The sequence below is a fragment of the Stegastes partitus genome, unplaced genomic scaffold, assembly GCF_000690725.1.
Source record: "Stegastes partitus isolate 25-593 unplaced genomic scaffold, Stegastes_partitus-1.0.2 Scaffold118, whole genome shotgun sequence".
Classification (NCBI taxonomy): Eukaryota; Metazoa; Chordata; class Actinopteri; family Pomacentridae; genus Stegastes; species Stegastes partitus.
The window spans coordinates 631,577-703,665 of record NW_007577849.1 but is presented as its reverse complement, the minus strand read 5'-3'; the positions used below and the strand labels follow the sequence as shown (position 1 = coordinate 703,665).

General features: G+C 39.6%; 2 protein-coding genes across 3 annotated transcripts in view; one reads left to right on the top strand and one right to left on the bottom strand.

Moving 5' to 3' along the window:
• The window catches only part of serpinb1 (serpin peptidase inhibitor, clade B (ovalbumin), member 1), a 5,051-nt gene extending 1,427 nt beyond the window's left edge, over positions 1-3,624 (bottom strand). The window contains exons 1-6 of the mRNA XM_008278199.1: positions 3,497-3,624; positions 2,488-2,676; positions 773-910; positions 558-675; positions 290-432; positions 14-181 (exon numbers count right to left, since the gene is read on the bottom strand). Of these exons, the coding sequence (XP_008276421.1) occupies positions 14-181; positions 290-432; positions 558-675; positions 773-910; positions 2,488-2,676; positions 3,497-3,592 (852 nt within the window). The 5' untranslated portion in view covers positions 3,593-3,624. The remainder of the gene's footprint in view (positions 1-13; positions 182-289; positions 433-557; positions 676-772; positions 911-2,487; positions 2,677-3,496) is intronic.
• Positions 3,625-37,942: 34,318 nt separating this feature from the next.
• mylk4b (myosin light chain kinase family, member 4b) lies at positions 37,943-64,279 on the top strand. 2 transcript variants are annotated; one of them, XM_008278198.1, is made up of 13 exons: positions 37,943-38,259; positions 55,479-55,560; positions 56,389-56,815; positions 57,008-57,237; positions 57,948-58,053; positions 58,895-58,988; positions 59,831-59,940; positions 60,055-60,196; positions 61,295-61,365; positions 61,453-61,581; positions 61,678-61,909; positions 62,204-62,252; positions 63,027-64,279. In XM_008278198.1, the coding sequence occupies exons 1-12, from the start codon at positions 38,122-38,124 to the stop codon at positions 62,246-62,248; spliced, it is 1,806 nt and encodes a 601-aa protein (XP_008276420.1). In that variant the 5' UTR covers positions 37,943-38,121; the 3' UTR covers positions 62,249-62,252; positions 63,027-64,279. The 2 variants fall into 2 exon arrangements, with proteins under 2 accessions (XP_008276420.1, XP_008276418.1); XM_008278196.1 differs by lacking the exon at positions 37,943-38,259 and adding an exon at positions 53,539-54,102.
• The last annotated feature ends 7,810 nt before the right edge of the window (positions 64,280-72,089 follow it).

The window sequence follows — 72,089 nt, the reverse complement described above, 5'->3', positions numbered from 1 at the left end:
CCAGGTCATGTACCTTCAGCAGAGGGTCAGAGCCATCTTCAGACTCCTCAGGTAGCAGAATGAACATGCTGAGCTCATCATCCACATAGGGCAGCTCCAGGATCTGCAGGCCATGGTCAGGGATGAAGTTGTAGGGTAGCTTCTTCACCTGATACATCATCTGGACTGGCCTGGTCTCATTCTGACACAGAATAAACACAGAAAATCAGGGAGGTGGGATCACGGTACCACATCTGTAGGAGTGTCCTGCATTTAAATATTATGTCTTTTTGTCTTCACTAGTTTTCACCTGGTTGACTTTGAAGTGCATCTCTTGGGTGTTTGCCTCATCAAACCGGTTCATCCAGTTTCCCTTGAAGTAAATGGCATTGACCAGAGCCAATCTTGTCATTGGGCTGACTGATCCTGGCTTTAGAAGGTCCTTTATCTTATCTGAAAGGAAATGCACAGATAAAGCATATTTAACACTACTTCACAGAGGATGTTATCAATTTTTTTACTGCTGTGCAAACAGAGGGAGTTCACTGTTTTTGTCTACTTAAGTTGCATATTCTAACTTTCTGTCTGCTGCTCGACCCAGCTGTTGATCTCGGCTCTGCACGCCTCTGAAGCCCCGATGAAATCAACAGCCTTCAGGTCTGCCTGGTAGTGCTTCTGTGTGGCATCAAGGAAGGTCTGCAGAGAGCAGATAACAGCTTATCAATCCACTGTTATCGAGGATGAATTCAATCACAATATTTGAGGGGCAGATGTATGCAATATAAGAACTCACTGGGAGGAAGTTGGCAGTATTTTCTCCATAAAGACGGTTGGCTAGTTTCAGGATGTATGATGCAGATGGGGAGTTGATGTCAGCGTTAAGTGTCTGGAAGTCTGCATGAACGTCTGTATCCAAGCTGAATGAGAGGGCCTGTGGGGAATGTTGAAATGACAGACGAAAGAAATCTATTAATGAAATTGTTACAGACAGTAAAAAGAAGCTGAAAACAAGACAGAGAGGACAACACACCGATTGCCACTGTAACAATGTATGCCAGAAATTAAATAATCTTGTTGTTGGAATATCTGCATGTTTTACTGATAAAATTCAAGTTTTAGCATACTCCAACAGCTTTAAATTTGGAGGTTTAAACACATTTCAAAAACAAGCATGTCTGCAAACTACCAAATCTGTTTTCCATGATTTAGATTAGGCAAATGAGTTCCAGTTTTAGAAAATCTTTAAGCTTGAACAATAGTTTGCTACCAACTTTGTGGGAACAGCTGGTGGATGTTCTGTTTGAACATAATAATGCTACTATGCACAAAGTCAGCTGCTTATATGAATAGTCCTCTCAAGTTTTGAATGAACCTTAACTGGTCTGCACCAAGTGACACCCCGCAGGGCTGGAAAATGCTGCCAAAGCAGAATGTTTAAAAACCTCAGTTCCTTTAACAGCCACTTCAGGTTGGAAAAGGGAGTCATTCCCCATTGACCTCCATGTTAAAGTGTTTACAATTACAACAGAAAGAAACATTTTACAGCCTGGTACAAAAACAGTTTTGGTCTCTATAGGTAATTTCCCCATCCATAACCACTGTACATGGCGAGTTTTCATATAAACTGTATTAATGCTTAAAGTTTTGCAAAATCAAGGACATGTCTACTTTGAGCGACAGGTGGGTGCCGTTACTGGACAGTCGATGGCCCAAAGAAGTTTGCATGATGAGCTTCAGCTCCAATCGTGCTTCACTCATGCTCCATGTTTTTGGTCATTTATGGATTAGCCAGGAGTTAAGAGAAGTCAGGCACTGTCAAGATAGTGACAGCAGGAGCCACCTGCTGACAAACCCTCACTGACATCACCCTTTGGTTCCTTCAGAGAGGGGGTTTCCACTTGTATATACACGGGTTGTCTCCTGCACAGAGCCCTGATATCAAACTCACCTAACATTTTTGTAAAGGATGTCATATTTTGCATATTTATATTTCTGTACACTGTTTTTTTTTTTTTTTAAATTATCAGGCTGCTGAGGCTTTGTGAATGAAAATTTGACATCTGGCTAAAGTTGGTACACTTTAAACAAAAAGGTAAATCAAAATCAAAAAGAAGACAAACAAAGAGCAAAGCTTGGACTAAACCTTTCAAAAGCAAACAGGTTTCATGAATGGACCGACCTGGTCATGTGACAGTTTTTACAATGTCTGCTTTTTAGCAGAAATGTATATCTTGTTCCAAAGGCTTTTATTGAGGTCAAAGTACAGGTGATATTACACAGAGTCAATGCATCGCCCAAGACACACCTTTCAGTGTAAGCCCAGATATGTGCCTGGGCTCATACAGGTAACATGAATGTCATAACTCACAAGATGTTCTATGGAAACAGGGCGAAGTGACTGCATTTTATCATATATAGGACTTTGCATCAGAGGTCTAGAAGTTGCAGGGGAATGCCCGCTGATCAGCTGATGGTGTGGTGCATGTAGTGTAGTGACAGTGTGCTGACCTGTGCCATCTGAGCAGCAGTGTCTCCTTTAGCTCCCAGGTAGACCATCGCCAGGGCTGAGCTGATGCTCAGCGGTGAGACAAAGATGTTGCCGGAAGGATTTGCTTGGCTCAGAGTGCGGAGCAGCTCCAAGGCAAAAACTGTGTTTGAGCTGCTGATGTTGGCCATCACTGGTGATCTGCAGTTTTCCTGTAATGTGTGAACAAAGGTTTTAACTAGTCCATCATGGAGCTGCAACAAATAACTGATTAAATGGTTAGTTGCCAACTATTACATTTATCATCAATTATTATAAAAATGTTATAATCACTTTGAGGAATTCTGAAGACTAAATTCTGTAATCCCAGCCTCTTATAACGCATTACTTGTTGGTTTCTCTTTCTTTTCTGACTTTATATAGATCAAATAATTAATCAATAAATCCAGAAAATATTCAACAGCTTAATCGATAATGTAAATAATCCTTTGTTGCAGCACCAGTATATAATTCCATCCTGCAAGATACCTTTCAGCAATATTTCAATACTTAGAGACATGCATCAAACCTTTACTTCACAGTTTGGTTTACGTTGAACAAACTGTAACCTCAGCACTTCTACCGAACAGTCTACACAACAACATCCAATGGAAAAGAGAAGCTTTACACGTTGTAGAAACAAGACACACTTCACGCTGTTTGTGAGATAAAACGTGGAGTAAATGTGGATGACAGCTGGACAGTCGAGCAGCTGTGCGCCTTTTACTTCATTAAAAACTTGACAGACTGGGAGTGACATTGTTCCATACTGGTCTATGATGTCGCGTTTCCTCAAACTGGTTTGACATTTTTCAAAGAATCGCGTAAAAATGTTCAGAATTATCGGCCAAGTAACCCGGAAATAACACAGCGTTTGTTTACTTTCACTAGCCCTGTGTGGTGTTAGCCACTGACAGCATGGCTCTATAAAAATATACATCTTTATCATAAGCATATTTTGTCTCTGCTCGATCTCTGTTTGCGCAAACTTACCGTGTGAGAAAGTAAAACCACGAAGTAAAGGCAGGCAAAAGTCCACGAACCCGCCCCAAGCACGCTGCGTACATCCGCCGGTTCACCGCCGCTCATTTATAGGGACACAGGCCGGGGTGGCTGCCTGCAGGCTGTGGGCTGGACGCGTGACTGGGCGATAAGTCACCCACAGTGACAAAAACATGGCTTTATAGTGAGGAGGAAAAAATGCAGCCAGTACAGTGGTGCTGGGAATGTTTGCACAACCGGTACAACACTAGACTGTGACTGTGTGTCGCATCAAACTGAGCTGCAGGTGCAACTTTTTCAAATATAAAGTAAGTAGAATTTAGCTGTCTGGAGAGAGGATGGATGCAGGGCCTTAGTCAGGATGTTAGAGGTCAGGAGTCCACATTCCCCCAGAGGTACCCCACCCAGCCAAACAAACTCTGAACCACAACATGTCACAATAGTTCAATTATATTTTCTGTAAATCTTATCTCCCCATAGCATTGTCTAAATCTTCAATATAAGTCTTCCCTGGACGAGCCATGTTTTTGGACCATATTTTTGTCGGCATTTTGAAGTATCAAATTGGAAAAAAGTTAAAGGAAAAAGCAGAATTCAGGTTGTTTTTGACTTCTTTGAAAAGGAGTTAATGGCAGTTAAGGAGAGAAATACTTGAAGTTCGGACGAAACACTGAACTGTCACCCAACTGGTCGAGGCAGTTGGCCGCCTTCCTGAGCTTGGTTCTGTCTGAGTTTTTTTTTTTCCCCTCTCCCTTGGGAGGGTTTTGGTTCCGTCCCACCGTTGCCAACCACTTGCTGAGATGGAGTCCAAAGGCTACTTTGGGTTGTTGGATTCTCTGTTTAAATTTGTAAGGTCTATTCCTTACTATGTTAAGCACTATGTGGTGACATATGTTGTAAACTGCACTATACAAATAAAATTGAATTGAATTGAACTGAACTCACATGACTGATCAGCTGTTTCTTCATTGTTTTAATTACCGGGCAGCATGTAACATGTCCAATAGCAGCAGATATGAAAGAATAATTACAACTTTCCCAAATTAAAACAATTCTCGAAGACTTCCCTCCAACTTTTTTTCTTAAATGGATCGCAAATGGTAGCAAAGCGCAAACATCCCATTCTGTGACCATCTACCACTGGACTGATTCAACTTTAATGCAGAGAATTATCACTAATCATGAATGTTGGTCTGCAGTTACCACCCAGAGAACCAACAGCATCTTTCACAGACCAAACAAGACGCATCAGCTCAGGAGCGTGCAGATTTTTCCTTCAACATTCATGTATTTGTGCATCATGAATTTGTCTTCCAGGTTCAGACTGTCAGGCAGAGTTCTCCTGTAGCATCCTGAGATGTCTGAGGAAGAGCATTTGGCACAAAAAAACCCTGATGTGATGGCACATGTGTACTCTGATGCAGCTGCAATAACACTCAGCTTTTTTGGCTACAACAAACACAAAGACAGTCATCTCTCCTCTTACCCCACTTGCTACATTTGGCTCTCTGTGATGCCTTCCTCTTTGCCAGGAAGAAACTGAAGTTAAAGCATCACTGTTTTGGTCAGTTTAAGTAATTCGGCCTAATCACAGATGGTGCCTGGCACGTTAACATAATGAGACTTCCAGGAAGTGTTACATGCAATGCAAAACACTGGGAGCAGAGTATTGCTACACATAAAGGCTACTTCAATTGGAATGGAAGTCAAATTTAAATCAAGTACATTTTTTGATTATTGCAATCAGAGTCTCGTTATTTTTTGATTCTTGTATGTGCCCTCAGTGACTCATGCTTGTCACTTGAGCAAGACTCTGTGACATATGTACTGTATCTTCTGCTAATGTAATGTAGCCTATTGTATACCACCCTCTAAGAAAACTATGCAGCCTACTTTATTTGCACTTAAGCAGTTAATGGAAACAAGAATAATTCACATCCATCCATCATCTATACACCGCTTAATCCTCACTAGGGTCGCAGGGGGCTGGAGCTTATCCCAGCTGACTTAGGGCAAATGCAGGGCTATACAGAGAGACAAACAAGAGAGCACACTCACATTCTCACTTACGGACAATTTAGAATCACCAATTAACCTCAATATATTTTTTGGACTGTGGGAGGAAGCTAGAGAGAACATGCAAACTCCAGAAAGTCCTAAAAGGCGTTCCAGGCATCCTAACCAGGACGCAAACCGGGGATCTTCTAGCTGCGAAGCGGCAGTGCGAACCACAGAGCTACCGTGCAGTGCCATATTAGCATCATCCTAAAAAAAATATCATGTGTAATGGCAAGCAGATGGCCATGACACCCTCAAGTTTTTCCAACATTACTGATGACATGACCTTTACAGTGTTAATAAAATCATAAATAAATAATGCATTAAACTATGTAAACCTCTGGAAACATCGTACCAATTCAAAAATATGTGATGTCAATCAGTTATTTCTTATGCTGCTTAGATCCAGTGATACAATGTAACCAAAATACATTCTGTACTCAGTATTTTTATTTTGTGCATTTATACTTCACACATTTACAGTAGTAGCCTACATGACAGAGGAACATGTTGCACTCCGCTGCATTACAATTGATTTTGTAGATTCAGATTAAAACAAAAATATGATTAATACATAGATTCTGGGAAAGTATTCTAGATGCAGCTACCCAGCAGTGCATAATACACATTTTAAAAAATCCCCACCTTTAGCTACTGCATTATCAAAGTCAGTGCTTACACATTAATGCATTGATAATTGCAGTTCAGTTATTACTCGGTCTAATTCTCAGTGAGTATTTCCACACTATAGTACAAACACTTGTTTGGGTATAAAGATCTCAGCACCTTTTCCACCACTGCTCAGATGTCAGAGCCACAAACATCCCCTTTCTTTCAAATGTCAAAACCATCACTTTGTCTTTCTGGAACTCAGACAACAAAGTTAATCACATATTTTTATTGGTATCATGAGTAAACATGAGCACAGTGTGTAATGTAAAGTTTACTTTGGGGTCTTCAGATTTCATAAACAGAATACACTTTTATGTCTGCCTTACTAAAAATACACTGAGCATGTTCTCAGAATACCGCCTCCAGTGAAAGGGAATTCTCAGGTGTATTATTTCATTTCGAATACATGGAAACAGATCGATCAAAGGCACAACATTCTAAAGATACATCAGAAGAGTACATTACTGAATATCGGTTTAAATTTCTAAACAAATTTAGGAAGAATAACCTTTTTGTCTTGGTACGTTACAGTATATGTGATGTTGCAGATTTTTCATTGAAACCTATTAGAACTGACAGTAAGTAGCAGGTATGTCTTTTCTCTTCACCTCAATGTAAACATTTTTTACATTGAGATTGTAGACTGTGGATAAACTTTTTTCAATAAGAGCACATGGGCCTGAAGAGTTAATTTTACTGACCAGAGTAGTCAAGAGTGAGCAGCGGTTGCCCTTGCAAAACATTTCATGTGTAGAAAGGTGTGTCTCTCTGATTTACTGTGTATGGATTACCTCTTGTCTCCACCTGTCACTGAGGTTTGCAGTGCAGCCATGGTAACCACTGAAACATGATAAACACTGGACTCCATACATCTCTGTTACATAACAAGCAACCTATAGCTTATCCCACTATAGAAGCTCTTCTTCTCTCCTTCTTCCTCATACCACAGTTGGTGATGCTGATTCTACAACTATACCTTTGTCTGGGAAATGAAAATAAACCGAATTATTTGGTTTCTTTTCATTTAGCAAAAATGGCAAAATACTTAGTTAAAGTTATATATTTTTTAAATGGTGATGGTATTTTGTTGCACTTATGTAGTATTTCAGTTTACTTCCTCCAACAAAGAAGATAGTAACAATTCAAACAAGCTTAAATACTAACAAAAATGAACTGGGAAACCCAGAGGTGTACCACCAAGCAAGCTTGACAAAGCCAGGCTTTCTTTGTGTGAGTTTGCGTGACAAAAACTAAAGGTCCAGTCAGAGATAACATGTATCACAAAGGTGGTTATCAACTTTCGTTGCTAACTCAGACGTTCTGCTTCAGACTCTGTGCTCGTTCACATAAAGGAGGCTTTATGCGACTCTTCTGCACTAAATGAGATGATCGTGTGAAGCTGCTTCAGTCAACATGTTGTTTTCATGGAGAATAAAGAGGAATATAAAAAAAGGATGGTGGTAAAAAGCGCTGCTACTGCAAATGGTGCAATACAGGAATACTGGTAGAAAACTGTTAAACGTGCCTAATACATTTATTTAACGATCAGTGCAGCTGCTTATTTATAACTGACAGCTGCACATTAAACTGTTAAACTTAGATTTAAACATGATTTTGTACTGAAGTACATTTAGGTCTGACACTGTCCCATAATGCAGGACATCACTTTCATTTTTGGCCAAAGTTAGATTAATGTTATTGACTGAAAATTCTCTGTAATAAATACCAGTAGAAGAATCCATTTTCTAATCTGTGTTCTATCAGCTGCAGTACCAGCAGAGTAAATGGACTTGACAGCAAATCAGAGCCAAACATTAAAACACATTTATGTGATTTCTATTACATATTTCTAATACGTCTGATTCCCACGGCAACACGATACATACAGTGTGCAATACTGTAACTACACGGCTTCATTCAGTGATATTAGTAACACACAACTCAGCATGTTAGCAGATTAAACACATTCCCTCAGCTGAGAATCTGTATCGTTCATAGAGAATAGTCAGGAAACGATTTCATTAAAGGGAGCTACTTCTGCCAATTTAAATCTGAAACTCTGAACACAACCTGCTCCAGACCAGGTTAGCTCTACAGCATCAGTTACCATGGAGCTCTAGCCAGGTAAAAAGATAGCCACCTTTGTGACACTGAAAACTCTGACTTTAAGCTCCACATACCTCGATAACCCACTAATCTCACTGCGTAGTACAGCCCTCAGGAGAGCTAATTAGTGCAAAAAGGGTAAACGTAATACTTGATCACGATAAAAATGCAAAAATACTTCAAAAATGTTCATTGCCTGTTATTTTAATGGCTGCAGGAGATCAAAATGACCATTTGAAAGGAAAAACAAAAGACGACTCACCCTGTCTTCCACAAGAGGGAGCCAGAGTAACTTACTGTTACACACAACATGCTACAATTTGTTTCGAGTTGTCTGCTCTTCAGTATACACTTCATACATCAGAAAATTCTAAAAGTGTCACTGTGTCCTCCTACATTTTCACAGAAAGCCTCAAATAGTAAAGAAAATGTTTTCCAAGGCTTTCCTACATAGATGATAATGCTACACTGACCCTGAATGTGTGTCTATATCAATACTACAACTCAATCATTCAATTTGTTATTTTATTGTCCTAATTTTCAAATGAAAATGAGTATAAATGGTTATTTTCCAATTGAAAAGGTGTATTAATTATATTTGATAAAGTGAATATGTTGATTCTCTATGTACATTCTACAGATGTATACAATAAAACACAGACATTATTTCATTCTATCATATTGTATACTATTCAGTCAGATTGTGGTGGAGTAAGGTGCATTTTTTAAAATAATGCAATTAATTTAATGTTTTAAAAGACAAAAAAAAACTTTAATGTAAATGTCATGCATGGTTACAACACAAGAAAATGACTGATGCAAAAAAATATGCAACTTTAAAATACATGTCTTTCAGATCTCTGAGTGTGGGCCTCCACTACAGTCTTGCCCTGTGTGTTCTCTCACTAAGACCCTTCTGGCTCAGTGGGAAACTCACATTGCAGCCTCACTCCCTCCCATTCTGAGCTGACATTGGCATTTCCATTAGTCACAGCATCTTTGTGTCCTGTCAACATGGTCTATTATCCCAAGGCCCTGAGTCGTTCACATACTCATCATACATGTCATTTATGAACTGAACATGAAAGCAGCCTTGAGCTGACTGAAGGCAATGTCAGATCTCACGTGAAAAAGTATGTGTGCAACCAAGACCTGGAAGCAGAAAGCTACTCGGTTCTACAGTTTCTTCTTCAGCTGTAGAGCAGAACCTCACATGGAGACATTTGACATGAGGATAAGGCCATGGGCAACTTCTATCCCTGAAATATTATTTGCATGATGGGTAAGATAAAAATCAATTCAATATGCTTGAAAAAAAACATCAAATTTCCCCCATTATGGCTTTCAAGAAAAATAAGTATCCATAATGTTTGACAAAGTTACATTGTATTGCCTATTGCATTTTATGTGTTCCATTGATGAAAAATGCATCCATAGAAATCCCATATATATATGTATGTATGTATGTATTTGGGCTGCAAGGTGGCACCGGGATCTTTCTGTGTGGAGTTTGCATGTTCTCCCTGTGCAGCGTGGGTTCTCTCCGGGTTCTCTGGCTTCCTCCCACAAGTCCATGCTGAGGTTAATTGGTGATTCTAAATTGTCTGTAGGTGTGAATGTGAGTGTGCTTGGTTGTCTGTCTCTAAGTGTGGCCCTGTGATAGACTGGTCCAGGGTGTCCCCTGCCTTCACCCTAAGTCAGCTGGGATAGACTCCAGCCCCCCCCGTGACCCTAGTGAGGATTAAGTGGTGTATAGATAATGTATATATATATATATATACATATTATATATTACATATTATATTGTACATCATTTTACATCACATCCAGAAGAGTGTAATCCGCCATGAGCCCAATGTCAGCTGTCTACATCTCCCCACCCGCTCCCTCCCCCAAGCTACTTAGTGACTAGCTCAGGGGTCTCCAATCCTGGTCCTCGAAAGCCACAGTCCTGCATGTTTTAGATGTTTCCCTCTTCCAACACACCTGATTCAAATGATCAGGATCGTTTTCAGGTTTCTGCAGAGCTTGATGATAAGCTGATCATTTGAATCAGGTGTGTTGGAAGAGGGAAACATCTAAAACATGCAGGACTGTGGCTCTCGAGGACCAGGATTGGAGACCCCTGCTCTACACTGTCAATCACACAGAGTCTTCTGAACAGCAGCAGCTCAGCTGCATTTAATGTCACATACACTGAAACAGTCTGTTTACAACAGGGCTAAAAGTGTGAACTATACAGTCACGGCCAGTCCATCCTTGTGTTATTTTGAGCTGAACATTTACTGACACTGACACATTCTGGAGATGTGAGATTTCATTAATTTACTGAAAAAAGCACAATATGTGATATTTAGGGGTAATGCTGTGCTCACAATATGTTTCTGCTGCCCCCATTAAGGTTAGGTTATAAATGTGCATCTGTTGTTACTCAATGTTGACAACACTCTTCAAGATCTACAAAAGACATTACACAACTGTTTTGCAATCTACGTCACATTTCCCATGACTAGAATACCAGCTAGTAAACACAGAGGGGTGGTCCTTTAAAAAATAATCTTCCATTGAATCAGAACTGTTTGTTGCCTGGTCTTTCTGTATTAGATGGCTCATTTTGCTGTTGTGGCTCAGGTGGTCAAGCAGGTTCACACTAACCACAGGGTTGGCAGTTTGAGCCCCTCTGCATGCCAAAGTGTCCTTGGGCAAGACTCTCAATCCAGAGTTGATCCAGATGGCAGGCAGGCACCTTGCATGGCAGCTCTATCATGCCTGGTGTGTGAATGTGTAAATGAATAACGCTTTGAGTATCACAAGGGTGAAAAGCAATATATAAGTGCAAATCATTTACCAATAGTCTGAGGGCTCTGTTTGGTTCCTTCTGAATTTTGAATTATACAAACTGTACCTCACCTAGAATTTGATGGTGACACACTTCTGTCTTTAGTATGTTACACTTGACAGGAAGAGAGGGCCTGTTGGCCGACTGGGAACTTTCATAAATATCATCATTGTTATTCTGACTTATTTACGAGTGTGAGATGAAAGAGGTCCAGCTTGCCACCAGCAGTGGGGGGCAATGGTGGGGGATGAGGTGTATGTATGGTGGCGGATGCTTACTTTGTCCTTCAGCGGGCACATGGAGGACATGCTAATGCCCCAGAGGCACAGTTTAACAGCTATAAACGTGTGGGGATCACAGCTTGAATGATCTGGTTCTCCAGAAGTACAAATTGCAAAATAAATAAAGGCCTGTATCCCCTGAAGCCTGCTTGCTGGGCTACAGTAGTTGTGACCCACAACAGGGGAAACAGTAATCTGCATAGGGTGGGGTTGTGGAATAAATGTAAGCGAGAGAGTAAACAGATGCAATGATGAGCTATCTGTTCCCCAGCAATGTTGAATGTCAGTGTAAAGCCAAGGTCTTACAGCTTAGCAACATAAATTTATGGGACTTCAAATAGAACTTGATCCCAACCCTGAGCTGTCCTCAGCAGACCTAAATCTTGGGCGGAGCAAGAGACTACAAAATTTGACTCATCCCTCACGCTGGCCGTATTTTGGCTTTTGAAGCTAAATCAAAGGGGTAGTTCAGCATTTTGGAAAGCACAGTTATTTGTTTGCGCCCAAGAGTGAAATGAGAAGACTGCCATCAGTGTCACCTGTCCGCTAAAGGAACAGAGTGTAGGATTTAGTGGCATCTAGCAGAGAGGTTGCAGATTGCATCCAACTAAATAATAAAGTATGTAGACTAACACTGACCTTACACTGCCACTACAAACATAAACATCCCTCTCTATTGTCAGAGACTTGCAGATCATAAACTGTATAAAAGAGGGATGTAGCAACTGTGCATGCACTGGTTAATGGACTATTAGATGGAAGGCTTGAGATTGGAATTTGTGTTATGTTGGTCTTGCAGCCAGAGGAGTCGCCCCCTGCTGATTGTTCGAAAGAACACAACTGTGCAGCACTTCCACATTGGCCTAATTTTTAGATCAAAAGCACATGCATTGGCAGCATTAGCATTAATTTGTAGTTATGGCAATAACCATTTACTTCTTTGTGCTGTTTAGCCCCTATCAACTTCTAGAAAAAATAAAGAAAAAGAATTTTTAGCTGCTGGATGCTACCTTCTCTCTCTTTCCATCCATCCATTATCAATTTACCACTTAATCCTCACTAGGGTCGCGGGGGGGCTGGAGTCTATTCCAGCTGACTTAGGGTGAAGGCAGGGGACACCCTGGACAGGTCACCAGTCTGTCACAAGGCTACACTTGACAACCACAGCACACTCACGTTCACATTTCTGGACAGTTTAGAATTGCCAATTAACCTCAACATGTTTTTGGACTGTGTGGGAGGAAGCCGGAGAACCCAGAGAGAACCCACGCTGCACAGGGAGAACATGCAAACTCCATGCAGAAAAATCCCAGGTGTCCTCACCGGGACGTGAACCGGTGACCTTCTTGCGAGGTAATGGTGCTAATCACTGAGCCACCTTGCAGCCCCCTCTCTCTTTCCTCACCATCTAATTGGTAATTTTGCTTGTCTGCTATTTGGTGCTGGACAAGTAGTACACAGTGAAGGGCTGCTGCAAAAGTGCTGAGACTGCACAAAGCAGTAAATGCTGTGTAAATCCAAACACATGAGGTAAAAGGGGTTAAAATGCTCAGTAGAGCTGCAGAGCTGGGTGATAATTCTCTACTGGTTCATTAAACACTGCAGGGAAATGCTGGCAGGTTAGTGAGTTTAAGTCTGTATCTGCATGTACAAAATGTGTGCTGGTGTGTCTATATCTGACTGAATACATACTGAACACAGCTCCCTGGTGAATAGTCCATGACATATCACTGATACCATATTGAACTGCATGTTTACAATACTGAAGTCATGACTCCAGCATTAATGTTCCCCTTAGATGCAATTAAATAAGGTGTTACATATTTGATCCAGATTCTGGTGCAATTCAGCTGCCCAGTTTGAACCATCAGAGGGTGAGCACTGTGCTTCAGCTCTTTTTATCTTTGCTCAGATTTCCCTAGATATTTAACTAATCACTTGCACATGTGAGGAAGAGCTTGTTTGTAATTACACGCTCTTATGTGCAGAACTACATCTGATGCTGCTGCTACAGAATAAATGCCTTAGATGGCAACTTGTACCATCAGCAATTACTGCCAATGCATCGTTATACAGCAAAGAATAAAGTGATCTGAGTACACAGTGAACGCTTCAGCATGTGTGACGTATATGTCTATGATCAGTGGAGCTTCCTTTTTAGGTCAACTATAGACACAGCATATATTAAAGATACATACTGCCTTGTTGCACTGTTTTGCAATCTTTCCTGGCTTGCTGACTGCTGCTTTGAGGTCTCAGAAGTGTCCCGATCTTAGAGTTACCAGAATTAATGGGAGGGAACTGAGACATTTAAAATTAAAGTATCTGATTATTTTAGAATAAAAGTTTATATAAAACTAATGTTGACATATCAGGTCCCTATGATCATGTTTGCTAATAAAGTGACCCCACACAGTTTTAAAGCATAAGTTAGAAGCTCTTCCTACACTTGATATATATATATATATATTTAAAAAATTACTGTAAAGTGATTGAGAACACAATGTTCTTATTACCATTTCAGAGAGAACAGGCTAATGTTTTGTGTGATGTACAAGCAGGTTAATAAAAGAAAAGCTATATTGTCCATTATAAAGTTATGAAAACATATCTATCATGTTACTCATGAATAAAAACACAAAACTGAGAAAATGAAACTACAGTCTGTATATAAAAGGTGTGCATAGCTTCTGAGTCTGGAAAACGAGGTCGAAGTACAGTGAAGTTGATGCAGCCAAGTGGGCCAGCTGATCATATCTGATGCTGTCTGTTCGTGCCAAAAGGACATGTTGTCTCAGCATTAATATCCTGTTTTAGTGTGTGTCAGTAAACACAGGATTTATTGTGATGTCTGCTGAATTATTATCAGTTTCTCTTTGTATGTATGGGAAAATCTGTTAATGCAAAATTAACCACATATATTGTTATTTTTCAACATGCTAACTTACAATATATAGACCAGTATATACATTAGTTTTTGTGATCCTACACATGAGTCCACAATATAATTTTAGCAGGTCAAAAAACTGGAACATTTGCTTAGCATACACCAAAATCTACAAATGTCCTCAGAAGTTGGTAAAAATTTTTGACTGTATCAACTTTATTTTTAGAAGGAAATATGAATACATCCATACATATGCACTTACAGGAACCCTTTGGGGCCCCAATACCACCCTCATTTGAAAATGTTGCACTCTTTAGTCATTTTCAAGGGACAAAAACTTTAAATTTGGCCTCTTCTGGAGCCATTTAGTCATCTGTAGCTGCTGAAAAACATGATGTCTGTGTCCTCACCAAATTTGATGTCCGTAGAAGTTATATTTTTAGAAACTTTCGGATGGTGGGAGTTCATTCTGGCAGCTGCACGTCAGCTGTAACAAACGATTTTATAACTTCACGCTTGTGTTTTATTGTGTATGAACATTCAGCTTGCACAGACAAGCTGTTGTCTTTTTCCAGCTTCCACTCCAGGAAGTCTTTGGTTGAGTTTGTGTTACACTCCTGGCTTACCAGTCTATTTCTTTACCATTCCATCTCTGTAACTAGGCAGCACAACCAAAAAAAAAAGAGTTGCAAATTTCTAGACAGGTGATCATGCCAGTGTACTTAACTGACCATCACCATCTTCTTTGAATGCACTTCTGGTCAAGGCAAATACAGGTGCCCTCACTTCTGTCAGTTGATGGAAGAAGCCTCTGCAGCCGGCTGCTGAGGTCAGCTGGTATGCCAGCCTCATTGTGTGGACACGCAGCTGTGACCTTCTCAGGGATCACTGAAGAATCTGCCCTCCTGATTGAGATTCCACGTAAGATTAAGTGTGGCCCCTGGAAATCTGTGTCAAGTGTACAGTGTGTCACCCACCATCCTCCAAAGTGGGCATCTTTTGTTCTGCAGCTCGCGTGCAGTCAGCGCTGGAAAGATTTACACTTCATGCAATGTCAGTAGCCCCATTAGAAATTGTGATATGTTGTATTTTTAAAACTATACCACAACCATACCAGACAGTTTACGCAGCATATTAGGCTGAAAATACTTTGCAGTAAACACAGCTCTTAAAAACTGATCTAACTGTGCTTCACATGTCACCCTGTGTGCTCATGAATTCCTCTCTAGGCAGGTGTACTTTGGGACTCTGCTGTATGACTGCAAGAGGTTTTTTTTTTAACATTTTTTTTTATTTTTTTGTAGATTGCTTGTCTTTATGAGATGATATAACGCTAATTGTCATTTTCAGGATTGTCTTCTCACAAATGCATTTAACGTAATTTCACTTACCTTCACTTATTTTTTAAATGTTTTTACTTTAGTTTGGAAGAAAACGCACTTTTTTGTATATTTGAATTTGTGGTCTAATGAAAGCACATTTTGGATTAGTAATACATCAGATGAATTAAAAATATTATTTACTCAATACAGAAGTAAAAGTAGTTTCAAAATAGGCCCATTTCTTTCTCTAATTTTAAGTCACCTAATTTGCAACCTCATCTTGGTTCACACCAATGAATGCAGCTTTAAATGTAAAAAACTACTGTTGATGTATTTTCTTTAAAAAAAAAAAAAGACTATGTATCACATCACTTGACCTAAAGTATTTTTGTTTACCAAGATTGCATGTTATGATATTTTATTTTATGTTTTTACTGTATGTAGAAATGAATACCGTTGGTGTTTTGTGGCTCTGTGGTTAAAGCTGACATGTTGGTTCTGGAAAGGCTCAGTTTTAAACCAGATTACAGGGGGTAAAAGCAGGTGGTAGTGGTCAGACCAGCCGACAGCTGACTGGTATGTTTTAATATTTGCTTGCTTTTTTAAGTAGTCTGACCAAGATCATGGTTCAAACTTGCCATCTATTCCTGTCATTATACAGAATGTTGCTTTTAATATCTAATATCTACAACAAGTGTGTCTTGAACACTTTATGTTGTCTCAGTGTTAAATTGGAGTCTTAATGTAAATTCTAATTTTGTGTTTAATTACAACTTGTCCTGTTGACATTTTCATGTACAAAATGATTCAAACATAAGTTATTGTGACATACAGAGTGCTACAATACCCTACGTTGCCCTATTTCCTGTGGTAAACACTACTGTTGTCCCAAGGTAATCTAATTGAGTGTGAGTTAAATAAAGCACAAGAGGAATGCAAACATTTGGCCCAGGGCGACACTCTTAGACAGATGTAAAGCACTGTTAAACCCTACAGCAACAGGCACCAGTGTAGCCAATTAGCACAGAGGAAGAAGGAAGAGGGACAGGAGGGCGACAGAGGAGTGAAAAAGGATTCAGTGTCAGGACCAGGAGACTAAAGCTGAGCTTACTAATGGGAAGGTCAAAAGAACAACAGATGATAGTCATAAACACAGAGGTCGATAATTAGACAGTCCAGTGAGAGGTTGGTGCACGGGACAAACCTACTTTATGTGCTTAAAAAACCCATTCCAAACTGTTTTGTTCATACAGTTTAAGAAAAATGACACAAAGCAAGTGAAGTTCGTTGTGTATATTAATCTGTTGGAATGTGCTTGTGTGTGTGTGCATGTCCAATAAGTCCTCCAGTAAAATACATTGTCTCTGGCAGAATTTCTGATCTGATTCCAATCTGAAAATGTTCTCCTTGCCTTTGAAAACCTGTTCTCTCACAGTGCCAAGGTTAAGGTTTAGTTAAATTTGAACACCACAAAAACTTAGTTAAGTAAGGAGCTCTTCGTTTAAGTTAGAGATCGACTGTGGTCATAGCTTCACAAAAAAAGGACTTGAATACATTATTGATCCAACCCAACCTTGTGGCTCTATAACAATGTCACACTGCAACCTCCGGACAAACCAGTCTCATCGTAAATACTTGATGGTACACAACATGAGAATGAGATGAGCTCAAGATATTTAATTAATATAATTGCATTTTTAGCTTAAATACAAATATATAATAAATTATTTCTCTGGTGTTGTTATTTTCCAGGATTATAGTGAGTTGTTTTCTAGTTGCTCTTCTCTCCTCCCTCCTATTTTGGTTCTCCCCTTTTGTTCTGAGGGTGGCTGGCAACAGATGACGCACTCCTGCACCTCATTTCAGTGCATCAACCCCTCAATAAAACCGTGGGCTATTCTCCACTGTGCTGCCACATTGTAGTGCTGCTGCTGTAGTTCTACAGTGGCTCGAGTGTTTTCTTCCGTGAATCAGTACCTGTGTTTCAAGTGCTTTTGTGATTCCTACTCATCTGATCTCTCTGCTCTCCCGTATAAATTCTTATGTGCCTCACTGCTGTACCTCAATCAAGCTCTCCTGTGCTCCTGTGTTTAATGTGCTCAGCCTTAAGCTTTCCCTCAGTCCCTCCATGCTGTTCTACAGCCATCCACCTGACAGCCAGCCAGCCCTCAGCCTTCACCGTCAGTTCAGACACTCTTTGTTATAATAAACTACCCATTCTCACATGCGATCGTATTATTTTGTTGCAATCAGTAATTTGGCAGTCTAGTCTCTGTGAGTTTGTAGGGCTGCTGTATCTTTTCAACTTCTTTTCTTCTACGTTAGACAGGGAGGTATGATGTTGTAGTTTACATTCCTCTTGTTAACACAAATGTCTCTCAGTTAAGAACCTCAATGAAAAATGCATGTAAACATGTACGTCCCAATGGAGGTGTGAGGTTTTTCTATTGTCACAAGCTAGGGCATTTGATCACTGAATGCCTAACTCTTAAAGCCCTCTGCCAAAAACTAAAACTGAGCATCAGTACTGTAATGCACACTGTAATTTGGTATCCAGAGGCTATCCTTCTTTGCTCTCTAAAAGCCAAACTACTGTAATAGCCCCAACAAAACTCTTCTTCACTTTTGGCCTACCTAAAAATATTTAAACTCACCAAGACCATCAAACATTGAATGTCATGTTTAAAAAAAAATAAATAAATAAATACTGACATCTATGCTTGTGAACTATCCACCCAGCCAAAAAAGTTTTGATGCTACTTCTGTTACCTGGATCCAGCCTCCCAGTTTTACAGGCAATATCTGGTGGAACAAAGAATTAAGACACCAATTATGTCATCCAAACTCCTCGAAGGAAAAGACACTCCAGTGTTTTCCATATCAATATGCTTTAAAGCTATTTCTTAATATTTTTTTTAGTATGTTTTCTATTTTTGTCCCATCTGTCTGAGCCCACTAATATCCAAAAAACTGAACATCATTGACACTGTCCCTCATTTTTAGGTTTGTCCTACCCTAAACCTTGCCAAATGTGAATGTAATTATCCTAATTCAAGGCATCATTGTCATGTCTGGGAAATTAAATCAGTCTTTTCTGATGAAATCTGATCAACATGTCAAGTAGACTACCAAGGAGAACTACATACTAGACCGCATCTATTCAAACATTAACACCTGATAGAGATTCACACCTCTTCCACACTTAGGCCAGTCCGATCACCTCTCTCTGCTCCTTACCCCAGCCTACACTTCTCCCAGGAAAAAATAAAACATACTATTAGATTATAAAAAACTGTCCTGAGAGGACCTCCTCTCAGCTCCAGGGTTGTTTTGAACAGGCTAACTGGAACCTATTTGCACAGCAGGGCTTAGAATAGTACATTTTATTGTACTCTTCTACATAAAGACCATTGTTGACAAGTTCATCAACAATCACATCTGTGTTTTTTCCAAATTAGAAACCGTGGACAATAGAGACCTGCTGAAAGACCACAACATCACCTTCAGCTGTGGGGACATGCACAGCGTCACCACATGAGGTCTGAAGAGGGGTATCAGATCACTTGCCAAATCAGCCCACAAGCTGAGGACTGAGGACTACTTTATCTGTGGCTACCTCTGATGTGAGTTGCAAGGTGTCTAGCACATTATAAACTAGAGGGCCCACAGTAGAGGAATATACAGTGTGGCAAAAAAGTGATTGTGCAAGTTCTCCTACTTAGAAAGATGAGGGGGTCTGTAATTTTCATCATCGGTACACTTCAACCATGAGAGACAAAATGAGAAAAAAAAAATCCAGGAAATTGTATTGTGGGATTTTTAAAGGATTTATTTGTAAATTATGTTGGAAAATAAGTATTTGGTCAATAACAAAAGTTCAATTCAATACTTTGTTACATAACTTCTGTTGGCAATGACAGAGGTCAAATGTTTCCTGTAAGTCTTCACCAGGTTTGCACACACCGTGGCTGGTATTGTGGCCCATTCCTCCAAGGAGATCTCCACCAGAGAAGTCATGTTTTGGGGCTGTCGCCGGGCAACACGGACTTTCAACTCCCTCCACAAATCTTCTATGGAGTTGAGGTCTGGAGACTGGCTAGGCCGCTCCAGGACCTTGAAATGCTTTTTACGGAGTCACTTCTTCGTTGCCCGAGTGTTGTGTTTGGGATCATTTTCATGCTAGAAGACCCAGCCACGCTACATCTTCAATGCTGTCACTGATGGAAGAAGGTTTTGGCTTAAAATCTCACAATACATGGCCCCGTTCATTCTTCCCTTATCACTGATCAGTCGTCCTGTCCCCTTTGCAGAAAAACAGGCCCAAAGCATGATGTTTCCACCCCCATGCTTCAAAGTAGGTATGGTGTTCTTGGGATGCAACTCAGCATTCTTCTTCCTCCAAACACAACGAGTTGCGTTTTTATCAAAAAGTTCTATTTTGGTTTCATCTGACCACATGATATTCTCCCAGTCCTCTTCTGGATCATCCATATGCTCTCTGGCAAACTATCTAACAAACAAGTTCAAACAGGTGCTATTAATACAGGTAACGAGTGGAGGACAGAAGAGCTTCTTAAAGAAGAAGTTACAGGTCTGTGAGAGCCAGAAATTTTGATGGTTTGTGGGTGACCAAATACTTATTTTCCAACATAACTTACAAATAAATTCTTTAAAAATCCCACAACGTGATTTCCTGGATTTTTTTTTTCATTTTGTCTCTCATAGTTAGAGTGTACCTATGATGAAAATTACAGACCTCTCTGATCTATCTAAGGACAAGGACTTTCACAATCAGTGGCTGACTAAATACTTTTTTGCCCCACTGTAGTTGCCCCTGCCCTCGGCCATGACTGAGCCCCAGTAAACCTTATTCCGCCCAACTTACCACAAAATAAGTTCTTTCTTTCACTAATCATAGTTGTCTGGTTGTTCAAGGTGAAATGAGTACTATCCATGTATGCATTACATGCTATTTCAAATAAAATGGCAATATAATTTTTCTTTTTTACCTTGAGTTTGACCTTGAAATATCACACAAGGTCAAATGTTCCAGTCCTGGTGAAGCTTGTGTATGGTTTCCGATTTGAACAATGTGTCTATCTTGCACCATTTTCAAGTTACAGTGCAGTCAAGATGTGTGACTTTGAGTTTGACCTTGAAACATCAGGGCCAAATCAAAGCCCCACCACGGTTGTTTATATGCACCAAATACAATAAATCTACCTTTCACTGTTTTGAAGGTATACAGCATTTTTGAAAAAGGGACCTTTGACCTCTTGCGGAGCTATTTTTGCACTGATTGACCCCAAAATCTAATCATTCCAAGGAAAGGGCCATTCCTAGCTCACTTTTAAAAAATCCACTTGTTAGACCTTCGAACTCTAGCTAGAAACTGTTCACAGACACACACACAGATGGGACTGATTACTCTATAGTTGCCCCTCGTCAGGGGCAACTTCAACAACAGAAACGATACCACCACACTTGCCAATGGCAAGACCTTCCTATCAAGGGAGCTAAATTACTTCTGCACTCATGTTGAGGTGAATAGATTTGGGATTGACATGACTCTCACTTCAGCCATCAATAGCTATACACTCACAGTGCAAAGATCTGATGTGGGGCGGCTGTGGCTCAGGTGGTAGAGCGAGTCAGTCAATGATCAGAAGGTTGGCCCTGTAACATGTGTCATGGTCGTTGTGTCCTTGGGCAAGACACTTCACCCACCTTGCCTGGTGTGAATGTGTATGAATGGATTGTTTGAGGTGGTGGTCGGAGGGGCCGTAGGCAGCCACACCTCTGTCAGTCTGCCCCAGGGCAGCTGTGGCTACAACTGTAGCTTACCACCACCAGAATGAATGTGTGTGAATTGAGTCTCGAGTCTTTAACTAATTGAGTTAGAAAAGCACTATATAAATCTCATCGATTATTATTGATGTGTGGTATGTGCTCAGGGCTGCAGATGCTCAGAAAGCTGCAGAACAATGCCAGAAAGGGTTCTTAGAGACAGTGCCAACCACCTCACCATCATCTTCAATCTTTCTCTGTAAAAAGCAACATCCCCCCCTGACTCTAGCCAGCTATTATTATCCTGATCCCGAAACAGACACCCATCAACACCCTTAAAGACTACAGACCAGTTGCATGAACTAATCACTGACTTCATGAGGAAAAAGGAAGAAATAGTTCCACCCATCTATCAATAGGGACAGATGTCAAAAGGGTCCATCTTTAAATTCCTGGGAAGCTCCAACTCTGACGAACCCTCCTAGACTATGACACCCACCACAGCAATCAAGAAGGCAAAATGGTGACCCTGCTTCGTGAGGAAAAAAATAACTTGTGCAGTTGCTGGTGTCTTTCTACTGCTGCTCTATTGAAAGCGTGCTGACATCTGGTATCTCTGTGTGGTGCACTAACTATTCTGTAAATGACAAGAGAGCTCTTCAGGGAGTCATAAACTAAGGGTGCATCAATCAAGATTTTTGCCAATAAGATGTCTCCAGTAGGGCAGAGCTTTTATCTAAAAGAGCACTTCAGCCTTATCAGGCGGCACTTCCTGACACTAACATACGGTCCATGCAGATATTTGAAGTGTTTAAGTTTGTGACTGGGATTTTTGGAAGTACTCTCTAAATTGTAGAGACTGCTAACCAGCAAATGTCATCCACAAGGTCTGATGGACTGTCAGAAGTTTGTAGACAAAAATTAAAAGTAATTTTGACATATATAATCAGCCTCTGCTTCAGCCTCCTACATCTTGAAGAGACTGGACTGAACAAGTTGTGAAATCTCCACTTCCCAGGCCCATGCGTAGCTAACCTATACTGAAGGCAAAATAAAAATTAAGTTCAAGGGACATTGCACACAAAACATAAATCACTAACTGATCTCATTCCTTTATCATCCCATATAAACGGTATTCTTTTGGCGACCCTTATAAAGGGGGCGGCAAAAGTAATAATTAAATATGGGATTATGAGTGCCATTTTAAAGAGGTCTGAGCGTGTGTGTGTGTGTGTGTGTGTGTGTGTGTGTGTCTTTTTTTTTTTTTTTTTTAACCACCATGTTGACTTGCTGTAAAAGGGACATATTTGGCAAAGTGTAGTAAACAAGGTCATGCAACATTCTATTCTCTTGTTCTTTATGAGATCTAAGGACTGGGGTCAAGCCAGGATCCCGCACATATGGCAAGTATCATAAATTGACACCTGTTTATTTAATGGCAGGCAACACTGCATCATATACCACTCTGTCTCTTAGAGTGACTCTCTTAGTGACAAAACTTAAAACATAACAGCATACATTATTATTTGATTATGATTATTGGCAACAGTTTAGAGCTTAAAATGTATATCCTTCCTATGGAATAAAATAAATAAAATTGTGTATTCAAATAAAAGCTGAATATGCAGAACACATCGAGATGGAAGCATAAATTATATGGAGGCATCAAAAATCAAGGGCCTTTTAAGTTGCTAAACAGTCTCCCTCCCTGCCTTTGTGCTAGCTAGCTTTGAAAATAGTCATGTTCCTTGAGGTGGGGATGTTAAACTGTGGGGGATTTTCTTAAAGCACACTTCGTAATGTAAATATGTATTGTCTTTTTTTTTTTTTTTTTAGAAGTGCCAGACAAATAAAGACAATAAAGCCATTTTAACTGTGCATAAGTAATTGTCTCCCCAGATTTGTGCCATCTGATCTTCTCTTTTGATCTGCCTTTTCAGAGACCACCAATCAAACTATTTAGAGTGAATGATGGCAACTGACACCACCCAGAAGATCATTGGCTTCCACAGCCTTCACTGAAGGACAAAAAGCTCTCACTGCACTCACAGAACAACCAGCATCGCACCCTGTGCCCTCTGGAGCAAACAGGTGATGGCTATAGGATCATGAAATCCACTGGTCCTGAACTGGCAAACACAGGAACCATTTTTTTTTTAATTACAAGGCCATCTGTGAACTGAACTCTGCCAAGGCCATACCTATCTATAACTATTCCCTCTGCTAGAAACAATCACCATGACAGGTAGATAAAATGTTGTGCAATAATATTTAGTATAGAGACATGTTTGTACCAAGACAATATAAATAATATTTGAGATATTCATACATTCATTAAACCTGTAGTAAGTAGAACTCTGGGGCAAAAAAAGCTGCCAGAATTTAGAAATACAGCCCTCCTTCTGCAGCTCTTCCAGGTGCAGACTCAGACAGGCAGGAGAAAGGAACATGCAGCATGAAAGCGAAACTGGAGGGGAGGGGCAGACACAGAACAGGGAAACCAAACTTAATTCACAAAGGGGCAAAACTACAAAAACCTACGAAAAACACTAAACTAAGAACAGAGGGGAAAACTTAAGAAATCCTAATAGAAAAACTAAGCTAAACCAACAAAAACGGGGATATTCACAAAAGAGGGTACAAAACTGCAGGGGGCAGACAGGTTTGGGGAATTCGGGATCTGGCGAGGGTTGGGGAAAAGCTGAAGTGAGGCTGGGGGCAGGAGAAGGCTGGCTGGGGGGAGGATCTGGGGTGAGAGAGTATTGCTGATACAGGGGGGTTCAGGTCGCAGTGGCTTGGAGATGGTAGGCTGGAGACAGAATGGGGACCGGCAGAAACAAAGGATGAAGGTCTATGGTCTGGCAGGGTGTGGTGGAATGAACAGGGCTTTATGGCAGGAGGTGGATGATTGAGTGCAGGTGAGCTGATCCCCACAGCTGTCTCCAATACCTGCAATCAGGCAGGGTGAGCAGGGCTGGAGTGACTGAGAGGATGAGCAAGGAGGAGAGAGAGAGGTAGACAGGAGGATGAAGAGAGGGGAAAAAAGAGGGAGACAGACAAGGACTGGGGCTGAGGCTGGGGGGTCATGACACTTCCCTCTCATCTCCCTGTTCTAAGCTCCTTCCAGACAAGCATTGGCATATGCATGCTACAAAATTACCTAAAGCCCACTCTCCATGGTTGGAAATCCTTTGTTTATCCAATTATACCACCACATTCTGTGTCCATTGTGGCTCTCAACGGATGAAAAAGCCTGCGATTGGTTGAAGTGTCCCATCACAGGCCACGACTTTGTAAAGCCTAAACCTGGAGCCAAGAGGTAGTGGTAGAGAAGTCTACTTTCCCTCTCAGACTACTTCCATTACAACATCACGAAGGGTTATGATTGAATTTCAGCCTCATGACGCCAAAATCATAATGCCTACTGCAGCTTCAAAGACCACCTGAAGTGAAAATCAAGTTGTTAATATGCCCATGTGATGGTTTTTGATGATTTACAGTTTTGCAACATGGCAGTGTGACTGAGAAACTGCTTTAGCTTCAACCACAAAGGAAGCTCCTGTGACAGTCAGGCAACCTGACAGGCGGAGAATGAACAGATGTCTTCAGTAGTTTGTTTAATAATCTGCAGGAGTCTTTCAAGACCCCAAATGTAAAGATATATTTGTTAATTAACTCTAATAAGAGCTGCAGGGTAGCACTGTTGCCTCGCAGCAAGAAGGTTGCCGGTTCGCGTCCCGGTGGGGGCACTGGAATCTTTCTGCGTGGAGTTTGCATGTTCTCCCCGTGCAGTGTGGGTTCTCTCCGGGTTCTCCGGCTTCCTCCCACACAGTCCAAAAACATGTTGAGGTTAATTGGTGATTCTAACTTGTCTGTAGGTGTGAATGTGAGTGTGCTTGGTTGTCTGTCTCTAAGTGTTGCCCTGTGATGGACTGGTGACCTGTCCAGGGTGTCCCTTGCCTTCGCCCTAAGTCGGCTGGGATAGGCTCCAGCCCCCCCGCGACCCTAGTGAGGATTAAGCGGTGTATAGATAATGGATGGATGGAACTCTAATAAGAGTTGAATTAGTTGCAACAGGCCATTCATAACAGGACTACATTTAAATCCCCAAAATGTTTCTCTCTAATTTGTAATTTCTAATTCCCCTACACTAAGGACATCAGACTGCACAAGTGAGGTCAGATTTCATAATATTTAAAAGTTGTAGCAAAACAAGTCTAAGTCTGACCTAATATGTCCAACTATTCTGTAAGTCAGATCATATTTACATAAAAATCAATGTAAATATGAGTGATTTGTAATCGATATGTTACACCAACTTACACAATTTATGAACAGCAACATGTTTGTTCTGGTTACAGAAGCTGTCTAGACTGTTGTGTTGAGATATGTTATTCCAGTTGGCCATGAAACTGCTGTCTTTACTTGTTTTAACATGTCTATGCACACATTACATAAAATAACAAGGATCACTGCTGTAAAGTAATTGTATTTACTAAAGTACTGTTCTTGAGTACAGTTTGGAGATATCCACTCCACTGCATTTCATAGAGAACTATTGTACTTTCTACTCCACTACATTTACTCTACTGACAGTATAGTTAAAGACGTATACAACACATTGTTACAGGTTAAATCAGTGGTATTCAACCTTTGTGGCTTCTCAAAAAAAGAAAGTGTATTTGACTCACATTTCAGATGTCCATGAGTTGTTAACAGCTTCAACAATTTTTTTTTTTTTTGCCCTTGCACCATGGTTTTATTTCAATGAATGTTCCAATGATCCAGTATCTCAGCAAATATCAAAGATTAGAATAAGTCTTGTATTCTTTCCTCTCCACACTACATTTTCCTGCTGACACTTACGTACTATGTACTTTTACTTTGGTAGAATTTATTATGCACGACTTTGGATTGTTTTTACATTGATATATTGTTACTTTTACTTCAGTAAAGCATCTGAACACTTCCCTAACTATTGGATTTTAATTAGGCAAACTTGTTTATGTTATACAGATTAAAGAATGTTTCTACTTTTTGTCCCCTCAGCTCTATAGAGAGTTTTAGTATGTTTCAAATCTTTGTAGCTTTGCTGTTTTGTTCATCACTCTAATCAGTGTTATTTGCAGCTAAAGAGCCGGACATTTTTCCAGCAATTGCAAGAGACCACAACAGAGCTAAAAAGACACTGAGTATTGGTATTATTATGTACATCAAATGACCTAACATGTGACTCCAAATTAATGCTAATGTTGGTCCATGTCTTTGCAAGTGCAAATTGTTAGCTAACAAATTCATCATATCAAATAAAATGTTGGTAATACAGTATGTTTACATTGTGTTCACAGCCAAAAATGCAAAAAACAAAACAAAAACAAAACAACTAAACTGAACACCAAACAAGGCAGATATTTTTTAAACCCAGTCCGTATCGTTGCGGCTTCATTATTCGGGCTGCCTGGCTTCCTGACTCTGTATCCCACCCTCTCAGTCTATCATCCCTTCTCTTGCACAGACACATGGCACTCTGGCATTGCACTCATTCCATTATAACAAGCCACATTCCCTGGAACACTTCCTCTGCTCTGTCCCTGCTGTGGTCTCTGGGTCCCAGAGCAGACCCCACCCCCCCTCCTTCCCCTCCTCTCTCTTTTTCCCTCCCCCGTCCCTCTGGTGCTTATCCCTGGACGGCTGTGGCTCCCAGTGCAGAGAGACACAAGCAGTCAGAGCTTCCCATTGAGCTGTTTGTCCTGATCCGTCAGTCTGTCAGTCACACTGGATCAGTCTGTCCTCACTGTCTGGTCCGTGTAAAGAGGAAGAGATCATCCAGTACCAGGACCTAAAAACAAAAATCAGTGGAGGTAGCCTGGAGAGACGGACTCCATCACACCCATGAGAGACATGGGAGGAAAAGAGAAGAAGATTTTGGTGATTGCAAATGTGCCCAACTACCAAGGGTGAGTCCTCTGGGGTACTAGTTTTACCATTACTGATGGTTCAGTGCAGAGGGGTAGTTCAAGAAATGTGCAAAACCCTGCAAAACTGTAATATTTGAACTCTGTCAATAATTTGAATGAGACATTTTTGCCTCCTGGTTGGTACCGACTACTTTGTTATTCTTTAGAAAAACTAAGCAATCCTAAACTTGCATAATGACCGTGTTTTAAATTCTAACACCTTCTCTGCTGTGGTGTCAGTTGCATCCAGTGCAAGGTGCCACTTGTCAAGTTACCCAGCACGCTGATTTATTTAGGGCATATTTACTTTTTGGCCAGACTTGGTTTGAAACAATATTTGGAAAAAGAAAAAAAAAAAATCTCAGCTACTTTAAATATGTTGAGTTTAAAGCTAAAAACAAAATAACCTTAAACTTGGTAACTAATCTGGCCGAGTAATTGTGAAATTCTCCAAAAGCGTATCTTTATCACCTTGTCAGAGGTGTGTCATTAGATACATTTATGTGTAACAACGCAAAAAGTTGTGCAAAAATAGTAAAATGTAGAAAATAAAAGAATGGCAGAGACATTTATTTACTTGAACGCTAATTCATATATAAGTTTGGTGCAAACCACCAAGCTCTTTACTGTGAACAAAAATTAGGGTTTTGCTTTGTTTGTGGCAAAATCTGAAAGTACATTGGGCGGAAGTTCTACAGTTACACTGTTCTGCCGAGGTTGCTGAGTTGTTGTGAGTGTGAAGGACTGGAGGGGCTGCGGGCTCTGAATATATCTGTTAGGGATCAACTGAGTGTGTATATCTGTGCATGTTATACAGCATGTGTGTGTATATGTGAATAACAGCATTTGCAAAAGCTCAAGTGTTAGCTTGTGCATTTTGTGAGAAGCCAAAAGAAGCTGCTGTACCCACATATATCCATGTATCTGCTTATTTGTGCTTGTTCCTATTGTGTATGGCACTTAAAGTAAAAACTTAAGGTTGCCTGCGTTTGGTAACAGTTTGGCCCCATCCTCCGAGAACCTTCTCAGTTCAACTATTTGCATCAACAGTTGATCGTGACTTGGCTTTTACTGTGATGAAAGCTTCAGTGAGCTGGCAGGCTGAAAAGGAGAGAATGTCAAATTTAGACAGAGAAAAATAAACCCGTTGATCAACTGATATTATCATGCCAGGTGGTCAACACATTTAATTTAATGCCCATTCATTTTAAGTGGCTGTAGTCGCTTGAATATCCTTTCTAATGAAGCTGGGTGGGCTGGGAGATCTGTTCAGTATGTTCAGTATTTTTATTTTGTTCTTGTCCTTTTCTCTGGGTAATAAGGTTGGAGTTGAGTCGTGTTGAGCCATGAGTATTGGAGCCATCTTCGGACCTAATGTGATTTCTGTGTTATCTGAAATGTATTTTTATTTACTTTTTTTGTTGTTGTTTTTGGGGAGAGAGGGGCAAAGGACATATATGGTAGGATGGTAATGTTCTGTACTATTCTATTCTCTTCTCCGTAAACACACACAAACACCTCCCCCACATTCCTATGGTTTATAGGCTTTGATGGCTGTTTCCATGCGACTACTAAACCAGGACACCACAAGCCCAAGAGAGAAAGATAGCACCCTGGGGTGAAGACTGTCCATTCAATGCCGCCCCTCCTATTGAGGCACAAGAACCTATGTCCTGGCCTAATACTTTAAAAAAGGCCCCTAATCTGGCTTGTTGCTGTTTCTGTACCATGCCCACATGGGACAAACAAACCATAGCAGAGTTAGGCCTCAAATTTCTTCCACACTTTTGCATAAGTATGTTCAGTATACATGGATGCATACACAACACCAGCAAACAGGCACGCAGCAGACTTTGTGTCTCCTCACACCACTTAACGTTATCTTAGCTGAGAGTGACTGCAATGTCTGTTTACCCAGCAGCACATACACGCGGATAATTACTTGAATTTCTTTTCAGAATCTGGTACGTGAAATGTAAAGTAGTTCACCTTTGTGCAAGATTAAGGTGTGGACTGTTGTTCCATATCAGGTTAAATAAAGACAGCACTGCTGTGTCAGGGGAAGATCAATCTTTTTTTTTTAAAAATATACTGCAACTAAATTTTTTAAAGTGTTGGATAAAAAGCCAAATGATTTAGGTCTGTTTTACAACTGATTCATTTGATCACATTTTTTTCATTATGATACTACTCTTTCTCTCTCTCTCTCTCTCTCTCTCTCTCTCTCTCTCTCTCTCTCTCTCTCTCTCTGTCAATAAATAACAACAAAAAACTACCACCATGGTGACATCGCGTTCTTAGGAATGACACAGGAGTGTTTTATGGTCACCTGTTGCTTCTGTCTTTCACTGGGTCTCTCTGTTTGATGCTCTTCATTGTCCCCAGCTTGTACTTTGCACAATTAGCCAGTTACAATAAACCCACAGCTATGTGTAGACTTTGATACAGCATTTGGCTACAGTCCTGAAAATGGGGAAATAATTTTATACCAGAAATATCTCATTTGTGTCTCCTCAAATTACACAATTAGTTTTTTTCTTTTCTTTTAACCCCTACAGACATCCAATTCAAATAGAATAGGATATTTAATGCCTGGGCCTTAGTTTGCAGTGATGTTTCCTCTCATCACTGTGCTCTTGTGGCACACTTGGCATTTTCGTGTGGATATCAACGATGCCAGCCCTCACTGTTTCTTTTTTTTTTCCCTACTGCACTTAACTCATCTAAACATACACTTGTGGACTCATACAGTCCTCAGGGTCTCCATGATTCATTTCTACTTTAAGAGTTATGAGACACATGCGGCTCTTCCTATCAGTTACATAGAAGGATTATGATGGAGAAGACAGATAGGAACCCCCCTGTCGTTTTATAGAGGAGGATTACCAAGGGCCACCAAGTAAAGCAAACATACACAAACTACAGCACAGCCTGGCCAGTGACACAGTCACTTCTCACACACATGCAAACATTAAACACAGCCACATTCCCTACACAATACCCTTATGTAACAGGAGGTTAAAGCAACAACTGGAATGAGGCAAAGCGACCACAATGGAAAGCAATCTAATCAGCTTTAATTCCTGTCTGCCTGGCAACAAATACCGTTACAGCTTCTGCCTCCTAATGGTTTTTCACCAATGGGGATTTTTTTTCCTTTTCTGGTGATAGCATGCCCCTTGACCGTCACCCTGCACTTAGAAGCACCCAAAATAAAGCCCTTTAAATTGAATGACCCAGGGTTAACCAGCCTCCCAGGAGCAACAGGGCTGCCCAGGGCTGTGAGCCATCTCAGCACTAGCTGACACCATCAAAACAGACGAAAGAGCTCTTGAAAGGAATAGGGTGGGTGGTGGTCAGGTGACAACTGTTGTGTCTCACAGAGTGGTGGAAAAGTACTCAGCTCCTTTGCTTATGCAAAAAAAGTAATAGGGTAATAAAATAGTACCAAATAAACCTGCATTCACTTTTTGAGAAAACTTGAAAGATCACATGTATTACGAGACAAATGTTAGAAATATGAGAAAAATGGTGCCTTTAAAAGTGGTAATTATTTATGCAATTACATGACTCAGTAATGAAAATTGTGGGGAATTTGAGCATTCAGATGTATAAAATGTTTTTACTGAACAATAGTGATTTTTATGGACCCATAGCATCTTCGGTTTGGTGAAAAATCTTGATCTCTATTATTAACTGATTTCAGTCTTGACATACATGACATTAGAGCTGTTTGTTGTACTGGAGTAAAAGTATAAAAGTTTTTAAAACACGAATGCTCAAACAAAGTACCCCCTGCACAGTATACTTAGTTTGTCACAATTACACACCATACTGTTCATTAGTTTGACTGCCACCTGAGTCCGTAGCAGTTATGTTGTGTTCTGTGTGTCTAATCGTAAGCATGTAACAGTTTTGTATGGAGTCAGTTTTAGAGTCTGGTCACTTTGGTAAAGAAAAGCATGCTTTGTAAATTTCAGCAAATTATAACAAAAGTGGAATTTAATTATTCCAAGAGCTATACCATGTACACGTTGACTCATTTGGTAAAGATGATTTTACACCAATAGTCATGTAAGACATTCTACAAAAAATACATTTAGACAGGTAGAGAATTTCTACAACTTTATGCGATATTTCTGAAATTTCTACAAGCATTTTTTATCATCTGATCAACACAGTAATGCAAGTAGCTGTCTACCTTGTGCCATCCATTCTAGCACACTTTCATTAACAACATACTTTATATTAATGAGTTGTATATACATATCTGCAGCCTAAATCCACTCATTCCCAGTTAGAAGAACAATTAAGTAAAAAAAAAACATAAACTAAAAACAATGATAGAACATGAAGTTCTATCCATTGTAAATAAATCACCAGATGTAAAAAGGCCAACATAAGGAGCAGTGACAGGTGCCTCCTTGGCCACTCTTTTGGTTTTAGCACTGGAGTTGAAATCCTACCCTGAGAAAGTCACGGATGTTCAAGAACAGCACTGGCTGCTGCACACAGTCTGGGGATCAGGCAACATGCTGAAACTACAGCTACTCTCTGACCTCTGTAATTGTCAAGCAAAGGCGGAACATTTACACTCTAGAGGTATAAATATCCCCAGTGATCTTCCATGACTCCCCCAGAGGCTCAACAGGTAGAGCGCAGCAGAAAGCCAGCTGTCGCTAGCAGGCGTCAGAGCAAATTTCTCTACCACATCATCAGTCATCTCATTTGGATCTGAGACACTGCTGCCCACTGGAGGGCTGGATCAAAGTGTATTTGCTGCATTGCTATTTCAACACTGTGGATTAGAGTTGGGCTGGAGATTCTGTTATACTGATAATACCCAGGCAGAAATCCCTTTAATATCACTTGTTGCATTAGTGAACGCAATGCTGCAAATCATTCAAGAGAACGACTTTATGTCATAACCACATTTTCTGGAGTTTTGCATAACTGCCATGTATTACATTGATCATTCAGGTATATAATTCACTGTTTTAGCTGAAGAGAGACATTCTCTTCTTGTTAATTGATTTACTGCTTGCTTCTCAATGGAATGCTCACAGTATTACAGTATTTGTAACATAATGATCATACAAAATGTCAGAAAGTAGTAGAAAATGTCCATCTTAGTAACCAAAAGTTTAAGATAATGTCTTTTAATCGAGTTATTGTGTATAATTTACAATCCAGAACACAAATATGTTCAGTTTACTATCATGTAAGGCAAAAAAAGAAACAATGTATTTCAAATTAGTATTAACTCTAAAATTTTACATTTTGATTATAAAGTTACATACACCCTTGAAGATTGCAGCAGGACTAGTTTTTAGTTTTTAGCTAATTAGCTAAGAGTTTAAGATATCTATAAGATATACGAAAAATATTAAAGAAAGTATATCACATTTTTTCAGAATCCCCCAAATGAAGTAGTCAGATTTTTTGTTCTTGTTGTTGTTGACCAATCTCTCAAACCACAGTTTCAGTTTAAATTAATGTGAGGTTCATTTAAGACAGAAAATAGCAGTAGCATCTCACATTTGAAAAGCTGCAACAATAATGAAGATATAGTTTCTACTGATCATTTTGACTAATCATTTCAGCAGATGATGTTACCCATTTTGGGTGGTAAATTTCTTGTTGAATGCAAAGATGTATTTAAAAAAATGAATGTTCATTAAATACTTATTGTAATTTCAGGTCGGACAAGAAGACTTTATGTAGTGAGTCGGTTTCTGGAAAGAAGAATGGAAAACTCCCCTCATCAGCTGTACCACCACCGATCCCTATGTCCCCAATTGTTGAAAAGATGGAGGGACTGAAAGCCATCCGCAACCGCAGCAACAGCCTTCGTCTGGGTCGACTTGCATTCTACCGGCACCTGGAGAAGGTGGAGACTATGCGCTGCTTCTGGGAGCTCAAACATGTGGAGCTGGAGGGAGGAAATCAGCAGGTATTGTGCATTGACTTTCTACTCCTCACTCTCATCGTCCACACAGAACCATCACTCTTACGTATCTGATAAGGTAAATCATTGATTCCTGGAATAGAAAACACTCTTTACTACCTCCTATTTATAAAGTTGATTCCATCGACTATGTATGAGAGATGGATGTTAGTGACCATGATGTCACCCATGCTTTGTGGATTACTCTTCTGCAGCCTTGACCTTGGAATTTGGGCATAACTATCTTGGTCTTTTGAAAATGGATGCAGCTATAGCAAGAGGTGCATCTGACTGAGAACTCAAGAACGCTACACATTCTAATATGGTTGAGATCTGTCTGTAACAAGGCAGCCTCACACTACAGCATACCCTGCTCTATCGTCTATATAATTAAAATGGGACCATCATTTTAGAAAATCAACATCATGCTCAGTTTAAAAAGTCTTAAACTGCGGATGAAGACCATTAAGTTTGATTAAAGTTGAGGGAAAGTTTAGGGAAATTTTTACTGAGGTAACAGATGAGTAAGAAGTAGGACCATTTGCTCATGTACTTTATACACAATCAGACTTTTTTTTGGCAATCAGAGAAGTCACCCACCACTGGCTTTTCAGAAAGAAAGCAGGTTTAAGGCCCTCCACGTTGATTTCACTTTTCATCTATCTTCATGGTTAATTCCCATACTATATTGGTAATAACAAAAAGCATTCCTAAATATCAACGATTCAGCAGTTACATTAACCATCTGTTTGTTTTAAGTCTACCATACTGCCTGTATTTAGGGGGCAAGACTGCATGAGAACTCTAACATTGTTGTGCCCCATTATGGCAATACATTTGTCCAACCTGAGCCACATTTGTCTGTGTATTAAACGACAGGAAAAGAGGAATTGAAAAACCCCACAGCAAACACTCTTCTGGTCCGTGGCACCTGTTAGAAAGCCCAACATGCCCTGACAGGTGGAATACAGCAAGCTCACTAGAGGGAGCTGCAGACCTTTTAATGTTTTTTTATTACGTGTTTGAACCTCCTCAACTCAGTCTGTCTCACACACATACACACACATAAAACCGCAGACTGAAATGAATGTTTGGCACTTGGTTTGGGACACAGATCTTATTGCCACAAGATGGCGGCCCTGGACCACTTTGCCCTGATCATGTAGGAAATGAATACAGACTGTAGAGCCTCGGCAAATATGAGCTACTGTTAATGTCAGGTAGTATCAACAGAACATGTTCGCTTGCAATTTCATGTAATTAAAACCTTCAAACTTTAACTATGTAGAGGTAATCTTAAACTACCAAGATTAATCTTTAATTTAATAAGTTGTTATAAATTAGCACAGGCACTTGAGTTGTGATGTGAGGTGTGGAGGGGATCATGATACTGCAACTAAAGTCAACATGTAGAGAGATGACTTAGTGTAGAATCAGAGCTTCATACAACAGTGAAATGCAAATATATAAATTCAAGATTAAGACTGCATCACTTTCACTATCAGAGTTGAAATTAAAGGACGTTAGGGGGATCTACTGGCAGCAACACACTACCATATTCATAATTAGGTCTCCATTAGAGTGTGTTTTTGTTAGCTTACAATTAGCACTTGATATGCACAGATGTGATGCTGCATAGCATTGAGTACAACCCTCTGCAATATCACTTTAATGTCAAATGATTCAAATATGGATAATTTCTCAGTGATGCAGTAATGACAAGCAAAGTTGTCATTCCTGCAAAAAAGCAAAAAAAAAGCTTCAAAAATAGATAGTCCCGGAAGAATGGTAAGAACATCTCACTAGAAATTTGGTATCCTCTTTGTTAAGGCAGACTGAGTCTGTCATTCAATATAAAGTTAGAGATATGAAGTATTGAAAAAAAGAAAAAGATCTGAATGTTAGTATTGACTGGCTTTTGCTCGAGTTCTTACTTTGATTCCTGTATTTTTAATTGAGTAAATGTAGAGATCAAATACCCTACAGTTCAACTTAGATTCAAAGCATTTACTGTAAGATGATACATTTTAGAATCATTTGATATTTTTTTAAAGTTCTTTTTTTGGCCTTTGTTGGATAGTGTAGTCAGCGAGAGACAGAAAAGTAGGGGAGAAGAATGGGGGGAGGACATGTGGGAAAGGGTCATGAGCAGGATTCAAACTCATGACCTCCACATTGGGACTGTAGCCCTGCACATGGGACGCCAGCTCAACCTGGTGAGCTATAGCGGCGCCCCGAATCATTTGATATTTAAGTGGTACTGCACAGAAGTGTGTTCATTTCTGTTGTGTAGGACAAGTTCATTTACACACTTAAACGGGGATGGTGAGGTGAGGCCTATCCAGTTGGTTGCAATCTACAGCCTCAACACTAGATGACACTAAATGGCACTACGAGACACTATTTTGTTGTGAAAACAGTCTGTATCTTACATCTAAATGCTGTGTAATTGCACTACATTTTTTAAAATCAAGAATAAGCAATGTGCAGAAGATTTGGCAACACAGTCAATACATCTTTAAAAAGCATTCAGCATTCATGAATTAGTTTAGAAACAACTCAGTGTTCTTTCCTCTTGATTTGCAGGCGATTATGTGGTAATGAGCTTTTTGTTACAAATAAATAAAATAAAATAAAGACAGTATCATCAGTTAATTAATAACTGTATTGTATACAACAGTAAACAAATCAAAACAAATGATTTTTAATTTGTACAGAGATTTGGAAGCAAGTTTATAAAATATACAGTATAAGCTATAAAGAAAGAGAATCAATCCACAACTACTGTATGTAAGGCCCTTATTTATTTTTACTTTTGTCCATCTATTAATCAGTGGTGCTTTCAAAATGATCACCAGACACTGCTCAGGGAAATGTCCCAGTTGCATGGAAGGCAGCACATGTAATTTAAGCTTCTCACCCTATCATAGTGGCTAGTGGACAGCTCCCTCACATTTGTCCCTGCCTCTGCATTTTGACCTCAGCTGCACCTTTGCTCCTTTTACTCTCTCTTTTCTGCTTTTGCTTTCCATCCCCTGTTCATCCATCTCACAGCTGCAGTCTTCATCATTTAAATACTCCACATCAGAAATATGCAAGCAAGTCAGCAGATCTACTGGACTCATTACCAAATGCTGCCTCTCTCGCCCCGTTCTGTGCAGAGGTTCTCCTCAGATTCCCACTGCAGGGGTCCTGCTCTGGAACCCCTGTGACCCATGAACCCCCCCCAGCTGTTGCTGTTTGTTAAATCATGCTTGCCTTAGAATGTGACACTCTATAAAAGCCTACTTTGAAGAATAGGTGAACACATATAAAATATTGTCTGTTTGAAAGGATTTTTAATAATAATAATAATAATAATAAAAAAATCAGCATAAGTAAAATTATGCAATGGTTTTGCAACACGAAACTAAAAAAAGAAAAATAACCTATAACAAGCTTGTAGTAGAAATTAAATATGACTCAGCATAAATAGGATGACCCACATAAATGTCCTTCATACTGTAAAGTGTCAAGTTTGACAGTTCATGGAGAGGAGCCTGATCTGCCTGATACAGTGGTCACATTCCACTGCACAGCATAAATCATCAGCCCCATTAGGACAGATAGCCATCAGAGGCATTTGCAGTCTAAAAGAGAAACCACAGTCTTCTGCTGATAAAACTAACAGAGTAAATCTGTTTATGCTTGTCTATAGGTGATGTGTGATGGACATACAGTACATAGGCGTAGCAGGAGTGTTTTTGTGGGTGTTTATTTTTTGTATTTTTAGTAGAAATTTGATACTTCATTCAATCCAAATCAATTTTATTTTAAAAAACATCATTTCACAACATATGTCATCTCATGGCACTTCACATAGTAAGGTGAAGATCTTACTACTTTTGAAGAGAGAACAGAGAACCCAACACTCCAAACTTTTCAAAAAGTTGTCGTTTAACATTTTACAAACCCCTTTTTTTAAACTAGCTTTATACTTGTAACAATTAAATGACAAATTAATTTTTAAAAAGTCTCCCTTTACTTTCCCTCTCCAATACAGTGTTGATGCATTAATCCATTGAAAATGGCATCAACTTCAGCCCTTGTGTTGTTGTCACCTGCGCAGCATGTGACCACAGAAAGGATAAACTTAGCACCACACAGATTCAGGTGTTTGTTTACAAGCATGCATGCTTCTGTACGTTTTTGTAATTTTCTGTATTCGAATGACGCATGCACTTGACTGCGTCCATTAGTAAGGCGTCAAGAGCCAAAGCGACTGCCTGGCCAATATAGTAAGGACTATGCATGCATGCATGAAGTGCTGTGTCCGAAGTTAAAAGATACCACAGGGGTCTCACTAACATGCCAGTAGCTGCAGCAGGCATCTGATTCTGCGTACAGCAACGACACCCTGAACCCAACACCACCTGTCCCGCTCTCGTCTCAGAGACAGCATGTCCTCTCCTTTTAGGTCCTGTGGTGGGAGGTAGGGAGGAAGCCGGGTTGAGGGCGAATGGGTGGCTGGGAGGGTGGGTGGTTTGACTGCACAGAAACCCTGTCCTTGTCTCGAGGCTGTAGCAACCAAGAGACTGAGCATGCAATGCACTGCTACAGGAGTCCAGCTATTTCATAAGCAACTGCTGCTGTCTCGCCCCATGTCAACATCTTGTTGCCGGCCACCCAAGACTCCTTGGCCACAGGTGGCAGAGAGGTTGAGATAAGACAGACAGTCTGAGCAGGAGGGCGACACAAACAGGAAGTGGAAGGCTTCCACCATGGAGAACTTTCTAAGGGATAAAGATATTTGGATATTAGGGAGTGTGTGTTTAGTGGCTACTTTTCTGTGGCGACGGCTGTGGAAATTATTCTCCACCAAGAAGAGGGGTAGGACAACACCATCCGCAGACACACAGGTAACACAGTAAGAGAGGAGTTTGTGTTTGTGCACCTGTGCTACCTATGCTTTGGGAGCATGCTAGAGGTTCATTCAGTCTGAATGAACAGCAGAAGTGTAGAGCATTAAAGAAATCAACATGTGTCACGGCGTGGAATATGGCAGAGGCCCAACAGCTACAGGCCTGGACAGGAAATTATGTAGAGGATGTTATCTCATTATCACCCGTACTAAAACTGTCTTGATGCCAAAGCAATATAATTTAGATAGTTTCTTTTTTTTGTAATTTTGATGGACTAGAAAGCTGTTATTGGTGTTTGTTGTCTATAACAAGAAAATTATGTTGTATGTTTGTCTGTAAGGATTTAAAATTCATGTTAACAAATCAGAATGAATTGAGTTTGGAAGTTCAGCCATGGACGAAGGAACAAATGGTTAGGTTTTCTGTAGATCAGGATCCAAGAAAATTAAAGAATTTAACAATAAGACATTTGGTATTTTTGAAAAATATTCAATTTCTTCACAGATTATTCTACTTACTTAAATAAACAATGGGGACCTGTTACAACTGGTATCACAGCAAAGGTCTGAATTATGAACACCCTGTTCTTGGATGACGTGTCAACATGTTTTGGGGAACTAAACTTTGCTGAGACATTTTTTCTGGACTTTCAATTGGATTAGGGGCAGAAGAAAAACAACCCTATTAACCACCAATTCAATGCAGTTAAAATTGTCATTATTTTATGCTTTTAGGCCTCTATACAGCTGCAGGATAATATGCTCAGTGTGTTTTTAAAAGTAAAAACTTTAGTGAGATTTATAGAAGATGCCTGGCATCTGACACAGAAGACACTGTATCCAATATAACAAGACATTTCTGTTAAATTAAATTAATATTTTAGAATACACCCTTTTTGGAATTTGTGGAAAAACAACATGATTTCTCAAGTCTCCTTTCAGGTGATTGACAAGTGTCTTGTAAGTCCATATGGGCTGTGCACAAAAAAGGTGAATGACACTCAGGTTAAATCAGTTAAAATCCAGATGTAACTCTGGCTGCTGTATCATCTAGACCAGGGGTGTCAAACTCCGGTCCTCAAGGGCCACAATCTTGCAAGTTTTAGATGTTTCCCTCTTCCAGATTCAAATGATCAGGATCGTTATCAGGCTTCTGCAGAGCTTGATGATGAGCTGCTATCGACACCCCTGATCGAGACATTTTGATTAGCATAACTTTGACTTTGGAAAGAAGACGATCTGAGCTCTGCTGTGCTAGTGCTACCTGTGGGTAGGTTCTGCCTTCACTCCATGAAGAGGTTTTGTTTCAGGTGATGTGAGCATATTGACATGGTCTAAAATCACAATAAAGTAATCCATTAATGACAAATGATATCTACCGCTGTTTACAGAATTTTTGTGTAAACTGGCAGTAAAACTAATAAGCTGAGTTACCTCTGGCCTCTGTAACATTTCTGTGGTTAGGTTGAACTGCTCAAGTACAGTAACATGCTCCTTTGACCAAACAATACAACAGTAGTAGTTTTTGGCAAGTAAAGCAATATTTCAACCCTCAGTAGCCACTGTGAGTACACTGTCAGTGGAAAACATAGCGTCATCAACCATGCGCCACACATATGTCACTGAAGTGACATCTAAATTCAGTTCAATGGCACAGCACTCCAACACTCCAGGACGAGTCAGTGCCATCTCCACGATGACTAATCTGTCCGCTATAAACTACTTTATCATGAGAACATAATCCAGCAGGAAGGAAATGTAACTGACGGCTCTTAAAGTGGAGAGCCGCGGTGCTTTTCAACCGTTAATACCTGTCAATGTCATCTTAATGTTTTTACTACTCTGTCTTGTTGTCACGTTGACAGTGGGCTTATAGCCATTGGATTTATAACTCTATTCATCATTCCTACTGCAGTGAGTATATGGATTAAATAGTCAACATGTTGTCAGTGCAACCTATATTTTCAGTAAATGTGTAATAAAATAACAGAGAAAAGATCAGTCTCATCTCAAATGGCTTAAAAAAAAAGTGTGAAGTTGAGATTAAAGCTCTTAGAAACCTGGGAGCAGCAGGTTAATCTTCTTTAATTGAGATCTGTCCAAGGTGCTGAAGCAACCCTGTTCTTCAGCTCACATCAGACCTTTCCATTAAATTTTTGGACACATTCTGACCTCTACTGTAAAACCTATTTCAAGGCCATTTTTGGGAGGGGGAGAAGTACCTACTCCAGGTCAGGGTAGGCCCAAAAAATCTGATATGCAGGTCTTAATTGGTTAAACTCAGGGAAGACAAATGCTGACTGGTTAAACTCAGAGAGGACGATGAGCACCATTTTTTCTGTCCTCTCCATGTCCTTGTCCAGTAGCAGTCTTCTCCTCTCTAACATTGCCATCAAAAACATAAAATTCACCACAAAAGCTAACATAACAAACCTCCAATGTTCTAATCCCTACGTGCTCATAGAGCTGGAGTTACATTCAGTTACCGCTCTTATTTTTTTGGTGCACTTGGAGTTAAAGTTGTGGCTGAAGCTGTCTGATCTTTCACCACAAGGAGCTAATTACAGGGCCATTGCTGTAAACATTCACGTCATCCACACCTTTTTTAAACTGAAGATCGTCAAACAAAATGCCAGCCTACAGCATCCTGGAGGCTGGGGGGGCGCCCGTATAGCTCACCTGGTTGAGCGGGCGACCCATGAATAGGGGCTACAGTCCCCGACACAGCGGTTGTGAGTTCGAATCCCGCTCACGACCCTTTGCTGCAGGTCTCTCCCTCACTCTTCTCCCCCCTTTCCTGTCTCTCTCCACTGCTCTACATAAAGGCAAAAGCCCAAAAAAATATATTTAAAAAAAATATATATATACTGCATACAGTTTATCATGATATGCAGAATTTCGCTAACACACCAATATTTCTTTTTTTTTTTTTGCATCAGTGTGGACAATCAAAGACAATAAAATGAGTAGTGGCTTTAAGAAAAGAACATAAGTGATTCACAAACCAAATAATTACCTTGTGTAATTCATGAAATTCATGTGGCAAAGATAAATTGTGGGCTGCAAGGTGGCGCAGTTGCCTTGCAGCAAGAAGGTTGCCGGTTCGCGTCCCGGTGGTGATTGGTGATTCTAAATTGTTTGTAGGTGTGAATGTGAGTGTGCTTGGTTGTCTGTCTCTAAGTGTAGCCCTGTGATAGACTGGTTACCTGTCCAGGGTGTCCCCTGCCTTCATCCTAAGTCAGCTAGGATAGGCTCCAGCCCCCCCGCGACCCTAGTGAGGATTAAGCGGTGTATAGATAATGGATGGATGAAATCTAAATTGTTCAATGTAACTGTGATTACTTATTTTGCGTTATTTGTGTAACTGCTTCAGAAATGATTTCATAGTATAAAATGTGGTAACTGTGGTGTATAACTGGGATATGTTTAACTGTTGGGTACTGTAGTTGGAATACTTTACAGAATTATGAATGCATTTGTCATCATTTTTCAGCTTTATTCATATTAAAATCTTAAACTGTAGCCTGAGTGCTCATGAGACTGGGCCTCTGGCATTTAATGGAGAGAAGCGTTTTAAGTATGTACATGGTACATAAATTTTAACTGATGACAGGTCAATAAATTATACAACTGCTGTTGTCCATGTCACATAAAACATATCATTAAAATTAAGAAGTTATATTTTATTGGACGTCTTGTTCCTCGCTTCTGTTAATTCGCGTGAGCATGACTAATGTGAGAAGGGCTTCTCCTGCTTCAGATTCTCACGCTCACATTGCTCGGACAAAATTAGCACACAAAACAAATACAGGAGGGATAAAGGAAAACAGATAATGGTTTCATGTGATAAATTTATGAATTTACAAAAACAAAGAAGATACAAACAGAACAAATACAAACAGAAATAAATGGAAGTGCATGAATAGCAAAGCTGCTACAATTTTTTGTGCATTTTAAACATACAGAACTTCCACAGCTTCCAAAGTATTTAGTGTCTAATATATTTGTGCAAAGCTATATGTACAATAATGTTGTAGTGTGCTCAACACAGTTATCATTTTAAACTATCACTAACAATTTAGTGGGTGTTATCGACAGAAAGAGATAAAAACTAATTGGGGAAAAAAAGCCCTCATATTCAGGTTTTTTGTTTTAATAAACTTTACACTGATTACACTATGGTGACCAGAACATTTAAAAACTGCATCTGGCTCCTCAGTAGAGGGCCTAGGTTGGTCTTACCTAATTATAGTATTACTGGCTTTAATGCATGTACTTTTACTTGGTCTGCATTAATTTAGGAACACAGCTGAATATTGAGATTTGTTTTGTGATTAGATTTTACTATAAATACAAACACTATAGTATATATATGACAGAAAACCACAAAGCATTTCTGGATCACCAATTACCATGTTTCAAACACTTCTCTCATAATTAGTTAGAGAACCTACACGAAGTCGCTGGCTCTCTGGCTTCCTCTTTATCCTGCCATCTCTCTCTGGTATGAGGACTCCAAGGGAATGTGCTGTTTTCGCCTGGACTCCTCAGGCCTCTCGGCTGGTGTCCACTTACAGACGTTTACATAACTCATTGCCAGCACAGTGCAGATGCATAGAGGTTAAGGTTATTAAACACACACAAACAAACGCATAGTACACAAAAGTATGAGGGCATGGCTGACCACTGCCCTCTTTTACCTTGTGTGGTGAGTTATAAAGATGCGCATGTACAAAGCAGCTTGGGTTTTCACCTGAGCAAATAAAGTTATTTATTATCTTGTGTCAAGGCGAGTCTGCTAAACTGCCTACAAAGGGGTTTCCTAAGAAAATGCTGGTCAGCAGTGTAAGGCACATAGAGTAAAACAAATAGTCAAGTTTAGATTGCGGGCTGGTCATCTGGTCAAATCTGGTAATTCAAGAGCAATTAATTTGGTGTCTTGCGTTGACAAGCAGTGAGTACATGTGAGATCTAGGTAGTAGCAAAAGGTCAACAGTAAGTGAAGCTGTAACATAGCAGCAGTGAAACCTATAGTATAAGAGCTCAACCATGGAAATATAATTATGAAATACAATATGCTAAAGCAAGTTGTCACATAAAGTCAATACTATCAAGACAGAATATTTTTATAACACGTCAACAATGTCTCACAAAAATTCTGCTCCTTTATAACTAAATTGTCATTTATGTCTTGCAAGGAAACATATTTTCTCCCAGAAAGGTAAGATTATGACATAGTACAAAAAGTTTGAAAGAGCCACAAAGTTAGTGTTAGGTGGACAGAGAAAAGATGGTGATACAAGTCTACAAAAACTCTTTCACTCATTAAACAGGGGTTTGTGCCTCTGTAAGACCATTATTCTCAGACTGAAGTTTCGTTTTCACTCACTGTTTAGTAAAATGTAGAAAATGTCATGTTGTGGGTTAAATACACCCTTTCACTCCAAGCGTCGTCTCCATTTCCTGGGTTACCAGGGTGTTCTGTCCTACCTAAGATAGGATTGACTGTCTGACGGGGAGCAACAATAAAGCAATAAAACAAAGGCGAAAATATGTTAATTAGAAATGTATCCATAATACACAACTAGCAAATATTTAGGCAAACAGATGAAATGTGTTTTCTTTAAAATGTAATTAAGAATACACTGAAGTCATATATAAACATGTGTAGAATTAACTGGTCGAGCTCAAAGTTGACAGTTTGTTTGAAAATGTTAATAAATAAATAAATTAATTAATTAATTGATTAATTAATTAAAAATGACAGTGGCCTGTATGACACGTAAGTTTAAATAGTTACCTTCTTTTGCACACGGAATGTGTGAAAAGCACTGTATTTGATGTGAGGCAACACAGTCCCCTCACAGCAAGAGGGTTCTGGGTTTGAATCTGATGGTCAGCTGTAGCCTTTCTGTGTGGAGTTTGCTTGTTCTCCCTGTCTGTGTAGGTTTTCTGCAGTTGCCTTGGTTTCCTCCCATAATACAGAGGCATACATGGCAGGTTAAATGACAAACTGGTTGTAAGTGTGAGTGCGTGGGTGTATAGTTGTCTGTTCCTCTGTGATAAGTGGCAACCTGTGCAGAGTGTTCCCTGCCTTTCACCTAATGTCAGCTGGAATAGGCTCCAGCCCTCTTTGCAGGACAAACCAGGTATAGCTAATGAATGAATAAATGTATTTATATTTGCGCCCGCCAATGGACCATCACAATATAAGAGCAGGCATAACAATATGCTAATTCCACAACAGGCCAAACCTGATGTTCTCTGCAGCTACATGGAAAAGTCTGTGGATATATTGACATTTCAATCAGCCAAAATGAGTTGGAAAATATCTACATGTGAGATATCGGCAAAAATCCTGATTCATGATTCCCTAGTGAATAGCAATAGTCCACTACCTTTCTTTGAGCTATTAGCGTTTAGTTGTTATGTGAATAGGCAACAATATTTTCAGTTAGACATCTGGTTAGAGACATCAAGAATCACTTGCAAACAATAACTAAAAAATATGTGACCCATCTGCACGAAATCAGTCACATTGTGCCTTGGGCTATATCTGAGATATATAGCCCAAATTACATTAACGCATGATAAAATATTGATTTTGGGTTTATTGCTTAGATCGGCACATTCAGTTGTTTTCTACATGTAGGTAACATATAATATTACAGAGTTTAATAATATTACACTCCATATCACTGTCAAATACCATCAGTGTGTATGAGTGGTAACACGAGATAGAAACCGTGGAAATCACTTCTGCGCAGGCTCCACAAGCATTGCGTCATTGCCAGCCAATCCTGTCCTGTGATTTGCGTCATGTGGGAGCAACATACCGCTTTTGTTTACACATAATAGCCCAAGGCACAACGCATTCAGGCAATACATGAAGAAATTCTGAAAGCCACAGCTAAAAGCTTATATTATATGTGCCTAAAAGCAATTTGAAGAGCAGTGATACACACAACAATACATATCTATACATTTATAGCAGGAATCTAAATATAATGAACAAAGGTCACTCTTTCTTTGATGTCTGATGGCATTTACTTTCAACATTTAAGTTACCAATTTTAAGTGTAATAATATGAGCATTCAACCCAGTCTCATGGCAATTTGTAAAATAGTCACGAAATTTAATCTATTGTTTCGTGTCCTGGGACACGATTCGCCCAACTTCTTTGTGTCCCCAGCACGAATTTCAAACCAGTACATTTCAATTGGATTTATCTTTCGTGTCTGGGACAGGTTTTTTCCTGTCAGACAGCACATACACTGCGATGTTTTTGTCATTCTTTTCTTCCGACAGTCAGGCATTAACCAGTTTTATTGTTATGGCCCGTCCACACTAATAGCTGTAGAGATCACTATACAGATGTGTGACCCACACTGACCAACGTTAACATTCTGTAAACAACAGTGCTGAGCAGCTACCGCGTGCTCCACCTGCTATAAGTTCAGTATTCATTAATAGAAAAGACAAGAAATATATCCAGGCAGAGAGAAACTGTTCTAAGATCGCTCTGAAAGTGATCCCAACGTTATCATTCATAGTTATTATCATTTATTTGTGATAAAATATAAGTGCTTTTACTCGGTTTCTGCTCCATGCTCGTCATTACTTTCATTTCTCTGTAAACGAATACAACGCTGCACAATGGCAAGCAGCAATAAAACCACAACACATTTGTTTAAAAAAAGGTAATTAAGCAATAAAACCAGAAAATCATGGCAAACATGACATGTATCTAACGTAAAACTTGCAACAAGCGCCCACGAAAAAACAAAATGGCAAAGAAAAAACTATTAGCTACAATAACTAGCTCGTGGGCAATTAGTTTAGCAAACAGTGAGTTTAGCAGCATGTGTGGATTTTGTGAACGAGTCTAAAAACACAATAAAGTCTGTTGATATGCTTAGTTTAATAAACTGAAGTCGTGGTGTAAATATGATACAACTCAGAACTAACATAAAATCACCCTATTCAACCCAGACACATATGGGGGATGGTGCTGCGTCCCCAAACTGAGACTCCCCACCGGAGGCCTGGGAGTTTGAGGGTTCAGAGTTATGTACAGTATGTTAACTATTCCGAGGACTGCACTTCTCTGGACAGACACCTAAGATGTTGTACTGGAACTCTACCAAATTGGGGTCACAGCCCCTAATGTTTCAATCAGTGCTGGGACCACTGTGGCCTTCACTGTCCACATGTATTCCACTTGCTCCTCCAGCCCCTGGTACTTATACAGTCTCATGCTCTTTCCTCCTGATCTTGCTGTTAACTGAGGTTGAACATCTATTACAACTGTCCTCTTCTGCTCCTTTTTAGTCACAACTGTGTCAGCTTTGTTAGCCAGCAGCTGCTTGTCAGTCAGGAGGAGTGAGGAACAGGTAAAGAGCACAAATCTTTCATAAGTGTGCATAGTCAAAACTCTGTAAAACAGATGAGGCGTGCCAGGTGCACATAATTAGAGCAAAACTAAGCAGAGCACACAAAACTGATCTCGAAGGTGTGGCAGTCACTCTGCAGTGCATACAATTAGAAATATATCGTAGATATGGATATGCAGTGATAGTCAAAATAATGAACAAGTTTAATCAACATCTTTTAGACAGATTCAACAAAAACCTGAACATTTCTTAAGGACTTTGAGGGTAAATCAGTGTCAGCATGATGTACCTCCTAAACTGGCAAATTATCACATTTTAATCCATATTAGTTTTCACCTGGATTGGGACTGGGAGAGTTTGCAGAGCAGCAGCACTAACAAAGCAAACAGTAGGAAGAGTAGATTTGGCTGAATTAGATTGTTAAAAGTACATTGGATGTACAATATGTTGCAGTGTCAGGACTGTGTAATGTGTGGATCCGGCTGTAACTGACAAATGGATGGCATCCCTTTATTTGTTAGGCTAATTTTTAGGGCAAATTGCATATTTTATATGGAAAAAAATCTATTCTATTTTAATTTTATTACAAAATTTGTGGTAAGTATGGGTGGTGTAATTTTCTGTCTTTTCTCTTTAACAGGAATTAGCTACAGGATGCAAAAACTGAAATATAATGCATGTTTTTAGGTTTGACACTTAAAAAGAGTGCAGGTGTAGTGAATGGTGAACAGCATTTAAAATAAAGCTGAATTGAACTTGAGGCCAACATTAAGTCACAGCTGTCAGTCAAATTGATATTTGACTGCAGGTCGTGTTTATGATCTCTCACCATGTACAGTAGATCTTAGATGGCAAGCACTGACTATTTGGATTTGTGTGATTATATGTGTGCACAGAGGCAGTAGGTCGAGGTTCAAAGTAACCAGAGAACAGCAACAAAATGCAGTAGCCTCCAGATTCCCAGGTAGTCATCAGTTCTGTGCTTGTACAAAGCATCATGGGTCGGTGGTCGTCTTCTGCCATCTAGTGGTGGCAAGACAGAAACTTATCTTATAATTAAAAGGTGGCCTGCTTGACTGATGATTATGCATGTTTTAGTTTATTTAATCGTCATCATACACACTTTATATTGCTATTGTCATTTTACTTAATGCCATAAAATAGTGGATGCGCTTATTTTTGCAGCTTCATTTAAGAGATCTATTACAAGGAACATCATGGCAACCTTATTATTGTCAGCGGTATTGTGTTTTACATACAGTTATTTATTCTGTGTATATATGTTGTACACAACAGACAGCACGATACATTTAGAAAGCCCATTACACATTGATAATGTTGCACTTATCGACTGATTAGCAATGGAAATTTTCTTGAAAAGGTGTAATATAATCAACAAACATAAATGTAATTAAAAAACAAACAGTTACAGAGTAAACAGAATTACATAACTGATCCTTACATTGTAATTATAAACACAATCAGACAACCAGGAGACCCTGAACTGACCGTGCCCAAAAAAGTAATTGCAAACTAAATAATTTAAAGTATGTTTACTGGGTAACATACCAAATGATTTCAGTCAGTGAGAATCTATTCTTTACCTATATTTTTTGCTTCCTTCCCTACAGGAAAGTCAGAGTGATGGTTTACAATTAGCCCCTTGCTCAAAGAAATAGGACTGTTTGTTTATTTTTCCTTGGCAATGTTAAAGTACAACAAAATGATAGATTCAGTTAAAACATCTTGCATGTTTTTAAGATGCAAGATTACATCACCAGTTGGTGCTGACAGTGTGACACTGAGACACTGAATGATATATGAGACCTTCTGCTTTCACTGTCCTCAAAGCTGTGCTGGTTTTCATGTGTATGTGTATGCTTGTTTTAGGACAATGGGATGGACAGTCATTCCACCAGGTCAGAGGTCACCGTTTATCATTCTCTGTGCTGTCATACCTAGTTGTCTTCATGTTATGTAACGCTGACAATGAGCAGCAAACTCAGGATGATCAAGGAAAGTTAGTTTGCATCTATTTAACACGTGTTCTTGTGTAACTTTTGTCACATATTTACAGGCTGAACCTAATTGCCCTCTGTACCACAGACACACATATACGTGTCTACGCACACTTTGCTGATGTCATAGAGCACCGCTATTCCATGAAAATAATCTTTTTTTGTCTCACTGTGGTCGTAATCGTTATCATGGCAGCTGAGCTGTGAAAGAACAGACTGTCATCAGCTGGTGGTGACACAAGTAGGTTTGTTAGATAATAAAGCAGCAGGTGGAGCTACACAGATAATATGTGGCCTTCTTTGTATTGCCATCTATACCCCAGATGTTTATCCTGTAACAACAGTGGAAAAAGTGCCAATAAGCTATTGAAATAGGAGTTTGGCATGAGCTCTTTAACCCTGCAAAACGTCCCAGTGAGCTCATCAGTAGTTTTGCACATTGCAAAATGATGCAAACCTATCTGCATATCTGTATTTTCAAATCTTGTCATGATGTTTCCAAATGTACCAAATTTCTCAGGATGAATTATGGAAAAATGTGCACAAATAGATTGATCAAGACATATTTACATTTTACATGTAGTGAATTTTGCACCAATGCCATGCTCAGGTAGCTTATACGACGTTGTCATACTAAGTGAAAAATATTTTTAAATTTTTAGGCAAATGTGGAAAAATAGCAACTCCTATTTATCGAGTTGCTTTGCCTTATGTTCATTTTGCAGATGTTGTTGTCCAAAGAAACTTGAGTGTATGCAGTGGATTTCTTCTGCAGTTCATAATATTGGGGCATCCATTTGATCATTTATTTGGTTGAATTTAGTCAAGCTATCAAGTTATCTATGCGTACAGCTAGTCATCACAAGTAAACACCAAACATCACACCAATGAAAAAAAAAGTAGGGCTTCAACTTGAATGTGTTTTTGTTGTTTACAGCTCTGATATCATGTTATTACTATACAGCACACAAGCTGTTGCAGACGTGCACACATATAATGGCAGAAAAAGGCAGATGAATGAATTTGGTGATGCTAATTTGTTTTCCAGCATTTGAACACAGCAGTCTACAAGAGAGTATTTAGCACTATTGTTATTTGAAATTATTTTTGGTCTCAGTTAGTCATAATGACGATATGGTGAATCCTATGTGGTCAGGGATGCCATTTGGGAGGGAAACCCTGAATGAGTCAGGGGCCCCGGAGCTGGACCAGGGCCCTGCAACATGCCAGGGATCAGAGAGCTGTCACTGATCTGTTTCAGTGGCCCAAAATTTCCAGTCTATTACTAGCCCCCCCTAGTTGACCGTCTCATTTGGGTAAGAGGTGCAGGTTTAGTTCACAAGCCCTGCCTCTTCAAAGGGTGTGTTACCCCAAAATAGTTGACAAAAATGATAATGTACAGTGTTCATTCAAGTGTGGTAAAAATACTTAATTTAGATAGGCAAAGGATTTAAGTCACAAAAGTACTTAGTGACTATCCACCTCGGTCTTTGTTTCAGCTTTCCCTTGCCCAGCTCCAGTATTGTTAAATGTGGACTCACCACAACAGCAGCCATTATCCCAAGGCATACATTTGTTGCGTGTGACACAGTCTGTAATTGTGGCTCTCGGCTGAAGCTTGTTGCATCCATGTTGTTCGGGCCCATTGCACCGGAGTGATATTGGATTACTGGAAAGCTTGTGGCAGTAGAATAAGCATTATGTCCTGTCTGTGTCTTCCTGCTGAGTAACTCTATATGTGGTGAGAGTGGCTTGGCTGTGTGAGTCTCATTCCCAAATGGTGCTCCTATACCACACTGGCTCTCATCTTACCATGTAACCTTTTCTGACTGGGGATTTCAGAGATTGTCCGACAGGGTACAGTTAAACCTCCCACTGGCCTCAACACCAGACCAATCAGTCACCACTCTGCTCCTACTCTCATAGCTCCATGTAGTGTAGCCATCTCTTGTGTAAAGTGTCAGACACCTAATATAGTGGCTGTGCCATGCTCAGGTCTAAGAAAATGATAGAAGTGAGGAACACAACAGCGTGATGTTGTTTACTGCCTCCTAACTGGTACTTCGAGAAAAATTGTTTGTAATATTTTTGGAGGTTTTGTGTGATTTCCAGAATGATGCCTGAGTGACACATTTGTGAGTAAACGGGGTCATTGTTTTTGTACACTATTATCTATGACTTGACTCAAATGATGTCTGCTAGGTGTCACATGCCCCAGAGATGCTCTGTTGAGTTCAAGTAAGGTGGCATACTTGTCCATGTCAAACTTTGAACTTTGATCTTTGTTAGAAACTCTGTTTTGACAGCATGATTTATATTCCTACGCAGACATATTCCTCTTTGCCAAGCGACTGCAGGCAGAATGTTGGTATACCCACAGGCATTAATGGTGACATCTAGAAGGAAATGGTAAATGGTCTGCACTTAAATAGTACTTTTCTAGGGTTACTCAAAACACTTTACAATGTTTTTCACATTCACCCATTCACACACATGGGAATGGGTGAATGTTGAGGAGATGACACTTATCATCTCCCCAACAATTTATGCAGCTCCATATCATCACACTCCCATCTCCAGCTTCACTTTCAGGACCTTGCATTTACTGTGGTAGTCCTGGCCACGTAGTTTCATCTCAGAGTTCTTGTAGTACTGTGCTGAGGAGCAAACTTTCATAATTTCTGAGCTGTTACAGAAACTCTGATTATCTTTGAATGTTTTAACCTCTGTTCCAAGTCCTTGCCTGTCTGTTTTTGATTGTTCACATAGTGCACTATCCATGGGGTCATTCTAGGAGAGTGACCACTACAGCTCTAAATAGTGGTGCTATGGATTGTTCTATACCTCTTGATTACTGCTGTGATACTGTGTTTTGACTTGTAGTTAGTGATAGATTGTATTGTTTAACCCTATACAGATGAGATGTGTAGTGTTTAGGTTGTGGTGTTTAAAGTCACTTGAAAAAAATAATCAGAAACATATTTTTATTTTAGTGTGAAAGCTTGTTTTCTGATCACTGATCTTCTTCGTCCTTTCAGCTGCAAAACGTGCAATTCCACAGCATGCACTGTAATTTGTCTGCACTTGAACAGTGTCCTCTTTCATTCTCACCTAGCTAGTAAATAAGCACTGGGGATACAAGTGCTAACCCTGACAGCTGACGAGCGGTCTGTACTAGGAACAGAGCGAGGAATAGAGTGTAGGTCAGGTTTTTCCGGTGCTGACAGATGGGTGCCAGTATATAGGCGCCAGCGCTTTGTCACCCTGCCTACTCCAGATAGCACTGTACCGAGACGTGGAAAAGCTTGGGGTCAGTGTGCACATTCAGACACGTCTCAATAATTGTGTCTGTTCATGAGTATGAACTTTTGTGTCAGTATCAAAGTGTATATCTGTGTCAGTCCATCCTCTTTAATTCTTTGCAACAACACATGTGCAGTGAGTTTCCTCTCCCACAATCCCCTTCTCCTCTGTATCAACAGTTCTTAGGTGTCACTGGGATCACCTGTTTCCTGTTTTCTTCCGTTGTCTTCTTGTCTCTCACATTTGCATGGACAGTAAGCCTATATTGGGAGCCGTGCAGCCTCTTTCCGGTTGATGGTCCAAATACAACCAAACCTTTTTATGCTTCCTGCACCACCTTTACTGAACTTTTACTCTTTGCAATATGTCAGTATTTTTCTGCAACAAAATTCAGTCATCAATTGTTCATCTAACAAAATTATCTTTATTAGAACGCATTTACCTTGGAAGCAAAGTTTTTTGGTTATAAAACAAAAAGAGTAAGCTCTCACAACAAAATGTAAAACATAGTCAAGTATTTCAGTCTCCAATAGATTTTTATAAACGATACAGATAACTACCATTAAATTCAGCAAGCAAAGCAAATTATCGCTGAGATTGGATATTTATTTTTACCAAACCATAAATAGAATTTTAAAATGATGCCAGAGTTTAGATATCCAAGTATTTAGCTTAGGGGTGATTTGGTAAAATCACACATAATTGTAAATCAGACTGCAGCCTCATATCGATAGTGTTGAAAAAAACCTGCAATTTTTGTAACTACAATAAGACTTGTGGCTCTCAAGTGAAGAAACAGCTTTATTATGGGATGTCTTGCCCTAGGAATTACTGCTAATTGTGCAATGTTGTGCTGACATGTCCACTGAGTGAAAACAAGTGAGCTATGATAACGGCATTTGCTGAGGTTCAGAAATACTCACAATGCTTGTGTCTGTAAGCGAGGTCCAAACAGTTAATAAAGTTTCTGTGGTGTTGCACACTCTTGCACCTGTCACTTTATGTAACAATATGAAAACCATACATTTAATCACTGAAAATAAGATGGATGTTTTACAAAATATACTTTACACTAACTCCACAACATCTACTGAAACATGGATTTAGTCGTTAGCAATGAGATTTAGAGCTCTTAGGTTCTTTTTTATTGGTTGTACATTTTATTTGTTTGTCTTACTTTTTACAGCGTCATATTTCAGTCTCAAATTCTTGGGATTCTGACACCCGACTGAAGGGCTTTTGAAGTGTCTCAAATGTCACATAGCGATCCTCCCCAGCATCTCCCCTTAACCCCCATCAATCCCCAACTGCACACCCGAGCCCTCAGCTCTTATCACTGGCCACTCAGTCCCTGACGTCCACAGGGGGCTGCACTTTAATTTGGAGAACAGCTTTTTGCTATTCTTAAATCTCAGCTCTGTGGTGCCGTATAGGAGGATATCTTTCCTTTCTCCACTTCTTTTCTTCTGCCTGTAGCTTTGTCTTGTGATATGATTTTTGTTGTAGTTTCTGACGAGATTATATGAAAGTGAACAGATTTGTAAGTGAGTGAATAGTTTTTGCTATTTCTGAGAAAGTATACAGGGAATTCAGTCATGAGCTCCAGTCTTGTTAACTCTCTCGCCAAAGTATATGATCCAAACCCTCTTCATGGTCAGAAGCCTGGTGGGAGGAAGCTCTCACTTAATGGATCAGACAAGTCTCAAGCTGCTGCTTTTTCATCATCTTCTTCCTCTTCTCATGATGCTGCCCTGCGCTGTGTGGAGACCCGAATGGACTCCCTGAGCTCTCAGATGGAGTGCTTACTCAACATGCAGCAGACAGTCCTGACCCGGTTGGACGGCCTGTCCCAGGATGTCAGGGGTATGGGTCGGGATTTGGCCTCTATGCGTGAAGAGGGCCGTTGCAGCAGACGTGGTTCAGGGGTAGAGGCTGCATGCAGGGAGCTGTGTGGTGCCGTGGAGAGGGCCAATGAACGTATGGAAAGTCAGGGACGCAGGTTGGAAGGGGTGGAGAAGCTGGTGGAGGGCACCCAGCAGGTGATCAGCTTCATTGGGGAGGTGGTGAAGAGCTCCAGGTTGGTGGAGCTTCTGTTCAAACAGCCTGGAAACAAAGCCAACAGGAAGGTGAGAGATTCAACAACCTTATAAGCGAGATTTTCCTCTAAGATGTAAAATCAAATCTATCTAGCTGTCTGTTAAGTTCTTTTCTGTTTTCATCAGTTAACTTTTCAAGAAGGTGTAATGCAGTGTTCCCCTTGTTGATTCTATCACGTTGTGCTGTGAATAGCAACATAGTGAGAGGTCTAATTGCATTGTGATCATTGCGGCAAATGCATAAACTGCTGTCTGAAAGGCTGTAAACGGAATCCTCCTGTGCAAATGACCCATATGTCGTGACATTTTAATAAGCCTGCTCTAAAACTAAATAGATACTCTGTAAATGGCTCTTAACAAGTTTCTGAATTCTGTCTTTGAACTAAATTTCATTCCTTTTACTTGACATGGCTCCCAGTTTATCTGTTCTTGGCTCTGCTGTATCTCAATATGTTCTTCTATGTAATGTTAAGTAGTTTTCCTTCGAGCAGAGATTGTCATTTGCGTCTGAGGTGTAAATGATTAGAGTCAGACTTGTTATCTTTCCCTAACCATGTCTTTATCAGCAGTGTGTCAGACTGCAGCTGCGCAGAGACAGTTTAGCACTTGTCTGGCCTATTCTGAATACGTGACATTAATGCAGTAAATGATTAGATACCCTGGTGTCCTTTTATGTAACAGCATCACAGTCCATATCACATTGCCTGTTTTTCTATATGGGGGAACAATATGAAGATTGTGTCATGGTTTTCACTGGCCTATCTTTTAAGAATATCTGTTTATGTCTATCTGGGCAATTAAACATCTCATTTACTTGAATTTCTACATAGTCAGAGATGCTATTTTGTATTTTGGAATGAGGCTGTGGTTAGGTAAACTGATTTGTTGTACCATATGGCTTATTTCCAACACATTAAGTGACAGAGAAGTGTAGTGTCATCTAACTTCTCTGTTATTGCAAAAACACCAATATTGTGCATTAAAAATGTAATTCCCTGACAATGTGTTTCTTATGCACTGTACATTATATGTAGTAGAGTGTCAAAGTGATTCCTGTGTTGTGCAACATGTCGTCTGCTGCAGATGAGATGTGACCTTTCCCCTGTCTCTAGGAGTTGGCATCCGCTGAGCAGAACATCATATCATAGCAACAGAAACAAACACTCTGTCTTGCTATCTAACTGTTGTACAAATGGAAATATCAGGCATAACTCCTCTGGTGTCATCAGACTCCTGGCTCCACTACCATAGAAATTACATCTGTACAACTTTTCGGCAAATGCATAAAAAATTCTTGTAAATGTGACACTTTGATACCTGACTCAAGTTTTGTTCCACACTTCCTTTTGATTATTGTAACATAAAATGTCTAATGCTTTATTGTTGTCTCTTCTTTCTCCAACAAGGCAAAAGATGACAAGGATAAAGCCAAGCTGAGCCTGAAGGGCTTGAAGGCCCAGAAGAAGAGAAAACCTCTGGAGACGTCAGGTATATGTAAACAGGAGATTATACATTACTGGAATTGCATACTAACTGTATAGCATGACAAATTCAGAACTTTTGAAAATGATTTTTAAAGTTGGGGCATTAAGCAGAAAACCCCAAAGATATAATAGCCATGGATGTTTTTGACATAAACGCTTTATTTATAAACAAAACAAAACAAAAAAACAATCTTGATACAGATCTGTACAAAAAAAACATACTGAATTGGTCATTTTACAGTTGGAAAATCAGCTGGTTAGTGCTCTGCTGTGGACAAACTATGTAATGGTGACACAGGTAGTTTGGCATGTTGGTACTGCAATTTCTTTCTACTTATCAGATGACATATACATAGATGCTGATGCTGAATATCTGCAATAATCCCCCATGCTCACGCAGTAACTTTGCATACTAACTTTGCCTGTAAGCATTCCAACAGGCTGAAACTGGTGCAGGATGTTCTCGCATTAATCTAAAACACAGCTGATACTGACAGGAATTTAGGTATTGGCTTTAGAACTTTAAAATTACTTTGAATGTCAATTGTGACCTGAAGATCTGGACAGGTGGAAAGTTTGATCCGTTGGTGGCAATACAGAAGATCAGTTAGCCACTACAATTAATCTTCTAAGAACCCGGTGTGTCTGTACCTACGTTTGTGGCAATCCATACAGCTTAGCATAAAATATCAACCGGTGTACGTATAATGTGTGAACTGTATTTATCCTGGGGTCACAAATTGTCATATTACATTCAAAACTACTGTTTCATGTGACATCAATACAAATGCTGATAGACCTTGTGGCTATATCTGTGTTTCTCCCACTTCAGACACCTCTTCACTGAATGAACCTGTACTGCAGGAACAGGTGGAAAAGCTCAACAGGCAGAACACGGAGCATTCCCATGTAAATGCAGAGGTTGACGTCCAGAGGGGGGAGGACAGAGGAAGTGGAGGAAGACAAAAGTCTGCAGAGCTAATCCTGGATGGACCACACACATCTGCTGCCCAGTCAGAGGAAAGGCAGAAGGACTCTAAAGAAAGACAAGATGAAGAAGAAGAAGGGGATATCTTTGAGGATTCAGAACCAGAAGAAGAAGAGCAACAGGCAGAAGATGTTAATCCAGAACAGGGAGGAAAAGTAGAGAATGATGGAAAGAAAAGGCATAAAGGAGAAGCAGAAGAGTCATCAGAATCTGAAAAGGCGATTAGTGCTACGTCAGATATCTGCAAAACCTCCCTCCCTCTGCAGGAAAGGTATTTCTTGCCAATCACAATGCGTCTTCTTGCAATCATTTCTGTGTCTGTGTTTTTAATTTAAGTAAATGTGTTTATTATTAAATCTTTATGAAATGAAAGTGAGTTCACAGCAAAAAGGAGAAAAAAATGACATGTTTGGATGAAGTAAATCATTAAGTAATCTGTGTTTTTCTCTCTTAACACGTGAAGCTCGGAGGAGCTTAGCGATGTGGCTACTTGTAGCAAACGTCGTGTCACAGAAGAAGATCTAGTAAAGGACGACCTCAAAAAAAGCAGAGTGGAAGACAATGAAGTGGAAAATGCTGATGGACAGGTGGTAGAGGGGGCCGAGCCACAGGCCTCCAAATCTGATAAGCCAACGACAGAAGCTGAAGAAGAAGGAAAGGAGGGAGAATCCGCAGAGAAGGAATTTGTCATTGGTAAGAAATTAAATGTTTACATTTGTGTTTACAGTGCACGAATGCATGAAAAGAAGATGTGTTCTTTTGGTATGACGGGACGGGTGGCGGTGTGGGGGGTGAGTACAATGTGTATTGATATTTTTTCTGCATACTTATTATTAGTCATTATGTTCACTCTTTTGGTGTTGCTGAAACAAAATGGACACAGGTACAGCTCACTTCCACATCCACTTTGGATGTGCTTTCTTTGCTGTCATGCAGACAGTGTGTTAAACAAGATCCTTAGTGGTTATTTAAGAAATTGCAAACAAAAAACAAGTAAGACAGATGTTATCCATAAGAGATGCATGACCTCTGCAATTCTAAAACCTGGGCAACAGTACTGTTTGGCATGATTCCTCTATCGTGTCAAATCCACATATAGCAGGCTTTCCATGTCGATACAGCTTGTGGAGATAGTCGATGACATTTGACTTTTTGTTCCCCTGACTTTAAAGCAGATTCAGTGTCATAACAGTATGCCTGTTCAAGCGTCACCATCATGTCAGTCAGCACAGCTGGCACAGCAGATAATAAGACACTGGCATGCTGCTATTTTGATCCACCTCGTTTCTAGGGGCCGAGGCCTCTTCCTCAGTCTCTGTTTCACTATATATATTCAGTACCAGCAATTTCCTTTCTCATCCTTTGTCTCTGTTTCTTTTTTGTTACCTCTGTTGTTTCTTTAGACTCAAGTCCTCCACCATTAGCACCTTTTGATCACCGCATTGTGACTCCCAAACCCCATCAGATCGCCACCTACTACACTATCAACAGAGATGAGGTCCTGGGGGGGTGAGTGACTAGAAAACCACAGAATACACAGCTCTCATTAAAACAGTAAAGAGTTTAATTTTCCTTAGTTACAGCAACAGACACTTAAATACATCAGCCCTCTTTCACTAAATAATTATAGATCTTACACCCTGTGACATGGCGCCTAATAGTTTTTTCCAAGACCTTGTTGCTGCCCCCTACAGGGCAAATGAATGTGATCCTCTGGGGGCACTTGTGAAATAGCGGGCCTCTCTGATGTAATAGACTGGTGCTAAATCCTGCCTCTCAAACTGAAGATTACTCCTCAGCACGCAAGCACATTTCTCAAATTAGTGACATGGCACAGAGCAAAGACCTAATTTCTAATGGCTGAATGAGCTTATCATGATGTATGTATACAAGTAAGAGCCGCAACAAATTATTGTTTTCATATTGGATTAATTTGGCAGCCTTACATGGTAACTAATTTATTGTGTTGGCTTGTAAACCTGACAAAGCACTGAGAAATAAAATTCATAAGTTCCCCGAAGTTAACATCTTCAAAATGCTTGTTTTGTTTAAACCAGCATACGTATATATTTATAGGATTTGGTACTGTCCAAAACCCAATCCAAACAGTTCAAAACCTGATATTTAGTTCACAGTAATATTAAACCACAGTAAGATAATAAATCCCCTCGTTTAAGGAGCTGGAATGAGCACATGTTCAGCTTGACAAACATTAAAACATGAACTTACATTTCAGCATAGAATAGTTAGTGCTTATTAATAAAATTAAACTTCCAAACTGGTTCCTCTTCTATTCTGCATCTATATCTATGTGTTTGGCTCATCTCTGTGTTTGCTTTTCTTACATTAGGGGACGTTTTGGACAAGTCCACAAGTGCATAGAGAACTCTTCTGGTCTGACACTGGCTGCCAAGATCATCAAAGCCAGGAGCCAGAAAGAGAAGGTACAGTAACAATCAGCCAATGAATGCTGACTATGAAACAGAATACATGCTTAGCAATGTCACTAGGAAGTCAGTTTCCTCAGACAGTCCAATGATGGCTACTTTTGTTATTGCTAAGTACTGTAAAGGATTGTATTTTAAAAATAGATGCAGCTCAGCCGTCCATGCGGCGTGGACACGTGCCAGTTTGTCAGCCTCATTTTGTCTTTATTTTTCTTAGTCATCCAAAAGTCGCGTGGGAGAGGTCAAACATCCCAGCACAGCTGTGAGGTTACATTATTGTCTAAAGTATTCCAAAAGCTCATCAAACTCACAGCCAGATCCTCAGATGACTCATGTTGCCAACAATGACAGACAAATCACATCTGTTTTGTCTAACTAGCATATGATTATGCTGCAAAATTGCAGCACTTGAGGTTGCAGTGAGTATCTCTGATCCCATTCAACACAATCTGCGTGATTATCCATAACAAAAACAACATATCTTTACCCTTATGACATTCTGGGAATTTGGAAATGTTTTGTATTGTTTTGAACATTATGTTGGCCAAAACTTTAGTCAGTCATTGGTGATTAAGGTAATCTTATGTGAAAATTTCAAAACTGGTGAACAACACACTGAAGTCCCCGGTTGTTACTTGTTAATTTACTTGTTACTACAACTTGTCAATGGCTCTCAAATATTCGCTTTCAGCTTGTGCTTGTTCATTATTATTACTATTATTATTATTGTAATATTTCACCTCAATATAGGCCACATCACTCTTTATCTTGCTTATGTTTTTTTAAATCTGTAACTTTACAATATGTGGTTTTATTTTAATAGTATTTCTGTCTCTCAGGAGGTGGTGAGGAATGAGATCCAGGTGATGAACCAGCTGAACCACGCCAACCTTATCCAGCTGTACGCTGCCTTTGAGTCGCGCCATGACATCATTCTAGTCATGGAATAGTAAGTCTATCTTGGAGTGCCTGTATACACTGTATGTGTATGTGTTCTGTTGTGTTAATACAACATATTTTCAAGCTCTACCTGGCTGTAATTGTGTGTGTTCTTGTGATGTAGTGTGGAAGGAGGGGAGCTGTTTGACCGCATCATTGATGAGAATTACAACCTGACAGAGCTGGACACTGTGCTGTTTATACGCCAGATCTGTGAAGGGCTGCAGTACATGCACAAAATGTACATCCTGCATCTGGACCTCAAGGTAAACCTGCTTGAGTTTAGTCCCTTTCATTCTCAATATAAGAATTATCTATCAATTATCTCTCTTTTTCTGTCATGCTGATATATGTGTACCACTTTTTTAATTTCAATGTGTGATATTTTCCTTTTTTGGGGGTCACTTTTTTATATTTGTTTTAGCTAGAAGTAGAGAGAATTCAGAAATCTTTTCTGTAACGTGTCATTTCAATGCCATAAATCAGAAAACAAAAGTTCACATTTTCAAGAAATTGTTATACCAAAAATAAATAAATACATTTGATCAACATGTACAACAGTGCCCCCAGATGTAGTACTGGGGAGAGGAAAAAAGTATTAGTGTTGACAAATGATAGATACTTTACTATTTACATTTAGAATTTTTACATTTTTGAATGTTTTTATCATTGTCTCCTCAGAATCAGAATCAGCTTTATTGTCATTATACAATGTAGAATGAAATATCTGTTGTAAAAACGTCCCTGAATTTTTGTCACAAGACTGTTGGTCCCATTCCTAATGGCTTCTCGGTTGCAGCAAGGACATACCTTTTAAGTTTATTTCAGAATCTGTGTAAGTAGTTTATTTTGGGTTAATTTTTAAATGAGACATCCACACTAAAGTAATCTGGATAAAATATTATAATTCTAAGCTTAGATATGGTTAATAATTATTGGGGGTGGGATGAATAAATCAGAATGCACAAGACACATGAGTACAAGGATTGGCAGGAAGTTAAAAATATCTGATGATCCTTTCAGTTTTTACAGTTTCTCACAGAAACATCAGGACAGTGTGGTGATTTATAAAAGGAAAAAAAAAAAGACATACAGGCAGGTTTTAGGGTCCAGATGGTTGAACCACTTTAAATGCTCTGCTGCAGTCTCTTGCAGGGCCTAAACACAGTGTAATAAAAAAGCTATATCCAATTGATAATGAAAAAACATAAAGTGTCTAAAAGCTCCCATTAAAATTTATGTATTCACTCGATGAAAAAACATTTGCAGTGTTTTCTGTCTTGTTTTTGTAACTCGTTCTCTCAGTTGTGTCTGCCCCAGAAGGAAGAATTTGTCTGAAACACAGTATGTGTGTTCTTTTTCAGCCAGAGAACATTCTTTGTGTCAGCAGAGCTACTAACAAGATCAAAATCATTGACTTTGGCCTGGCTAGGAGGTAAAGTTTATAGTCATCTTATCCTTCATAACTTGACATTCTGAGGCCTGTGTGTCTCTTATGGTTCTGCTGTTGTGTCTCTTACAGGTATAAACCCAGGGAGAAACTCAGGGTCAACTTTGGAACACCTGAATTTTTAGCTCCTGAAGTCATCAACTATGAGTTTGTTTCATTCCCCACCGACATGTGGAGTCTCGGAGTCATCACTTACATGCTGTGAGTCAAGGATCCACAGTCACACATACACATGCAGGAAAAAAAGGAAAGAAGACACAACCCATACCCTGTTTTGTCTTGTTTTTTTCTCTCCAGGCTCAGTGGCTTGTCTCCGTTTCTGGGGGACGATGACAACGAGACGCTGAACAACATCCTGGCCTGTCAGTGGAACTTTGAGGAGGAGGAGTTTACAGACATCTCTGATGAGGCCAAAGACTTTATCACTCGTCTGCTGGTGAAGAGCAAGAGCTGGAGGATGAGTGCAGCAGAATCCCTCCGACACCCCTGGCTGTCAGACCGAAGTCTGCACTATCGACTAAATCAGAAGGTAAAAATGTCTTCCTATTTATTTAAGACTACCTGAATGCACCATGGAAGGCAGGCAAAATAGCAGGAAAAAAAAAGTTGAAATGCAACTTCATTATCAACTACATTTGATTGCTTAATTTATTAATTAGAACTAAATAATGTCTAGTTGTAAAGCTTTGTGAGGTGTCTTTGTAAAGACTTTGACATGTGTAATATATGTGAGAAACATGTTTTTGAAGACACCATGTCTTGGGGCTATTTCAGTTCTAAATTGTGCCATTGTACACTGTTTTTGTTAATCCTCTCACTGCAGAAAAACAAGTGCCACTCCACACATGCTCCTTCTCCAGAGAGCTAGACAGGTAAGATCTTTTTTCTGTAAGCCAACATACAGCTATGGAAATAATTATTTAACCACTGTGACAACCGTCTTGTGCCTCTTCTGTTACGGTGCTTGGTAGGGTTTAACTGCTTTCGACACCTGTATGATCAGCCGGTTAGCAACAGCTCTCTCACCATATCCCTCTTTTTAAAACAACAAGATAGCTATCTTCTCGTCATCTTGCAATTCTGTTCTTTCAGGCATTGTTGAGTGTTTGCTGAGTGACAAAATAACAGAGACTCAAAAAATGTTTTGTCCATCTAGTTTCAATACATCAAATTTGTAATGAGAATATATTGACTGTATTGTGGGCTGCACGCTGGCTCCATGGTTGAAACCGTCGCCTTGAAGCTAGAAGATCCCCGGTTAGGATGCCTGGGATCTTTCTGCGTGGAGTTTGCATGTTCTCCCTGTGCAGAGGGGGTTCTCCATCCACCCACCCATCCATCCATTTTCTTCCACTTTTCTGGGGTTGGGTTGCGGGGCAAGAGATATAATCCCTCCAGCGGGGTCTAGGTCTAATTGGTGATTCTAAATTGTCTGTATGTGTGAATGTGAGTGTGCTTGGTTTTTTGTCTCTCTTTGGATGGATGTTTAAATAAAAACAACATTGTCACTGTTGTAGGTCTGTTTGTGTTGTAAAGAAACCAACAGGTGGTCTAATGATTATTTCCAAAGCCGTATGTCAGTTTATTTTTTTTTTTACTCAAAGTGTCTCTTCTAAGGATTTTTGTTGTTGTTGTTTCTCCCTTAGAAACACTGTGAGGCCCTCAGCATGCCTTTTGACAATGTAGGGCCCTGGAGCCCAACACTGGACCAATGCTGCTGTACCTGTATAGCCACTGTATAACTACTCTCTGCCTTGCATCCTCATGTTAGCTTCACTCCACAGTTCGTAGTTCTGACCTGAACAGTGGGAAGCCCACAGGAAAAATCAAACACAGACTGAACCAGCAAGGACCCTCAAGCTCTGTGGTGTCTAAATACTGCAGCTGCCAAGATAATAAGAGACATAAAGCTTGCATTATCTGTCACTTCTACAACTGCAAAACCTGGAAGTCATCTGCTTAGCATCCAGCAAACACTGTTGTTCTTCTGCTGATAGTGATCCCTTTGTCAAGTTGTCCTGGTTTTTTGCATGCTTTGCACTTTTTGGCCTATTTTCCCATGATTCAGCAAACAACTTTTAACAAAATATAGACTGAATGCTGTTATTTAAATAATATATTTTGTGAATACAGATTTTTTTTTTGATTTCTTTTAATTACAAGTCTTATAAAAATGTTTTTCTTTCTTTCTCAAGCATATGTTAAAGTACATTTAGAATTTTTAGAACTTGATTGAAGTTGAAGTCACCCCATTAATTTATTTTGTATATAACACAATATTGCATACACTCATTCCCCCTGAACAGTGAGAATATCTCTATCTGATTCTGATTCATGCCATAGTTCACCGACATTTTAGACTGCATTGCCTTCTGTATGCATTCATGCCGCGAGCTTGTCTTGCTTCGGCAGTTTGGAGTAGCCCTCTCACCTTCCATGAAGGCATAACGAACAACAGAACACTACCTATGAATGGTTCATGTATATGACTGAAGTGGATTCTTACGTTCATTTATTTACTGGTTTAACACCAGACTGTACTTGAAGTACAAAGCTTTTATTCAAGATGTGATATTTTTCAGGGGCAACGAACAGGTTTTCACTTAGTTATGCACATGCTATATGTGTAAATACACAGTTCAGAGTGATGGAGAGCCAACAACAGAGCAGAAAACAAACCAGTCACTGCTTTCTTGTCCCAGTTTTTCAATGATGGGAAGTCAAATTAATATTTGACGCTCAGTTGTTGACTGTTCCATTTGGAAATGGAAAAGCTTTGTGATCTGAATACTTGTTTATTTGAATTTATGATACCTTTTTCAATTTTTCCAGTGTAATAATGAGACATAATTAAATGTAGAATATAAATAAGTTAATAAATGATGCACTTCAGAAAGCCTTTGCCGTGTTTCTTTCAGTTTATTTTGAATTCAAAACAGCACTACAATATAAAACTTGTGACCATTTGTATGGAGGCTCTACTGAGTTTTGTAAATGTAGTGGCCTCCAGAAGTCTGACCAAAAGTGAAGATACTGTACTTCTGTTTTCCTATTAGCTTCAATATGTTTCAAATTTTTCAGAACTTTTTTTGTTACAAATACCATCATATCAGCTTAGCAGTTTGAGTGAAAAGCTGAATCTCTGATTCTCTTCATAATTTTTACAATAAGTTGGAAGCACCTGATGGTCTTCTTTGGTCTTCAAGTCAAAGTGCTGAGGTGTGTTTGAGCTTAACTTCCCTCTGCAGCAGGAATCCTTCTCTACAAAGATGTGAATTGGAGGGTGGAGCATGTCTCTGGAGGATGGAGTGTTACTTCTCTTGGTTTGGGTGGAGCTGATTTGCTGTTTGGGGGTTACTGGGGTTTTGACACACTTCCGTATCATTGTCTTCTAATGCTTGTCTCCTACTACCAATGTTTACCTTAGATTTGAGTAAAAGTCTTTTTCATGACAGTCATAAGTCTTGATTATACTTCCTTGAAGATGCTTACAGGGACAGCAGCGGACACAATACAATACAGTACAATACAGTACAATACAATACAATACAATACAATACAATACAATACAATACAACAGAATATCCTTCATTAGTCCCACAAGGGGAAATTTGCAATGTCACAGCAGCAAAGCGACAGTAAGAAAAGCATGCAAACAACTATAAATTAAAGAGGTGAGGTATATATACTATATATATACACAATATAAATAAGAATAACACAACAATACTAAGAACACAAATTTAAGAATATTTACATGAATGAATTCCACTTTGGTTAATTGCACATGACAGTTGGCGAACTGCCATTATGTGAGTAATTGTGTATTCTGTTGGGAGCAGTGCTAATTATGAAGTCTGACACCAGCAGGAAGGAAGGACCTGCGCTACAGCTCCTTCAGACTCCTTGGGTGATGCAGTCTGTTGCTAAAAGAGCTGCCCAGTGCCCTCAGAGTGTCGTGCATGGACGAGGAGTCAGTGTCCAGCAGGGATGTTAATTTGGCGAACACGTTCCTTTCTCCCACCACCTGCACTGGGTCTAGAGGGCTCCCCAGGACAGAGCTGGCCTTCTTGATCAGCCAATCAAGTTTCCCCCTGTCAGCAGCTGAGATGCTGCTGCCCCAGCAGACCACTCCATAGAGGATGGTTGAAGCCACCACAGAGTCATAAAAGGTCCTCAGCAGCGGATCCTTGCGTACTCACTGATGCAGAAAGTATAAAGCCTTGAAGCCTTAGTTATAGTCTGGTGCAAATATAAACAAGGACAGCTGCTTCTGAATGTCTTTGAGTGTTTCTAAATCCCCAAAATATGTGATTCTTCCAAGGTTTACATTAAAATATGACAGACTTTTGTGTCAGATTTTTAGTCCACTGGGGGCCTCATACTGAAACTGTAAATTAGGCCTATGCACATTTCAAAGTGTACATTGACAACAACATTTCTACACTGTCGAATTAGCATTTGATAGCCTTCCATTAAAAAAAGTGAATGTCTATGAAACAAAGGAAATTATGTTTCATTGGCAGTAAAATAAACCTCTTGCACAAGCATCTTGCCTCTGGAATCAAACTGACTAACAGAGAAATGTAATCATCATTATCATTAAATGGAAGCAAACTGCAAACTGTGAAAAGTGTAGAGTTGAGAACAGAGGAAGACACAAATCCTAAAATACATTCCAAAATCTGTGGTTAATCCTCATCATGCACTGTAATCAACTGCAACTTAAGAAAGCAAAAATAACTAGGCCCTTACAGCTGGATGTACTGTGTGTGAAGGTTTTGTGGTTTAAGTGCATTCCTCTTTGATTATGAAAATATAACAGACCTTACCTCCACCACTTCATGTCCAGTTTTTTAATCCATACTCTCAGTTTAAAAAAAAACAACAAAAAAAACAAGTGCCCAAAGCAGGATATCTTAAAATATTTGATAAATGTTTTTCTTTTGTTCCCTGTGTGCATATTTCAGTAATGTATCTATATTTATATATATATTGCATATTCTCTCACATTAAAAACTAACCAATTACACAGTCAAACCACTAGAAAGCAGCATCCGACTGATAGTACAGCACTGTGAAATAAGACCTGACTGAAAAAATGTGACTGTATTGAAGGATTTGGTTTGAATCATGACATCCTCCATGTGAATCACAGCTAATGGTTATGTTTCCAGTGATTAATGCAACACTGTTGGAGCTCAACGGCTGGAGGCATCATCACTTCACACAGTGAACTGCTGAGAATCCAAACCTCATTTAACAACTGAGCTCCAACCATATTCCCGTCAGTTTCATTCACCTGAAAAAACAAACAGCTCCATATGCACAGTGAGGGGTTTTTGGCTGTTTGGTTGAGAAATAGAGAAGATAACAAATCTTGTGGGTCAAAGTAAAAAAATCTTGGAGGGAAGTATGAGGGCATTTCGCTCATCACTTAGTATGCTGAGGTGGCAGACAGCCCCTGTGAGCTCTCCAGCTTAGAAATGGATTTTTTCTCATAAATATACCAGGCAATGCATAATGATTCTGGGTTTACACTGTCACATAAAACCTCCCTATGACATGTTCTGAAGGTTGTTTTTCCATCTACTTAGGGATCTTTTCACATCCATCAAAATATGTAATTGTCCCAGAATGAGCTTCTTTTATCAGCATGAATCAAAACTCTGAAGGAAGAGAGGGGTGCTGGAAGCAGCAAGAGAAAAGGAACTCCAGCTCTGACCATAATTCATTTGGTTAGCATAACTAATTTCCCTGTCTCATCTTAATGGAATCTCCAGGATAAGTTTATTTCTGTCTTATGATTAAGAAAAATACACAAAACAGTAATGGGATGAGAAGCGTCGATGATATAGCACAAGGATATTCAACATTTAAACACTTATGCCCTAAATTCCTTGTGCCCATGCCAAGTTTTGGTTTATTGTGATATTTTATTTGACTAGTAGAAAAAGACTTGTTACATATTTATGGGATTACCTTAACAAGTGACAAAACACAGCAAGACGTGGTGAAGGTAACTATAATTTCAAGTATTTCTCAGTAATTTCTAACATGTTCCGGAGCATTCTAATAAACCATATACAGCTGAAAACAGCTCATGCAGTAGTTCTGTAGGCAGTCATAGTCAATCGCAAGTCATGGCTAAAACCCAAGAGTTCAGGGCACCCCTGTAGCTCACCTAGTTGAGCAGTTGAACAGGGGCTATACTTCCCCGACGCAGCGACATGGGTTTGTCCCGCACTTACGACCCTTTGCTGCAGGCCTCTCCCCATTCTTCGCCCCCCTTTCCTGTCTCACTTTCACACTATCCCAACTAATAAAGGCAAAAAGGCCAGAAAAAAAAACAAAACAAAACAAAAAAAACAAGAGCTCAGTGAGCAGCTACCTAGCAGCTAATGTTCCCACAACTTTGGCCAACATTCTCTATAGGTTCTCATAAAGTTTAAAGAAAAAAAACAATCAAAGAATATTATAATAACATTTAGTATTTCAAATATTGTTCCTGTATTGTTATAAAGATATAATGTTTTAGGTGCAATGTTATAAAGATGTTTTGGACATGTTGAGATAAGTGATCATAGAATGTTCCTCTATAACACATTACCACAATGTTACATGATAACAAAGGAAGAACATGCTCCAAGAAACATTCTAAAAATGTTTTCAGAATTTTATTAAAGCCTCAGATCACATTGTTTTTTTTAAAAACATTATTACAATGTTATATGATAATACAGGAGGAACATTGAAAACACATTTTGAAAATGTTTTCAGGATGTTATTGCTGCCTCAGATTACACAATGTTTTTGTTTTTTTCTAAAACATTCTTGGTATGTGACATGTTAACCAAGGTGGAACATTTGCCTTCAGCATTCTGAGGACGTTTTGGGGATGTTGTTGTGTGAATGATTACAGAATGTTGTTCTTTTAAACATTCTCATGATGTTACAGAAAAACAACGTTCTCAAAAAACATTCAGAAAATGGTTTAAGGATGTTATAAGGGGCTCAGATTACATGATGTTATTTTAAAATCATTCTTACAATGTTAATTGATAATAAAGGAGGAACATTCCTACTGCAATATGCCTTAGCAACGAGCGCAAATTTCCCCCAAACACTGCCGGTGTAATAAAAACACAAAAAAATACCACAGTACGATGTACTCTTTTACGCTTTACACTCTCTACAATCACAATACATCATCCGGTCGCCGTTTTCCTGCACGTGTCCTTCTGTTCAGACTACACTAGCGTTGGTCAGTGTGGGTGCACATGTGTTTATAGTGATCTCTCTAGTTACTAGTGTGGACGGGCCATAACAGTAAAACTGGTTAATGCCTGACTGTCGGAAGAACAGAACAACAAAAACATCACAGTATATGCGCTGTCTAATGGGGAAAAAACGTGTCCCAGACACGAAAGATATTTTAAATTGAAATGTATTGGTTTGAAATTCGTGCTGGGGCACTTCCGTTGTGAGAGCGGATATGCAGCGTTTTCATTTTGCAGCCCGTTTGTGTTTATGCACGTCGTTTTCCCCCGTCGGCCACTTCCTGCCGAAAACGCTGCAACACATTCCAGTCGACACTTTAAGAACATTCTTAGAACCAAAAATTTCAAGCTGGTTAGTAGTATCCATCACTGAAATAGAATTGCTCATTGCGCTGTTTACAAGACCCAGAAAGGCTATAGAGACATATCAAAGCGTTTAAAAGTCCCAGTGTCCATAGTGCACAGCATCATCAAAAGTACAAGTTCCACACTGTAAAATCATAAAGAACGTAGTAGGAAGACAGAAGAGATCTCTGCAGAATGTTCCCGGGATCCCAGGATCATCATCAAGACCATCGTGATGAGTCTGAGAAGTTCTGGGACCAACATCTCAATCAGACACTCCAGCAGACATTGAACAAGTCTCCATGAATGATGACCAATTAAGACTCCACTTCACCCAGACAGATACACAGAGCTAGGCTGGACAAAGAAGCAAGCTTTTGGTTGTGGTTCTGTGGTTGGTTGAGATAAAAATGGATTTGTTTGGACTCACACATGTTTATTTGCAGCCAGAAAAAAAAAAAAAAAAAACTACTGGTGAAATAAATGTTCACTATATATAAACACAAATGTCTTGTAGATGTGAATGGTTTTGGGCTGTGCATTTTGATGGATGTTACTGTAAGAAGGCGGAGAGATGTAATAAATCCTCTGCTGCCAAACTCCTGTTTTTGAAGTTTGTCGGTTTCCTGTGTTTGGGTCAGACTCCCAGATAATCTTGATTTGCTTTTTTGTTTGGTGTAAGATGTGCCCTGTAAATAATATTGTGTTGGATGAGCATTTGTTACATTTGATGCACCCTCGGACCCCTTCATCCTGATACAGACAACTCCCCTCAAAATCACTATTTTACAAAGTTACTTACATCTTTTCCCCTTGCCACCCTGATCCCAAATTGAAAATAAGTAGGAGTGATTTTTTCTGTAATTGCATGATAGTATCTGCATTCAGTGATCTATCTGTTCAGTAATAAAGGTTTTATTTTAATTTGTCAAAGGAGGTTTGTAGAAGTAAGTATAAATTTACAGCACAAGACATACGTATGCTTTTCACTGCTGTTTTAGGGTGGCATGAAAATTTGCCTGTTCTCACCACAAAAACTGCTGTTGAAGAGCCTCTTTCAGGGATATTTACAGGTGACAAAAAGCATCCATTTTGTAGGTACTTCTGAGTGGACCTTTCACCTGCCACAATCTCTTACAATGGAAAGTTGCCTATTGAAAAACAACAGGTTGTGCCAGAGCCTAAGATAACAAATTTATCTGGGGATTTCCTGAAGAGTGCATCAGTGTTGACTTTACAAAACATTTGGGACTTAGTGTTTTTGCAACAAGGATAAGTAGAGCTATTTTAAGCTAATTTTCTTTGTGTTGCTGACCCGTTTGTGAACTATATAATTTGTTTATGGATTCAGTCAAACTCTGGAACCCTTCAGAAGGGGAAAGTGAACGGTAAGGGGGCCATAAACTTGGATCTTCCTGAACTTCTGGTCATACTATAAAAGTGACCACCTCGTCTCTCAGTTGAACTCAACCCTACACTTTTTAGTGTTTCCACAGAGACAGCACATGTGTGAAGGATGAAGCTTTCTGCACAGCAGTAGACACATAGTCAGAGTCACATACCTTGAAACTCACAGCAAGACACCTGCCTCCCAGGCAAGCGAGGAGAAGAAGAGGAGCCCTGAACTGTAACAGAGCTGTGCGTTGTTCTCTTTTGATCAGGCCAGTGGATCAACACACCGCTGTGCTTCTCAGGACCCCAGGCACTTATTTTTGTCCTTTTTACAACATGGTGTTGACTTAAGATTGTAATGATATCACACCTCCCCATCATGCTGTGCTCTCTGGGAAGTAGTGAGGCAGTGAGAGAGAGCTTTCACAAGGCTACTGACACTCTCAGCTGGAGCAGATGTTGTCATGCACGATCAAATGTACAAGAACAATATGAGACCAGGAGCTGCTCTGATTGCTTGATCACTTATGTTAAGATAGTGTCTCAAGTGATGTGGATCTTCTGAAATAAGTCCTCTGTCGGGGTCACTGTATCAAGTTCTGCTCCTTAATTGTATTTATTTTGGCCTACAGACAGAGCCATTCTATAATAAATGTAACCCTGTTTTTCCTCTGAAAAGTCCCTTGAAATATTTTTTTAAGGTAGAAATGCAAATATTTTTTTTACACCTTGAGGCAATAATTTAGTTATGATATTTGCAGTTTGGTGCACTCAAGAAACAATATGTCAGGTATTTGGCTGTTTCAGCAATGCATCAAATGGAACATTTCATTACACAGCAATCACAAGATTCGGGCAGATATAATTAATATCATGAACAACTTTGTGATCTTTGCTGAAATAAAAAGAAAAAAACTACTTGTCTGTTGATTTGAACAATGCTAGACTGCTCAACATGTGTCAGCAGGAGAACAGTAAGAGTTTTTGAGTGAAGTTTTGGCATTAGCTTATGTTTCTCTTGCACTTACAAAACAAAGATAATATTCCCCAAGTGCATCTAACTTGTTCCTTAAATATGAGACTAACTGTCAGTGACACTTCCCCCCCTGTGCTGCTTGACCACGGATTTCAGTGAACCACATTCACACGAAAAGTTGGCAGGGAAACTATGTTTTATAGTTTATGATGCATTTTCACATTGCAGTTTTGGCAGTGTTGCTATAAAAAACTACTCCATATTTAAATATAATGCAGTGTATGCACACAGCCAAGAACAAGCACACACAGACAGAACATGTCCTCTGAGCAAGTGTCAGCATTGTTGCTTTCTGGACATTGATTTCTCAGTGGTTTGTTTTGAAAAAAGATAATTATGCATGTGAGTGGTGTAGACTTAGAGTAAAGCCCCAAATTATTCATGCCCATGCCAAATTTTGATTTATGGTGACTTTTTTTTTTTTTTTTTAAAGCAATAGTGTTCTTTTGGCTAGAAATGACATTTTGTTGGAGATGTTAATCATTGTTTTTGTTTATGTCTGTGTTTTTGTACATTTTACAAATAAAATCCAAGGTCCAAAATTTCTTTCTAAGCAATCAGCAGCAAAGCTTTGCATGTCAGTCAAACAGCTAGTCTTTCTGTAAGTCTCCACGTCGCTTCTGTTTAACTGCTCTTTATGATGATCTCCAGGTCTC

Coding starts and splice junctions, on each gene's coding strand:
- mylk4b (XM_008278196.1), top strand. CDS start 53,572: ATGAGCTCCAGTCTTGTTAACTCTCTCGCCAAAGTATATGATCCAAAC. Junction 58,054..58,894: donor AGAGATGAGGTCCTGGGGGG/GTGAGTGACTAG, acceptor TTCTTACATTAG/GGGACGTTTTGGACAAGTCC. Junction 58,989..59,830: donor CCAGGAGCCAGAAAGAGAAG/GTACAGTAACAA, acceptor TCTGTCTCTCAG/GAGGTGGTGAGGAATGAGAT.